We start from the raw sequence: 72,089 nt of genomic DNA, 5'->3' as shown, positions 1-72,089 counted from the left end.
AAAGGAAGGGAATCAAGAACCGGGGGACATAGGTATAAGGTGAGGGGGGAAAGATTTAATAGGAACTTTGAGGGCAACTTTTTTTACCCAAAGGGAGGTAGGTAATTTGGATAGGATAGGTTTAGGAAAGGAGAGCTGCCAGAGGAGGTAGTTGAGGCAGAGGCTGTCAGAACGTTTAAAAAAAACATTAAGACAGGTACATGGATAGTCAAGTCAAGTCAAGTCAAGTTTATTCGTCACATACACATACGAGATGTGCAGTGAAATGAAAAGTGGCAATGCTCATGGACTTTGTGCAAAAAGACAAACAAACAAACAACCAAACAAACTATAAACACAATCATAAACACACACATATTCTTTTACATATTAAATATTGTGGGCGGAAGGAAAAACGGTCAGTAAAGTCAGTCCCTGGTGAGATAGGAGTTTACAGTCTGAATGGCCTTTGGGAAGAAACTCCTTCTCAACCTCTCCGTTCTCACAGCATGGCAACGGAGGCATTTGCCTGACCGTAGCAGCTGGAACAGTCCGTTGCAGGGGTGGAAGGGGTCTCCCATGATTTTATTGGCTCTGGAGTTGCACCTCCTGATGTATAGTTCCTGCAGGGGGGCGAGTGAAGTTCCCATAGTGCGTTCGGCCAAACGCATTACTCTCTGCAGAGCCTTCTTGTCCTGGGCAGAGCAATTCCCAAACCAGATGGTAATATTTCCGGACAAGATGCTTTCCACAGCCGCTGGGTAGAAGCACAGGATAGGATAGGTTTAGAATGATAAAGGCCAAACGCAGGCTGCTGGGATGAATGTAGATGGGCATGTTGGTCAGTGTGGGCAAGTTGGGCAGAAAGGCCTGATTCCACGCTGTATGGTTCTATGACTCTTTGATTAAGTCTGAGACATGAAGGACCTGATATAAAAGCAGGAATAAATTAATTTTGCAGTTATAATTAGGTTTATCTATATTCTAGCGTGATAGAAATTGCACCGCAATAACTGGCATTTAAATAAGACCTTTACTATGATAAAGCAGGAATTATATTGGACAAAGTCTGACAATGTTTTGTGAGAAATATTACAAGAGATGAGCAAAAGCTTGGGAGAGAATTATGTTTTTTGGAGCATCTTCCAACAAACCATGAGAGATAGAGACACAGGAAGGATTTAAATAGATTCTAGAACCTGGGGACAATCCTGGACCATTCATTGCCAAGCATGGATCAATGAAAAGATGGGATTTTTAAGAGTACCGAGTTGCAGAGATCTCAGAAGATCAGCAAACAGGCATGTGACTGATATACATGAACATGTGACTGATATACATGAGCAATATTTTCAGTGCTATCTACTTTTGTTTGTATCTTCTCTGCTCAAAGCAACCATTTGATTAATGTGGTGGACTCATGTTGGATATTTCCACCCTGGGAAAAATGCTCTGACTGTCTACCCTATCTGTGTCTCTCATAATTTTATATACTTCTGGCAGGTCTCTCTTCAACCTCTGAGGTTCCAGAGAAAACAATCCGAATCTATCCAACCTCTCCCTATAGCTGAAACCCTTTCATCCAGGTAGCATTCTGATAAACCTGCTCTGCACCCTTTCCAAAGCTTCCATATCTTTTCTGTAATGGGGCCATTAACTGTTTACTCTCTCCTTACATTCAACCTTGTAAAGTGCAACACCTCGCACTTAGTTGGATTAAACTGTATCTGCCATTTCTCCGCCCATTTCTGATCCATAACTGTATCTTCTGACAACATTCCTCACTGTCTGCAACTCCTCCAATTTTGATGTAATCGGTAGGGTTATGCACCAACCCATCTACATTTATATCTATGCTATTTATATATATCACAACACGAGATCCCAGCAGCGCTCCCTGTGGAACTCCACTAGTACAGACCACCTTCCACCACAACCCCCTGTCTTCTATGAATAAGCCAGTTCTGAATCCATATGACCAAGTCATCGTGAATCCCACACATTTTAATCTTCTGGAGCAGCCTATCATGAAGGACCATATCAAAAACTTAACTAAAATCCATGTATATAAAATCTACAGCTATGCCTTCATCATTCTCCTTTGTCACCTTCCCAAAAATACGTAATCAAGTCAGTGAAACATGACCTGCCACGTACAACGCCAAGCTGGCTATTCCTAATTAGTATTCTCCACACTGATCTCACTGTCCTTCCCATCGGTGAATACAAAGTACCTGTTTAGTACCTCACCTACATCCTCCAACTCCAAGCATAGGTTCCCTCCTTTACATTTGAGCCGTCCTACCTTCTCCCTGGTCACAGACCTATTATTAACATATGTATAAAAAACCTTGAGATTTTCCTTAAACTGACTCACCAGTGATATTTCATGGCTCCTTTGGGCCTTCTAATCGCCCACTCGAGTTATTTCCTACTTGCTTTATATTCGTCATAAGCTCAGTCTGATGTCACCTTCATCACCTGACATATGATGCTTATTTCTTCCTGACCAAGCTTACAACCTTCTTAGATAGACACAAAATGCTGTGTGCTCAGCAAGTCATGCAGCATTTCTGGTGCTCACAGAGGCTGGAGAGTGAGAAAGCGTCTGAAAAAACTCCCTTTCTGAGAACATGAAAGTAGTCATACCCTGAAGTGACTTTTCACTGGAGCAGTCAAAATGTAATAACAAGGAACTACAAATGCTGGTTTTTACCAAAGATAGACAAAAAATGCTGGAGTAACTCAGCGGGTCAGGCAGTACGTTTGGAGACACTCCATAGATATCTCCAGAGATGCTGCGTGACCCGCTGAGTTACTCCAGCATTTATATCTGTCTTTGGAATAAACCAGCATCTGCAGTTTCTTGTTATTACATTTGCAACCTCCTTGATCATTCACGGTTTGCTTACCTGGCCATCTTTATCCCTCCTCCTTACTGGAACATGCTGATGCTGAACATGTTGATCCACCGCTAATCCTGCACTTTGATCAGCTGGCCTTTAATCGGCTATCACATGTCATCTGTGGACTTACCCAATAACAACTGCTCCCAATTTACTCTCCTTGCCTCCTGATCCTTCCCCCAACACCCAGACCTGACCTTATTCAAAACAATCTTAAAACCTATGGAGTTGTGATCACTATCTCCAAATTCTTCACCCACTGCCACACCAGTCACCTGGCCAGGTCGTTTCCCAATACAAGGTCCAGCATGGTCCCTCCTCGAGTTGGACTACCAACATACTGTACAAGGGAACCTTCTTGGATACACTTAACACATTTTGACCCATCCAATCTTTTTGCCCTAAGTAAGTCCCAGTCTACTTTAAGGTAGTTACCCACTACAACAATCCTATGGTTCTTGCATCCTTCTGTAATATGTTTACATATCTGATCCTCTATCTCCTTCTGGCTATTGGGTGGCCTAGAATATAATCCCATTAGAGTACTTGCTTCTTTCTTATTTATTAGCTTAACCCATAATGCTTCAGTATACGTACCCTCCAGTATGTCCTCTTTAAGTACCGCCATGACATTCTCCCTAATTTATAAATCAACTCCTCAACCTCCTTTATCCACTTCTATACCTCATCTAAAACCTCGAAACCCAGGCACATTGAGCTGCCAGTCGTGTTCCACTCGCAACCACGACATCATTATTCCAAACATTGATCCAGGCTGTAAGTTCATCAGCTTTACACACAATACTCCTTGCATTGAAGCAAACACACTTCGGCCCTTCATTATCCCTCTCCCTGTCTGTCTGTCCTTTGAGAATTACTGATCATAGCTTCCCCTTTCTCATGACTTGCTACTCTAGTTCCCTCCCTCTGCCATTATACGTTAAACCCTCCCAAGCATCACTAGCAAACCTCCTTGCAAAGATGTTGGTGCCCCTTCATTTCAGGTGTCACCCGTCCCTCTTACACAGGTCACCTCTGCCCCAGAAGACATACCAAAGGTCCTAAAATCTGAATCCCTTTCCCCCGCATCAACTCCTCAGTCACGCGTTCATCTGTCCTATCTACCTATTGTTACCCTCCCGAGCGGGTGAGATCAGTATTAATCCTGAGATAACCACCCTCAAGGTCCTGCACTTTAACCTTTTGTTGAGCCTCCCTATATTCACTCCATAGGATCTTATCCCTTCTCCTACCTATGTCCTACCTATACCTCCTACCTGTGCCGAGGTGCACAATGACTTCTTACTGCTCACCCTTCCTTTTAGAATCCTGGTCCCTGGCACCAGAGAGGCAACAGACCATTCTGGAGCCCCTTTTGCTGTTACAGAATCTCCTGCCTGCCCCCTAACTACCGAGTCTCTGATCACTATGATTTCATCCTACTCCACTGTGCCTCTGAGCCAGGCCCAGTGCCTCGGACCTGGCTGCTGTTGCTCTCCCCTGAACGGTCACCCCACTCTGCAGTATCCTGTGGGGTATACTTGTTTTGCAGGGGAATGGCCATGGGAATTCCTGAACATTTTTCCTACTTCCTCTCCTGCAGGCTATCCATAAATTCTCCGTCTGCACCTTAGTGGTGACCACCTCTCGATAGCTCCTAACTATGACTTCCACATTCTCCCGGATGAGCCTGAGGTCATCCAGCTGCAGCTCCAATTCCCTAACACGGTGTTTAATGAGCTGTACCTGGACTTACCTCCTGCAGATGTAGTCCTCAGAGACACCGCCGTCTTCCTGAGATACTTCAATGTCAGCAGTCATTAATCTCTTTGAATTTTCTCGGATCTTGAAATTTTTTGGAAACATTTTGGTAAAAGTCCTCCAAATGCTATGAAGTCACAGTTCAAAGTCTTCTTATCTTGCACATAATTAATAGGACTTTCTTCTATAAAAAAAACAAAGTTAAGGATTGGAACTGTAAAAACAGTTCTAATTATGTGGGAAAATCTATGGTATTAAGTTAAAGATTAAAAGTTATTAAACATATTTTTTGGTCACCAGTTCCACTCACTACTTGGCCCTCGTGATTGAAGATTGAATGATCTCTTAAAAATTTGACAACCAGAGTGAAGGGCCTGTCCCACGAGCATGCAATTGCATGCGGCAAGCGCGACCAAACCAGAAGCGGGGGCCGCGCGGAGGTCGAGTGATCCCCGTACAGGGCCGTCCCACCAGCATGCGACTGCATGCGGCGAGCGCAACCAAACCGGAAGTGTGGGGCGTGTGGAGGTCGAGTGAGTGACGTGAAGTTCGAGGAAGTCCGCGGGAAGTTCACGCGTGACGTACGGCGTCCAGACGCTGCGTATGCCCGTCGAGGCGGTGCGTACGGCGTCGAGGCGGCTGCGGGCCGGCAAGCCGTTACCGCGCGGATGGTCTACTTGTCTACCCTGTCTCTACCGCTTATAATTTTATATACTGCTATCAGGTCTCCCCATAACCTCTGGCATTCCAGAGAAAATAATCTTATCCGTCCAATCTCTCCCTGTTGCTAATCCAGGCATCTGTCTGGTAAACCTCCTCTGCATCCTTTCCAAAACCTCCACATCCTTCCTTTGATGGGGTGTCCAGAACTGTATGCAATATTCCAAGTGCAGCCTAATCAAAGTCTTACAAAGCTGCACCATGACTTCCTAGTTCTTATACGGGGTGCTCCAGTTTCCTCCCACATTCCAAAGATATGCAGGTTATTTTAGCTTCTCTAAATTGCTCTAGTGTGTAGGATTGAACTAATATATGGATCGCTTTTCGGCACAGTCTGTGGGCCGAAGGGCCTGTTTTCACACTGTACCTCTGAACTAAACTAAAAAAAAATAATCCAATGAGTTTATCCCATGTAATCTGGATGCAAAGACAATTGTGTAATCTTTAAGCGGCAGGTCAACTTCAAGAAATTGAATTATCTCCTTCTGTTCTGATGTTTCCATGAAGACCTAGACTGCTTTGGTTTCAATCCCTAACATGTGGTCTTTTTGGTGACCAAACCAAAGGAATTGGAGAGATTTCAGTGCTGATTCATTGGGATGCTGCCCAGTGGAAGAATTTAGTCATGGGGAGAGGTTGGCTGACCTTGTTTTTCCTGGAGTGAGGGCAGAAAGGTGACAAGTGGCCGAGCCACTAGTCTCTTGAACCTTCGATTGTTGAGCTCAAACTCTCGCGTGAACTGCCGTGATCTAGGCCGACCAATCAAGCGGTAAGGGGGGCAGGCCATCGTGAGATTAGAGAACAAAGGAGTTGGAGATTAACTGGTGTGCTCACGAACGATGGCAACCTTTTTGGTTAAATATTAAGTGAATGCGCGAGTGCCGGGGCTGTATGGATTAATAAAGAAACAGAGTGTGTACACAACACGTGGACCTTTTCACATGATCTATATATTCAAGATTATGAAACGCATAGCTATTAAAGTGGGTCAAAAACATTTTTTCCCATTTTAGGGTGTTATTAGAAGAAAACATAGGTCTAAGGTGAAAGGGGGGATTTTAAAAGTAGATCTAAGTAGTAGTTTTTTTATACAGAGGGCTGTAGACATCTGGAACTTGCTGCCAGAAGAGGTGGTGGTATCTGATACAATTACCACTTTAAGTGTCATTTAGACAAACACTTAAATAGGCAAGGCATAGAAAGATGTTCAAGAAGGAACTGCAGATGCTGGAAAATCAAAGGTAGACAAAAATGCTGGAGAAACTCAGCGGGTGCAGCAGCATCTATGGAGCGAAGGAAATAGGCAACGTTTCGGGCCGAAACGCTTCTTCAGGCTGGTCTTCACAGTTCACACAGATCCACTGCCTAAATTGTCTTATACCTATATTAGTGCAAAGGAAAAGCAGAAGAATAAGGAAATCAAGGACATTAGTACTAAGATTTAATCATCAAGTCTAACTGAACTTGTCATTTCTATTTGTCTTCTTCTGTTAAAATCTAAATCTCCCTAACTGCATGAATGATTACATGCAACAACTCAGTCTGTGTACAATGGTAAATCTCTGTTTGCACTCAGTCTAGAGTACATTATTGTCCATCGCCCAAGCTCCCCTGAGACACATTTTGACCTATTTCATGTTTTGAATTGCTTTTAAAATTTAATTGCTGGTTTGAATTCCTGAGTAAGCAATTAGATGGATAATGTTAACAGTGCTTATAGATTGTTTTCTTTCATCTGTTTTCTTGAAGAAATTAGGGTCCAAAGATAACATTTCTTGAAAATCTATAATTACCAAGAATTAACCATCACAACTGTCAGATCACTTGAATTACAATACTCCCTGTTTAGTCAGTGAATTGGCATAGTTATAAGATATTCATTCATTCAAGTGATCTCAGCATCTTAAACCAAGACCGATATTTCTCCTGTCAATTTTGCTTTCTGTTTCTCAGAGAAATTTGGGGTGACTGATACCTATCTGGAAGCAATTTTGAGACTTTGCTCTGAAAATATGCAACATAATCCCACAATTTGAGATGAATAGCAAAATGATGTCATATTATTTTAGAATTATAGTGAGACCAATAATGATTTTGAGGTATATCATTTTCAGAAGAGAGAAAATAACAATATTTTGTATTAATCACTTGCATACAATGATCAGCATTCACTGATAATTATTGACCATTCTCAAAGTTTAATAGACCTTACAGTTCAATTTTGGATGCAGCTCCCTATCTTAATTTTTTTTGCTTTCTCAATTAATCTTTGGCTAATTGTCCCTTCCTATTCGTGGCACTGCATCAAACAAGCTGCATCAATAGCAAAGCTTGAATTCATTTACTGCTTTTGTAACTTTGAACTTTGGCTCAGTATTTGATAGCTGTTCCAGTGGCTGCTAGGAAAGTTATATCTATTACAGTTAATTTTTACAATGAATTTTGCAAGCTAAAAGGTCATGGACTCGATATTAGAATCATGCCTTTCTGGAAATGACGAGCAAATCTACATATCACAAAATCAAAAAAAGGAAACGCTGGCAATCTGAAACAAAATAGAAAATGCAGGAAGCGCTCGAAGAGTTCGGTAGCACCTGTGGAAATAGAAACAGAATACTTGTTTCAATTTAAGGACCCTTTATTAAACTGGGAAGGAGAGAAAACAAGTTGGGTGGGGGAAGGTTTGATAGGATAAAGCAAAGATCTTATAGCGATCTTTGGGATAAAGGGTGCATTGGTGACAAAATGAGGCCAGGTTTACCTTGGTGATATGCTGTTGATGAAGTTATCTGCTTGATTGTTTAATAAGAGAGGTTAGATAGAGAGAACACCAATAAAGGGATACGAACATTTGTTGTAATCATACCCCCCTCACCTCTCTGCAACTAACTTGTTTTCTGCCTCTTGCAGCTCTGTTGAAGACTCTCTAATTTAATTGCGCCTGAACTGCGGAGTGATTCCAGGATGCTCCCTTTTTGGTTCAGATCGACATTATTTTCTTGCATTTGCTCTGCGTTCCCAAAGTTAACATTTGTTTTCTCGGGAACAATATTTCTAAATGTTACTTGGTAACATGTGGAAAAGCAAGCTCTATTCACAATTCAGCCGTCAAGGTGTCAACTTTAACTAGTAAAAATTAGACAAATTAGGAATTAAATTAGTTTAATTAGGAATTAAAATACTCAAATTTGCATTATTGAACATTACAAAGCTGTATCACAAAAACATTAAAATAATCATAAACATGAAAGCAAATACAAGTAAATTGCCTTTCTCCCTTGCTACCTTTCATCTCTTTTCAAATGAATGAACCCTCTGTTCTTGCATCAGGTCGAATCAGATTCCAATGTCAAAACACTACCAGTGAAGCCTCGCCAAAAGCTTCAGTGCATTCAATTTTGTGTGAGGTATGAAATTGCTGACATTTATAAAGATAAAAGCTGTCAGGTCGATTATGTGACAAATATTGTCCAGCATACCATGAACATACGTGCCCCTACACATCTCCATTATATTTTCCTCATCTCCCCGTATAGCTATACCCTCTAGTGTTTCCACATTTCCACCCTAGGGAAAAAGGTTCTGACTGTTTACCCTATCTATGCCTCTCATCATTTTATGTACTTCAATCAAGTCTCCCCTCTACCTCCAATGTTCCAGAGAAAACTATCCAGGTCTATTCAATCTATCACTGTCGCTGAAACCCTCTAATCCAGGCAGCATTCTGGTAAACCTCCTCTGCACCCTCTCCAAAGCATCCACACTTTCCTGTAATCGGGCGACCAAAACTACATGCAATATTCCAAATGTGGCCAAATCAAAGACGTAGAGAGCTGCATCATGACTTCCAGACTTTTATCTCGAATGCCCCTAGCAATGAAGGCAAACATATCGTATGCCTTCTTTACCATCCTATCTGCTTGTGCTGCCACCTTTAGTAAGCTATGAACTTGGACTCCAGGCTCCCTCTGCACTTTATAAGCCCGTCCCATGGTACGAGTTCATTCCAAGAGTTCTCCTGAGTTTGCCCTGATTCAAACTCGGAGATTTATGGTAATGGGCACTCGTCGGTACTCGGTGCTCTCGTGGACATTTTTCAACATGTTGAAAAATCTTCACGAGTCTTTCCGTGCTTACCTGACGTTAATGATTATTAGATTATTAGATCTAATGGATTAGATAATTAGCTAATCCATTATCTAAATGGATAACATTTAGGATATTATGGATATATAATATCCTAAATGGATATTATAATAATCCATTTAGATAATGGATTAGCTAAATTAACAACAGCTAATCTTGTTCTGTGTATATTTGTGAAAGGCTAGAGCTCCCTTACGTTTACAGCTCTGTCAGGTTTTCTCTGCAATTACCACCAAGATATCCTCTTAGCAAAATACAAATATTGTGTTATTTACCGTTGATTGCATTTAGCATGATAATTATATCTGCGCAAATCAGAAAAATTATTCATTTTCAGGAATCAGGGTCCAACACTTGAATAAAGAGAAGCTCTTGGGCCTTTTCCCCCCCAGATAAAAGGAGGCTGAAGATTTCATTCCTCATAGGGGTATATAAAATCAGGAGGGGCAGAAATAAGGTGAACGTTTCCCAGGGTGGAGGAGTCAAAAACTAGAGGGCATACATTTCAAGTGAAAGGGGGAAATTTTTAAAGGGACCTGATGAGCAACTTTTACACATAGAGGGTTGTGCCTACATGGAACAAGCTGCCAGAGAAAGTGTTAAAGGTGGCTACAATATTGACATTTGAAAGAAAATTAGACAAGTACCTCAATAGGAGAGGTTTATATGGATCTGGATACAGTAGGAGAGGTTTCTATGGATATACACAGGACAAGAAGAAGCAAGTGGGACTGGCAAGTGGCACTGGGACTAACTCGGCTAAGCAACTGGGCTGGCACGGATGAGTTGGGCTGAAGGGCCTGTTTCTACACTACATAGCTCTATGATTCTATGACTTCATTATTTTTGAAATGTTTCTTTTCTATTAACCAGTAGTGAAAAATAAAGTTGTTACCAAGGAAGTCTTGTCTCATTAAATTTTAGTCTTTGAAAAATAATTATGGTTACCCGAAAAGAATAAGAAAATGGAGAATATGTCTTGAAGAAGGCTGCCGAGATGAATCGTCAAGTCGACGACAGATGGCACAATGGGCTAAGTGTTCGGCTGGCAACCGAAGGTAGCTGGTTCGAATCCCACTTGGAGTGCATACTGTCGTTGTGTCCTTGGGCAAGACACTTCACCCACCTTTGCCTGTGTGTGTCCTTGGGCAAGACACTTCACCCACCTTTGCCTGTGTGTGTGAATGTAATTATGTGAAGCACTTTGGGGTCAATGCAAGTTGACTAAAAATGTGCTATATAAATAAAAAGAAAAAAAACAAAAATCGTCATCTGTCCATTTCCCTCCACAAATGCCACCTGACCTGCTGAGTTCCTTCAGTAGCTCGTTTTTGCTGAAGACCAATAAACCTTTGACCAGTCTTTGTCAGGGAGAAATCAAGAATCTAAGGAGAATCCTTCCATTTATATTGACATCAGCATGAGCTTCATAGTAGTCAGTGAGTTTTAAAACATTAAGTATAAGAATGGGTAAACATTGGAATATTGTTTTCCTTTGCTTTTTATGAAATGGTTATTTGAAACAGAAGGTATAAACCACATTACCATTTAAAAATAGCTGTGCTATAATGTAGTTAGTAGAATTCCCCCCTTCTTTCAGCTGGTGGATGTCGTAAATCTCATGGATTTCTAACAATGTAGATTTTAACAGCAAGTACTGATAGGCTTTACCTAAGTCTTCTTAGAAATAATAGCTCTGGTTTAGACAGTTCAGTGTCAGACAGACAGTATTGCAATGGGAAAAACAATATTAGGGACCGATTTCCTCAGTTCTGCAGGAGGTACGGTGTTTAGGAAATATGTCGGGTGTGCCTTGAAGATTAAAAAACAATAACAATCTTTGGATTTAGCAAGATTTTGGATGCTGCCGAAGTACTGCAGCCAAAAGGCTCTATTGATATGGACCAGAAACACAGCTGTTTGTATCCCCAGGTCCCAGTGCACAGTACTGCCAGGGCCTATTCCTGGACACCATGCTCTGGACCAGGACCTTTGGAAGCAGTGATCCCCCAGCCAGTACACCATGTCTTCAGTAAATTGTGCCAGCATATCCACTGAGAGCCCTCAATCAGTGCGCCCAGCGCCCATTGTGTACATCTCCCCTCTGTGAACAGAATTCTGTACATTGGATAGTAATAAGTCTGTGTGTTGTTACAATATATTTAGGATAAGTGTCTGAATGTACCTCAGTGTTGTGTAGATACATGCATGCTTGCTTTGTCTTTGTAATCTGCACTAGCAACATGGACATCTGGTTCAGGTACTTTATAATGATATAAAAGGAAGCTGTGAATGGTATGTTAGCTTTCATAGCAAGAGGATTTGAGTATAGGAGCAGGGAGGTTCTACTGCAGTTGTACAGGGTCTTGGTGAGACCACACCTGGAGTATTGCGTACAGTTTTGGTCTCCAAATCTGAGGAAGGACATTATTGCCATAGAGGGAGTGCAGAGAAGGTTCACCAGACTGATTCCTGGGATGTCAGGACTGTCTTATGAAGAAAGACTGGATAGACTTGGTTTATACTCTCTAGAATTTAGGAGATTGAGAGGGGATCTTATAGAAACTTACAAAATTCTTAAGGGGTTGGACAGGCTAGATGCAGGAAGATTGCTCCCGATGTTGGGGAAGTTGAGGACAAGGGGTCACAGCTTAAGGATAAGGGGGAAATCCTTTAAAACCGAGATGAGAAGAACTTTTTTTACACAGAGAGTGGTGAATCTCTGGAACTCTCTGCCACAGAGGGTAGTCGAGGCCAGTTCATTGGCTATATTTAAGAGGGAGTTAGATGTGGCCCTTGTGGCTAAGGGGATCAGAGGGTATGGAGAGAAGGCAGGTACGGGATACTGAGTTGGATGATCAGCCATGATCATATTGAATGGCGGTGCAGGCTCGAAGGGCCGAATGGCCTACTCCTGCACCTAATTTCTATGTTTCTATGTTTCTATGTTTGGTCCATCATATTCATCCTGATGCCCAGGGAGCAATCCATTATTCCCATTGCCCCTCTTCTTAGTCTCGGTCCTCTGCAACCTATTCTCATACATGCATGCCCTTAACTTCCTTTGATCCCACTCTCCATCCACTGCTGCTAAGAAATAGTTTACAGTAGCTGATCCATTTACCAGAAGGTCTTTGTGTAGGAAGGAACTGCAGATGCTGGTTTACACCGAAGATAGACACAAAATGCTGGAGTAACTCAGCGGGTCAGGCAACCTCTGGGAAAAGCATTAAGTGACGCTTTGGGTCGCCTGGTTCGCTGAGCACCTACGCTCAGTCGGCTTTGGCCAAGTGATTTCCCAGTTGCCAAACATTTCAACTCCCTTTCCCATTCCCATACTGACCTTTCAGTCCTGGGCCTCCTCCACTGTCAGAATAAGGCCACATGCAAATTTGGAGGAACAGCACCTCATATTTCCCTTGGGCAGCTTACAACACAGCGGTATAATAATAATAATAATAAATTTTATTTTTGGGCGCCTTTCAGAAATCTCAAGGACACCTTACAGAGATTAACAGGAATAATAAAACATATAATCAGAGTAAAATAAATAATAAAGACATCACAGAAACACAAATTAAAAACAGAATTCAGTCCAAAAACAAAAAATCATAAACACAATGTGAAGAGAGAGCAGCGGCAGCTAAAGCGCGCCAGCGTCCACTCTCCCTTCCGACAGCCATCTTGGACAAAGACTAACAGGATTACTTACAGACAAAAAAAAAATCATCCCCCCACAATGGTTACCACTGTGGGGGAAGGCACAATGTCCAGTCCCCATCCCCAAGTTCACCCAACGTCAGGCCTATTGAGGCCACCGCAATTGCCTCTACGGAGGCCCGATGTTCCTGGCCGTTCTCACCGGGTGGCGTTGACCCGGCGTCGGGAGAGTCCTTTCAGCGGCTGGGCCACCTGGAACGGCCGCTTCCTGACTGGGGACCGCGGCTTCCGAAGCCGACAAGGCCGCGCCGGTTTGGAGCTCCCAGGCTCCCGATGTTAAAGTCGGCGCAGCCCGCTCCGCTCCGCAGACCCGCAGCCCGGAGGTGTTGATCTCGGCGGTCTCAGCTCACCGGAGCTCCAGCGCGTCGATCTAGCGCGGCGACCCAGGCAAGGCATTGCCCGCTCCGCTCCGCGATAGCGCTCCAGCGCTGTGCCGCCACCGAAGCCGAGGTGCTGGGCGGTCCCTGCCAGGAAACGGCGCTCCACGCCCGCTGGTAGGCTGCGAGGACGGGTCGACGGGCAGCCCGGAGAAAAAGCTGCCTCACCGACCAGGTAGGGACCTAGAAGTAGAAATTCCCCCTACCCCCCACATTAAAAAGTCAATTTCTCCAACGGACGAGGCACAGGACTTACTAAAAACTTTTTTTTTTAAAAAGCGAATTAAACGGACGGCTGCTGGTTAGCAGCCGTTCTCCAAGATGGCTCCTCCTCATGTATGAGGTATGAATATTGATTTCACTAATTTCAAGTAGCCCTTGCATTTGGATGTGAATTGTAATGGCTTGCTTAGTAAGTTTGTGAATGATACTACAATTGGTGCACTATAGTGCATTTTAATGAACGTTATTTAAAATTACAACAGATTCTTGACCAACTGGGCCGGGTCATAAGGTCATAAGTGATAGGAGCAGAATTAGGCCATTTGGCCCATCAAGTCTACTCTGCCATTCGATTATGGCTGATTTATCTCTCTCTCCTAACCCTATACTCCTGCCTTCTCCCCATAACCCCTGACACCTGTACTAATCAATAATGTATCTCTCTCTGGCCTAAAAATATCCATTGACTAGGCCTCCTCAGCCTTCTGTGGCAAATAATTCCACATATTCATCACCCTCTGATTAAATAAATTCCTCCTCATTTCCTTCCTAAAGGAATATCCTTTAATTCCGAGGCTATGACCTCCAGTCCTAGACTCTCACTAGTGGAAACATCCTCTCCACATCCACTCTATCCAAGCCCTCAATGTGCTGAGGAAAGGCAGATGGAATTCAATACAGGTAAATGCAAGTTGTTATATTTTGGTGAGACTAACCAGGGCAGGACTTACACAGTTAATGGTAGATCCCTTGGATTGTTACAGGACAGTGAGAGACCCAGAGCTGCCTGTAGACATGGTGGTGAATCAGGTCTTTAGCGGTATCGCTTTCAACTGATTGGGTATTGAGTACAGGAGGGAAACACAAAGTGCTGGAGTAACTCAGAGGATCAGGCAGCATCCATGGGGGAATGGATAGATGGTGTTTTGGGTTGGGAACCTTCTTTAGACAGTTTGTAGTGGCGGGATGAAAGCTCAATAAAAGCAGAGGGTGGGGCAAAGACTGGCAAGTGATATGTGGATATAGGGAGGGTGGTTTGATTGACAAATGGTTGGACAAAGTCTTGATATGAAAAAAGGGACAAAACAGTGTCAGATAAGGAGAGATGAGGAGTGAAATGTAAAACCGGAGGAAGGAAAAGGAACATTGAACATAGAATAGTACAGCACAGAAACAGGCCCTTTGGCCCACAATGTTTGTGCCTGTACATGATCCACATCCCTCTATTCCCTTCACTTCTGTGTGACTCTTAAACACCACAATCCCTTCTCATCTTGTAGCTATGCCCTCTAGTGTCAGACATTCCCATCCTGGGAAAAAGGTTCTGCCTCTCATCATTTTATACACTTTAATCAAATCATCTCTCAACCTTTGACGTTCCAGATAAAATAATCCAAGTCTACCCAGCCTTTCCCTGTAGCTTAAACCCTCTAAATTAGACAGTATTTTGGTATACCTCCTCTGTACCCTCTCCAAATCTATCCTGTAATGGGGCAACTAGAACTGCAAGTAATATTCCAAATGAAGCTGAGCCAAAGGGTCTTGTCATTAACTGTATATGTGCCCCTTACATTCAACCTACAAAAAGGAAAACCTCACGCTTTTTTAGTTTTGTTTAGTTTAGAGATACAACAAGTCCATGTCGACCATCGATAACCCGCTCACATTGGACTATGTTATGAGCAACTAGATAAGGATAAGGGGGAAGTATTTTAGGACCGAGATGAGAAAAACATTTTTCACACAGAGAGTGGTGAATCTCTGGAATTCTCTGCCACAGAAGGTAGTTGAGGCCAGTTCATTGGCTATATTTATGAGGGAGTTAGATGTGGCCCTTGTGGCTAAGGGGATCAGGGGGTATGGAGAGAAGGCAGGTACAGGATACTGAGTTGGATGATCAGACATGATCATATTGAATGGCGGTGCAGGCTCGAAGGGCCGAATGGCCTACTCCTGCACCTAACTTCTATGTTTCTATGTTATCTCACTTTCACATCCACTCCCTACACACTCAGGACTAGTTACAGAGGCCAATTAACCTACAAATACACACGTCTTTGGGATGTGAAAGGAATTTGGGGCACTCGGAAGAAACTCATGCGGTCATAGGAAGAATGTGCAAACTCCACATTGAGAACACCCGAGGTCATGATTGAATTGAATTGAATACATTTTATTAGCCAAGTACGTATAGATACCAGAAATTTGCCTTGGTGCTTTGTTCGCAAGGATAACAACACGATATACAGTAGACAATTAAAAATATAATATTATAATTTAAACATGTGAAGAATAAAATAAAATACCAGAGCAAAAGGAGGCTACAGACTTTTGGTTATTGAGTGGAGCTACTGTTCATGGGAAAAAGCTGTTCTCATGTCTGGCTGTGGCGGCTTTGACATTCTGGAGTCGCCTCCCAGAGGGAAGTACTTCAAAGAGTTTGTGGCCAGGGGTGAGAGGGGTCAGAGATGATCTTACCCGCTCGCTTCCTGACCCTTGCAATGTACAGGTTGTCAATGCGGGGAAGGTTGCAGCCAACAACCTTCTCGGCTGATGCGCTGCAGCCACCGGATGTCATGCTTGGTGGCTGAACCAAACCAGACCATGATGGAGAAGGTGAGGACAGACTCTATGATGGCAGTACAAACTGGACCATCACTGCCTGTGGCAAATTGTGTTTTCTCAGCTGCTGCAGGAAGTACATCCTCTGTTGGGCCTTTTTGACCGTTGAGTCGATGTTGGCCTCCCATATTAGGTCCCTGGAGATGATAGTTCCTAGGAACTTAAATGACTCCACAGATGTGACTGTGGTGTTGTTAATGGTGAGTGGGGGGAGGGGAGGGAGAGTTCTCCTAATGTCTACAATCAATTCCACTGTCCTAAGAGCATTGAGCTCCAGGTTGTTGCGATGGCACCAGGATGTCAACTGTGTCACTTCTTGTCTGTAGGCAGATTCCTCCCCATCCTGGATCAGTCCAATCAGGGTTGTGTCATCTGCAAACTTGAGAAGATTGACAGAGGTATCTGTGGAGGTGCAGTCGTTGGTGTGGAGAGAGTGAAGGAGGGAGTACGCAACCTTGCTGTGCTCCTACGCTGAGGGTCAGAGATGTACTTTCCCAGCCTTGCATGCTGCTTCCTGTCTGTCAGGAAGTTGGTGATCCACTGACAGAGGTGTTCAGGCACAGTTAACTGGAAGAGTTTGGAGTGTGGTAGCTCTGGCCCAATGGTGTTGAATGCAGAACTAAAATGCACAAACAAAATCCTTGCAGAGGTCCCCTGGCGGTCTAGGTGCTGGAGGATGAAGCGCAAGCCCAGGTTGACTGCGTCATCCACTGGTCTATTGGCCCGGTATGCAAACTGCAGGGGGTCCAGCAGGGGGTTTGTGATATTTTTCAGCTGGGCCACCACATCTTTCAAGGGTTTTCATGATTACAGAGATCCGTGCAACAGGCCTGTAGTCATTAAGACCAGTAATCCTTGGCTTTTTGGGTACAGGAACAACAGTGGAGACTTTGAAGCAGGCAGGCACAGTGCAGGTTTGCAGGGACCGATTGAAAATGTCTGTGTAGACTGGTGCCAGTTGTTCGGCACAGAGCTTGAGGGTAGAGGGGGAACTATTGTCCGGTCAGTGGAGATTTCAGGCTTTTCTGCCTGGATCTCTGGTGCTGTGAGGCAGCTGCTCCACCAATTGTGCCACTGTGCCGCCCATGGGGATTCTGCATGCTTGGTCACTCCTCCATGACGTGGCTTTTACTAACTTTTCAACATTACAGACACTCAGCTCGGACCAAATTATCTTCAACTGGGAGAATTCTTATTTTACTCTACAATAGCTCTAACAAGTTCAGGAATAAAGGACATTCTCAATTTTTCTCCTGCAAATAGAATCTCCTGCCACCACTAAAAATTATCAACATGAAACAACGATCTCAACTATGACACAGTTGACCTTGAGTAAAGGTTATTCATTTGCTATTGAAGGCAAAATGAAAAGAAGACAGCAATCTAGGACACACCAGAGTCTCTCCAGTGGCCAGTATTTACAGAGCTTGGGCTAAATGATCTCAATGAGGAATGCCAGCAAGGAATGCTTACCATCAAAGCATGGAACCCAGAATTGCATAAATCTGTTGCTGCACTACCTTTTGCTTCTCAGCTTTTTTTCCCTGTATTTCTGATAATAAGTGGAGCACTATTTTCTTTGAATAAGATTACTGTTTTGATAGAATGTAATAGCTAAGATATTCAGACCATTATAGCCAAATGTTTGAAGATTTCACTTCAACAATATCATTTTCTCTTATTCTCTGTCCTGTGGCATTTAGATCTGAATGAAATGAATAACAGTTTTAATTTCTTTGCTTTGTTTTGATTCAATTCATTTTATGTCTCTCAGGTGTTTGATAGAGTCGCTGACATGTGATTTATTATCCATCTCAAACAATGGGCATCTTTGTAGAAAGTATCAATGAGACTTTATTTTCTGAAATTCAATCCTGACCCAACCTAGCAACATGAAGCAAATAAGGATAGGATAGAGCCAAATCCTGGATAAATTTATCAAGGGGGGCTTAGTTTCCAACTCATATAGGCTTTGAAAGAGTTACAATCTTCACTTTTAAACAGACAAACTCCTTTAAGATCAGAAATGAAACAAATTTTCAGTTCAAACAAATATTTTCTTGGGTTTTTGACTGTGTTCAAACATGTTAAGCGAAAGCTAATTAGAAGCAATTTTATATATTAAAATAGTGGCCTTGCTTTCAGCCATTCATTGGTAAATACAGTTCATAGTTTGGTGATGCAGCACATCCAGGATTAGCTGAGGGACAGATGTCGCTTGACATCACGGAGTCCTGTCCTGATTCTACCGCTCACCTCCAATGGGGGGCAATATCCAGTGGCAAATGAACAGACCAACCTTTATGTCTTGGGAGGAAACCAGATGGGACTGGTCACAGTTAGAAAATGCAAACGTTACACAGAGGGCAGCAGAGGTCAGGATTAAACCCTATAATCATAATAGGGCACAGTGGCGCAGCGGTAGAGTTGCTGCCTTACAGCGCCAGAGACCTGGGTTCGATTCTGACGACAGGTGTTGTCTGTATGGAGTTTGTACGTTCTCCCCATGACTTGTGTTGGTTTTCTCCCGGATCTCTGGTTTCCTCCCACACTCCAAAGATGTACCAGTTTGTAGGTTACTTGACTTGGTATAGTTGTAAATTGTCCTAATGTGTGTAGGATAGCACCAGTGTGCAGGGAACACTGGTCTGCATGGACTTGATGGGCCAAAGGGCCTGTTTCCATATTGTATTTCTCAACTAAAACTAAACAAATAATTATATAATCATTTAAATATAAACCCTGGTCAGAAGACCTGCATGATAGAAGCTCCACAAGCCACATCACAAAGCCACATTGCAGTGCCTTACTATCTCACTGCAAACAGGAGTTTACTGGAAGCTTCACGCAGCAAGCAGCACGTACGGCCGGAGAAACTCATGATAATGAAAATGAAAATTGACCTGCTACAATAATATGAAGTGGACAGTGTGTTTTTTTTCCAGGAGTTATTCGAAATGAAAAACTGTTTATTGATAAATGTCATTTCAAATATGTTTTATTCTATTAGACAAGGCTTTTAACTGTAGAAAACTACCCTGGAAGCTCACCTACACCAGAAATCCCCCTAGAAATTCCACTAATTATACTGGTAAAGATTGAAACGGGGATGTCAGGGGCCTCCTCTGAAATGGATGTTAAGCTCTCTATATGTGTGTGAGTAAGGAGTTTGACGCCAGTTTGGAATTTCATTAAAAAAAAATCATCTGGTCTCAGAAAAAGATAGTGTTCTATACTGGAGTGAGCGAATGGCACAGAATAGAATGCATGGATTTGATGGGCCAAATAACACTCCTCTGAATGCAAAAATCAATGATAATTCTATGGCTGCTTGAGGTTGTCAATTCAAAAGCTAAACTCCTTTAAAATATTTATTGAAAACAGAATTGAGAGAAGTGAGACTGGTGATTATTACTTAATCTAATGCTGACAACTGTCCCAAGACCCCCTCACGTACATACCATCCCCCCCCCCCCCCCCGTGTAACCTGAGTCTTTTCCATCTTTGCACCCAACTGTTTTTTTAAACTCTAATAACCACACTACTCTCCCTATTAACTTGTCTCAATACTTGCCCCGAACCCCGAACCCCCACTCCCTCCCAGGGATAACTATATTTATAGTGCATTCAGTCAATAGTTTAATTCATCTGCTTCAAAACATATTGTTAAGTTTGATCTGGCATCATGTTGAAATAGATCAGAAATGAAATGATTTGCCTACATAGAATACTTTTTGATTAGTAGAGGGGTTATGGGGAGAAGGCAGGAGAATGGGGTTAGGAAGGTGAGATAGATCAGCCATGATCGAATGGCAGAGTAGATGTGATTGGCCGAATGGCCTAATTCTGCTCCTATCACATGACCTTATTACCTTAAAATCTTCATATTTGGGACTAATGGTTTCCCCTTGACGTTATGGCAAAATCCAATGTTGATTCATTGGCAACTTGCCTTAGGTCACCCAGCATGCTTCCACTTTACCACTATTGCTGATGTAGGTTTTGCAAGCTGGCATTGAACCAATTTCCAAGCCATGTAGTCCTGAAGCATTTATCATCAATGACATAGGAATGAGAGTCTGCGCATTCCTATCAGGCATTGGCTCATAACACTCCCCACTTAATCGGAAAGCAAATTCAGACCTAACCATGATGAACAAAGTGCCCCTTAAAAAGACATGGGTCAGGCTTTCAGAAGATTAATACAATTTACCACCGAAACACTTGTTGCTAATGAGTTTCACCCAGTTCTAACCTTTGATTGCAGGTAGGTTAATGGGACTTTCTCTCAGCCGGCAGCACCGATCGCTGGAGAAACCCACGTTGATGAAGAATAAAGTTAATAGAAAGTGTAGAGTTCACAGTATGAATTGTTTCCCAGGAATTATTTCTTAACAATGGAAACTGAACTGTTCACTGATAGACGTCATCTCAAGTATAATATGAGACAGGCTGCCAATTGTAGAAAATCCACTGTGGATTTTCAATTTCACTTTTGTACTTTAATTTCTGAAACAATACAAATATAAAATAAAATAATGTAAAATAATTTTCCAAAGGATTCCTATCAGCTACAGTTATTGTTAGCTCAGCTGGAAATATTAGGCTGAAGAAAGCAACACATTTTATGGAAATGTTCCATAGCCTGAAGTTGTTTATTATGAAAATTGATGATTTCTGCAAAAATTCAATTATAATCTGATACTCCATGTCAAAGAGTTTGTGTTACGTTGCATAAGTTTGTTATATAAAATGCTTGCCAATTGTATTGATCAGTGCAGAGCCTCTCTAAAGGTATGTGTAGCCAATACTCTTGTGTTAAGGGCATTTCCTCACAATCCCTGTGATTTATATTGTTTATCTGGCTGTGTGTGTGTGTGTATGTTTACAAAAAAATCAAAATAAACTTTATTCAGAGTAAAACATATATACAAAACAGGAGAAGGTCAGTCTGAAGAAGGGTTTCGGCCCGAAACGTCGCCTATTTCCTTCGCTCCATAGATGCTGCTGCACCCGCTGAGTTTCCCCAGCAATTTTGTGTACCTTCTTATACAAAACAGGAACTGTGCAAGAATTCCTCTGATATTCTTGAAGGCTACACATACATCCTCGACATCCTTGCCACTCATGTGGCCCCCTGAGGTGAAATCCCTTTCCTTATTTGAGGAGCGTCTCCACCACAATCTGCACCCCCCCCCCTCCCAATGTCCGGCAGTGGAAGGGCTCTAGACTGTTGCCCTCTCCCACAAAGCCTTGGCGTTGGCTGCACCAAGCTTCTCTCACGGACATCTCGCTCTGCTGGGAGGACAACAAAGTTTGGGTCAAAAGATCCAAACAAGCCAACAGCAGGCCTTGGTTTTGGATGAATTACGACTGACAGCTAACACCTCAAAGTAAAGGTGGAGTTAAGTTGTGACAATTCCCTGACACTTGTATTGGGAAGGTAGACACAAATTGCTGGCGTAAATTGGCTTGATCAGTTCGATCTGGTGTGAAGCCTAATTCTCCACTGCTTTTAATGGAGAAGCACAGTTGTGAGTAATTAGTGTCTTGAACCTTTTATTTATATTTGGTGATTGTTTGACCATTTTTTAATTATAGAATTTTACTTTTTCAATTTTATACACCGTACTGCTTTTGAACACCATTGAATTTTGAAAATGTACTAACTCATGAGGAAAGGGACAACAGGAAGATTAATTGTTTCACACTCTACCACCTTAAAATGTATTGTCAACTCCTCATAACAGCATTTCCATTTTGCCATGAATTTAGCATCACAGTAGCAAATTATACTCATAACATCTCTGAAGGTTAGTTTAATATCTCAAAGTGCTTCATGAGAATCAATTGGACAAAAAATGGCACAAACCAGGAGATGGTAGATCTTGGGACAGTTGCCAGAAAGCTTGATCAATTCCAAAGCTAAGCTAGATAGATAAACACACCATAGAGGCAGAGGAAACAGGGCAGCACAGTGACGCTGTGGTAGTTGCTGCCTCACAGCTCCAAATATCCTAACTGCAGGTGTTGTCTGCGTGGAGTTTGCACATTCTCCTAGTGACCACGTGGGTTTTCTCTGGGTGCTCAGATTCCTCCCACATGCCAAAGACGCAAAGGTTTGTAGGTTAATTGGCTTCTGTGAATTGCCCCAGTGTAGGATGCGAAAGTGGGAAAACATAGAACCAGTGTGCGGCTGATCGATGGCCGGCATGGGCTTGGTGGGCCAAAGAGCCCGATTCCACACTGTATCTCTAAAAAGAGTTCTCATGAAGGATTACATGAATACTTCAGCATCCTTTTGTAGAAATGAGCATTGTTTGGGCGGTGGGTTAAAGCCAGCTTTCACTGTAGTCTTCTCATGAATTTCCCACTGCCAGGCAGAGCTCCATCTGGTGCCCTTGGCAATGAACCATCAAGATGAATGCAGGTAAGAATACCAGTCTAATCTTGGAATCAAATGCTCTTGTTTCCTCTTGGAATCTGGATTTTTATGGTTAGGGCCAAGTCAGCTGGATTTACTTTGACAATGTACTCTGAAATCTTGCCATATGAAATGATCCAACTTGTTCAATGTGCTTATCCTTGAGGGATTTTGCAGTTACCATTTTAAATAATGAATTGTATTGTTTTCTACATGCACACTTCCTATTATATAACAGCTGTGGAAACAAAAGGCATCAATAATCCTTAAATACCGAACATGACCAGAGAAGACATATTTACGCATAATTAACAAATTGCAGATTTATACACTGTTTACCCTTGGTTACATAAAAACAATTTGTAATCCTCAGTAGTTTTATTCGTTGAGAGAAATTCATCCTCAGTTGGTATTGTATTCTCTTACAGCAGTACATTGAATTTGGTGCTTAACTTCACTGCATTGTAGTCAATAGAATGATACAGAATAATACACTGATGTAACCGTGCCGAGTATTTACTGTAATGCTATCAGCAATTGGGTCAATTTCACATACTACATACTGTATACAGGTTGAGCACTGATTTTCCGGCACCCTCAGTTCCAGAGCCTTTCTGGATTATCCGTTTTTCTGGACCAACAGAGATCATTAAACAACAATATACTCCTGTCCCGCTAATGACATCCCCCTCGCGTCTCTATTTGAGTGGAATGTAATAGGAACGGCTGCATGCTTTACAGTACTGGGCCACAAAGCAAGGAACAGAATGAAGCCAATGGACAAAGAGATTTTATTGATCAAAAATACAATATTGTTTTACAGTGCTCTGGTCATAGGTCATAAATCAAAGTACTTGTTATTGCACAGTTTAATTTATTCACAGCATTGTTGTGTTTCACTGTGCACCTGAGGAGAGGTTAATTATTCCTCCTCAGCGTGTTGAAGGAATGTTAACCATTTGCAGATCAGATCAACCAAGTGACCTTTTGTAAACTGAAGGCGTCTCCTGGCTGCCTAACTGCTGGGCATCCATTGCTGGTGTGGTGAATTACTGCTCATTCCTGACATTCATTGAGAGGATAGACACTAAATGCTGAAGTAACTCAGCGGAACAGGCAGCATCTCTGGATAGAAGGAATTCATTGAGAGGTGATGGGAAATGTTGTAAATCAGAAGTGCAAGTAAATTGTTGTAGGACTATCACTTTAAACAAAAAATGTTTACACCACTTCGTAAGGCTAAAAAGAAAACCTTGCAATACCCTTGCACCCTGTAAATATAACATCAATAGGAAATTAGTTTTTCGTGAGCACTGACAACTGGCAGTGATAATTGTGTGCCCTTGCTAAATATATCAGAGTGAGACAGGAATCACAGTTAAGTATTTTTCACTGTTATTAATTATCAAGGACAAGTTTTAAGGAATTTGATATTTACCAACCGAAGATATAAATGACACAGTTGAACACAAGTTCATTTGGGCCACATCTAACTAAAGGATGTGATGCTAATATAATGCGTACTGATAACGAGCCTTTTTTTATGTACAGCTTTCCTCACAGAATGACATTGTGAAATAACATTCCATTATACAAATAACATTTTTACTTTATCAAGTTTTCAGCACGATAAATTTAAGTAAATATTCGGCGCTGAAATTCAATGTCAATTGAAGTGTAACTAATAAATTGCCACTTCAAAAATGTATTTTCTTCTCTTCACTCTAAATCGCTGATGACCATTTTACCAATTCAAGAGAGTTTATTGTCATGTGTCCCAGATAGGACAATGAAATTCTTGCTTTGCTTCAGCACAATAGAATATAGTAGGCATGTTCTGTTGTGCTGAAGCCCTTCTGTCTGTATAATTGAATGGACCAAGACACATAGGATACAGGCAGAGTTGCCACATTAGGATGCTGCTCTTCTATATTCGACAAATTCCATCATTTCAAAGGCTGCATATTGATATTTAAACAAACATCTTTAAATTTAATGATAGTGCTCTCATGGGCCTGTCCCACTACCTCAACTACCTACAACTACATGGCGACCCCACCACAATTGCACCTACAAATACAGGAGCATCGATTATCTCCATGGCGACCAGAAAATGTTTCAACATGTTGAAAAATGTTCGGCGACCATACTGAGGCCGCGACTATTTCCCAGAATGCGGGAACTTCTCGGGACCATGAAGGAAACTCACCAGAGACCACCAACGAACATGTGGCGACCATGTGGCAAGCGCAGACTCTCTTGCACTCGCCTAAAAAGTCACCTAAGTGGAACAGGCCCATAACATTAATACCATGGGAGAAATATCATACTATCGGAAAACTGAAGTCTCTCGTACAGATATACTATCTATTTCACCCATTCGCTTGAGAAGAATTACTTAAGGGGAAACAACTTTCTCGGGTCTTCATCTTTTCATATCAAGCTAATCAGGGTATTTCATTTTATTATTTCATTTATTGTATGACATGTTTTTATGTGAAGCACTTTGAGTCTGCCTCGTGTATGAAATGTGCTATATAAATAAAATTGCCTTGCCTTGCCTTGCCTAGGAATTTAAATATTCTTTTTTTTTTTAAACATTGTACAGTATCATTAAATATATCAACCGAATCTACATACGGTTGTGTTTAAACTACTGCAAGACATCATGTTGCACAGCACCAATTCAGTTTCAACAATCTTTTCTACTTAGTTAGAAAATATTTTGCTTGAAATGATTGTTGTTTCTGGACAAACTAACTACATCTGTGACTGTCTGATGTTTGCATCGGTTTGCAGGCTTTCAAGGGAACGTAAGCCTGTCCCACTCGGGCGTAATTTGCGTGTCACGCAGGTGGCGCGCAAAGATTTTGTGAATCCCAAAATCCTGGGGCACTGCGTGCGACCGCACGTCACTGCCTGCGTCACCACGCACCATGCGCGCGTAATGCACGCCATGCGCGCATCGTGGGTTGTGACGCGTAATTGATGTCGCATAAATTACGCGCAAATGACGCCCAAGTGGGACAGGCCCTTAAGGCATATTTCGTACAGTGCTTTCAACATTTCCCAGTGACGTGTCATCACTAATCTAAGATAGGAAACATAATACCCAATTTATGCACAGTGAGTTGCAAGAAACAGCAATGTGATTGTAACATGTTATAGTATATGGGTTGACCACACTTTTAAGGGTTGGTGAAAGTATCGATGTACATGTTCCAGTGTAGAACTGGTTTGTATGTGTGGAAGTAAGCTTCAGCAAGGACACAATCTTTTACTGGAAGCTTTTCTTTTTTAGTTTAGTTTAGAGAAACAGTGCGGAAACAGGCCCTTAGGCCCACTGGGTCTCTAGTGTCTTTAATAGCGATAATTAGTCAGTGATAAGGATTATATTTTCATTGTCATATTAGATGGTGGCTAAATATAGTCATACCATCAGACATAACTCTGCTTCTCAACAATACTATGGGGTCTATTATTTCTACCTGAGCAAGAAGACTTATGTAGGTCTGAACAGAAATTATGAACACCAATTTATATGGTTTAAATTTTACATTTTTGGAATTATGAACAAAAAGTTGACTAGGGTACATTGAATTTTGTCGTAATAGTTAAATCTAAATGACTAGATTTATAATCTGGCAAAAATCAGTTCAAATCTTGCAACTGCAGCGTGGAAAATTTAAATCTAATTAATCAGTGTCAAAATGAAAAATAAATCAATATTAGTGATAATGAAATTACTGAATTGTGAAAAACCTGCAGGTCAGACAGTGGAAGGAAAACGGTTAACTTTTCAGATTAAAGATCCACCATTGTGTCTTTCTACTTCAGATTTCCATCATCCGCATATTTTAATTTTCAATTGCTGTTTGATTTTTATTTGCTTTTCAGGGAAGGAATTGTGTTCCCAGTTTAGCCCGTACATTAGTTGCAGCACAATATTCATGTTTTGAAATAACCTCGCACACCATTCAATTGCGGGACCTGGCAACCTCGGTGCAGGGAAGGGGGAGGTGGCAGCTCATGTCGTCTTTAGCCAGCGCGCTTGCAGGGGCCTCAGGTTGTTCTGTGGGAATGCGAAGAGGAGGCAGCTACCAGAGGCCCCACAGTAGCCGGATGAATGAGCACGTCGAGCACTGCTTGCAGCAGCTGCATGGATGCGGTGGTGGCTGTAAAAGGAACTGACAGCTTTACGCTGGGCCAGCTGACCCCTAGTTGGCACCCTACATTATCGGCAGCCCCACAATCACCCAGTGCCTCCGGGATACTGAGGCCTTAAAGTTACAAAACTGTGAAAATAAGAAATGTATATCTCCTTAGGCCAAGATTAGATTTGATATTTGCAGAAACTTGATAGGTGCAAGATGGTGCTAGGGAGTGGCAACTATTTGCTTGCTATCCCCCAAGAGAATCGAACATTATCCACTGCAATCGTGCCACCCTTTTACCCTTTGATTTGATGGGGTATCACTTAAAGCAAAGTTTTTCACTGTAACACATAATAGTTATAATAAACAAACTAACTAAATTGTTATGATTAAACTTAGTCACAAATGGATTTTGAAGGACATTTTACTACCACCTTCTGAATCTTCTGAATCCCATCTGAATTTTTGTAGTCGGCAGGGCATATCGCCAATTTGGGCAATTTTACATTTTTTTTTATCAAGCCAATTAACCTACAATCCTGCACGTCTTTGGAATGTGGGATGAAACCGAAGATCTCGGAGAAAACCCACGCAGGTCACGGGGAGAACGTACAAACTCCATACAGACAGCACCCCTAGTCGGGATCGAACCGTCTCTGGCGCTGCATTTTGCTGTAAGGCAGCAACTCTACCGCTGTGCCACCGTGACTGCCCATCTTTTAAGGGGCAGGAAACTGTCCCGTTATATAAATGAATCTGTCAATAAATGAATATAATATATTTAGAAAATAATTTCTTAATAGTGTTGAAAGTATTTTTCATCAATTAAAATTGTATTAGTCGCAGCTGATGGATCAGATGGTCATTTCCAGCTGTACTTAGTTTCTACCGTAAATATATAAACGAATATTTCACAAAACAACATCTTAAACAGTTCTTAACAGTTCTCCTGGCAGATCCTATATTTGATGCATTTCATGTGTGCTTGTAAAACTTCTGTGAGGGAAATGGAGCACGATGTAAAGGGCGAACATCTGCCTCCTTAACCGATCAGAAATGAAAAGGTCTTCAAATTACCAGTGAGAAGGAGATGGGAGTGCAAATCAGAGCAGGTGGCTGTAGTGTGAAATCAGGTGTTGAAAGGAAGGTCAGGAAAGATTGAAACAATAAAGTGAGGAAAGGGACCCAACCAAATTTAAAATATGACTTTTGACTTGGAATATTGCAATTAATCAGACTTCTGCCTTCATTTGAAGTGACTTTTGTAATGGTGCATAAATATCCGTAACAATCATTGCTGCAACATTCATTACTTTGAAAACAAATAATTGTTCCATTTCAATTAGATACCTATTAAGTGTATTCCATATGCATTCTGAAGAAATACATGTATGGCACAAGACAATAGACAATAGGTGCAGGAGTAGGCTATTTTGTCCTTCGAACCAGCACCGCCATTCAATGTGATCATGGCTGATCATCCACAATCAGTATCCCGTTCCTGCCTTCTCCCCATATCCCCTGACTTCGCTATCTTTAAGAGCCCTATCAAGCTCTCTCTTGAAAGTATCCAGAGAACCGGCCTCCACCCCCCTCTGAGGCAGAGAATTCCACAGACTCACAACTCTCTGTGTGAAAAGGTGTTTCCTCATCTCTGTTCTAAATGCCCTACCCCTTATTCTTAAACTGTGGCCCCTGGTTCTGGACTCCCCCAACATCGGGAACATGTTTCCTGCCTCTAGCGTGTCCAAACCCTTAATAATCTTATATGTTTCATTAAGATGGCCTCTCATCCTTGTAAATTCTAGAGTATACAAGCCCAGCCGCTCCATTCTCTCAGCATATGAGAGTCCCGCCATCCTGGGAATTTACCTCGTGAACCTACGCTGCACTCCCTCAAAAGCAAGAATGTTCTTCCTCAAATTAGGGGACCAAAACTGCACACAATACTCCAGATGTGGTCTCACTAGGGCCCTGTACAACTGCAGAAGGACCTCTTTGCTCCTATACTTTGCTCCGACCTTAAAACTGTACTCCCCAGGTTCCATCAGCATGTTTCCTGCCCAACCAGAGGAAACAATATTCTGGACTTAGTTTACACTAATATTACTGAAGCCTACAAAGCCGTCCCCCTCCCCCACCTTGGTCAGTCTGACCACCTCTCTCTGTTCCTGCTCCCCAAATACACACCTCTGATCAGACGTGTGAAACCTACCACGAGGACAGTGAAGGTCTGGCCTGAGGGGGCTGTCTCTGTTTTACAGCAGCAGTTTCAGCAGACAGACTGGAGTCTGTTTGCTACTCAGTCCACCTTCAATTCACAAGTGGACATCAACTCATACACCTCAACAGTTATGGACTATATAAAATTCTGCACCGATAATGTCACTACCCACAAAGAAATAAAGACCTTCCCTAACCAGAAGCCGTGGATGAGCAGGGAGGTCAGACTCCTACTGAAGGCTCGCGATGCCGCTTTCAGATCTGGTGACGCTGAGGGATACAGCTCATCCAGGGCCAATCTGAAAATGGGAATTAGGAATGCTAAACTCAATCACAAATGGCGGATTGAGGAGCACTTCCAAAACAACTCTGACCCCAGGCGCATGTGGCAAGGAATCAAATCCCTTGCCGATTACCAGAAAGTTAACACCCCTCCCCCAGACAACGCCACCCTTCCTGACGAGCTAAACCATTTCTATGCTCGCTTTGACCGGGACAACAAAACTCCAGCCATCCAAGTTGCTCCATCCCCAAATGAACAACCCCTCAGTCTCTCCACCTCTGCTGTACAAGATGCACTGAGCAAGGTGAATGAGCGCAAAGCTGCCGGCCCCGATGGCATCCCTGGCCGGGTGCTTAGGGCATGTGCTGGACAACTATCCCCAGTCTTTACCGACATTTTCAATCTCTCACTGGCCCAGGGTGTTGTCCCCACTTGCCTCAAGACATCAACCATCGTGCCAGTGCCCAAACAGTCAGCCACAGGGAGCCTCAACGATTTCCGCCCAGTGGCACTCACCCCCGTCATTACTAAGTGCTTTGAGCGGCTGATCTTGGCTCACCTCAAAGCCAGCCTCCCCCCCACACTGGACCCCCATCAGTTTGCCTACCGGGCCAACAGGTCTACAGAGGACGCCATATCGGCGGCCCTACACTCTGCCCTGACCAACCTGGACAACAACAACTCCTACATCAGGTTGCTGTTCATTGATTTCAGCTCCGCCTTTAACACTGTCATCCCCGCCAGCTTGATCACCAAACTCAGCGGGCTTGGCATCTCCACCTCCCTCTGCAACTGGACACTGGATTTCCTCACCAACAGACCACAGTCTGTTAGGGTCAACAACCTCACCTCCTCCACTATAACACTGAACACCGGCGTGCCACAGGGCTGTGTGCTCAGCCCTCTCCTCTACTCCCTCTTCACCCACGACTGCATCCCTAAGTACGGATCCAACGCCATCATTAAGTTTGCTGACGACACCACGGTGGTAGGACTGATCAGTGACAACGATGAGTCAGCCTACAGAGAGGAGGTCCAGCACCTGACAACCTGGTGTGCCAACAATAACCTCGTCCTCAACTCCAAGAAGACGAAGGAAATTATTGTCGACTTCAGGAAGGTCAGAGGGGGCAGACATACCCCCATCCATATAAACGGGACTGAGGTGGAGCGCGTCTCCAGCTACAAATTTCTCGGGGTACACATCTCGGAGGATTTGTCCTGGTCCCTCAACACCTCCAAGCTGATCAAAAAGGCACAGCAGCGCCTTTACTTCCTGAGGAGGCTCAAGAAAGCCCACCTGTCCCCCCAGATCCTGACCAACTTCTACCGCTGTACCATCGAGAGCATCCTGACCACCCGCTTCACGGTATGGTACAGCAGCTGCACTGTTGCGGACAGGAAGGCACTACAACGGGTGGTGAAAACCGCGCAGCACATCATCGGTGCCCCGCTCCCTGCCATGGATGCCCTCCACCAAAAACGGTGTCTGAAACGGGCTGGGAAGATCATTAAAGACCCCTCCCACACCAATCATGGACTGTTTACCCTCCTCCCATCAGGGAGGCGGTACAGGAGCCTCAGGTTTCGTACCAGTAGGATGAGGAACAGCTTCTACAATTATACCGTCGCATTGCTGAACTCGGAGTCCCGCCGATAGATTCCTCCGATCCCTCCGTCCCCATTGTTTAATTATTCTGTATTTTTGATTATTCTGTATCCTCTTTTTTTTTAAATTTCTATATTGCACTACTACAGGTGCACAACCTTTTATCCGAAGATCCAAATAACGAAAACCTCCGAATAGCGGCCATTTTTTCGGTCCTTGAAGAAAGGTCCTTGAAAACGTTCACCGAGGGCGGCCCGCAGAGGTGACAGCGGAACCTCCGGTCGGTCCTCGAAGAAAGGGTAACTAAATCCCCATTCATAAAAGAGAAGGTGAGGGTATATTGCGCGGGAGGGTTAATAATTGACAATATGCTGCTGCCTGCCCGCTGAATTAAAAAGTTCCCACGGTAGACTCACGATATACAGTGTTTCGTGAGTCTTGCGTGGGAACTTTTTAACTCAGCGGGCAGGCAGCAGCAGATTGTCGCTCGCTTCAGTATCACCCCACCTACACCCCTCTGCTTCCCGGCCATGTGTGTGACCCCTTCCCTCTCCTCTCCAGCTCCCCGCCCATTGCACCGGCGCGGGGGCTTTGCACTGTCTTCACGTCGGCGATTGCAGCAGGACTGTGTCAGGACCAATTGGACACCGACCACCAGGCCCACCGCAAGCACGGAGATCCCAGAGACCCACAGCCAACAGCAGCCCAGCCCAGCCCCACTCCAACTACAGAGGAACCTGGGTTGCGGATGACGGGGCGCAGCTCGGGGCGTCGTAGGGGCCCATCAGGGAGCGGCCACTCAAAGCCACGGCGGGAGATGTAGGGCCCTGCCCCGGTCTTGATGTTGGAGCCCCCGGCGGGCGCTCGCAAGTCCGCGGCAATTTACAGCCGCTCCGGGCGTTGTAAGGCCCCCCTCCAGGTCACTCTCAACCTCTATGATGTTTGCTCTCAACCCAGTAATTCGGGCGGGAGAAGTCGCCGTTTCCGGTGCCCCGCAAAGCAGTCTCCCACCGGAGACCCGCGAGCTCCCGGTGTCACCATCCACCGGAGTCGGGTCGCAGCAGCTCGCCACCGCAGCTCTCCACGCTCCGAAGCTGGCTAGCTCCACGGAGGTAGCTCCGTAGGTCCACAGCTCCCACCGCCGCCCACCGACCCCCAGGCCCACTGCAAGCACGGAGATCCCAGAGACCCACAGCCAGCAGCAACTCCAGCCCAGCCCCGCTCCAACTCCAGAGGAACACGTAGGGGCAGAAGCTGATGGTGTGCAAGGTACGTCTTGTTCTTGGGGTGGCGGATGAGGGGGCGCAGCTCGGGCTGTGGGCGAACTGCCACTTGTCGCTGTAGCGGCCAAAGATCATAGAGGAGCTCCTCTATGATCTTTGGTAGCGGCCCATCGGGGAGCGGATTCCTCTGGAGTTGGAGGGGGAGGGGGGTATTGTGCTGTTTGATCGCCCCCTGCTATCCCAGGGACAGGGAGACACAGCGGCTTTTTAGACTGGTGGGCAATCACTTCCAAAGTTCTGCCCACACAGTAAGTACACTTCTCCTACACTGTATTTCATACAAACATTTATTCTGCAAGAAAAAACGACATTGAAGACTCAAACTCGCGATCGAGTAACTGTCAGGATCAAGGCGCAAACTCGCGACCTTGCGGATATGAGCCGAGCACTCTACCACTGAGCCAGCCATTAAAATCTACGCTAAAAAATTTCCATTCCGAAGACCGACAAATTCTGAATTACGAAAAGTGTCTGGTCCCAAGGCTTTCGGATAAAAGGTTGTGCACCTGTACTACGGACTGACGCAAAACTGCATTTTGTTGTACCCATACTCAGTATTTGTGCAATGACATTAAAGTTGAATTGAATTGAATTGAATTGAATTGAATACTAAACTAAAACATGACTTTGTTTCACATCATGCCTACTGATCACTCCAGTACAACTTTCGCAGTTCGCTATACCGTTTTGTTACAGTATTGTTATTGTAGTATTTAATATTCTTTAATAATAGATTCCTATATGTTCAATCTCGCTGGACAAAAAATGGTCCAATCTGAAATCTTAAGTGGCATAAAACGAAAATGTACCCAGGAATTGAAACAATAAAATGACCAGTGAGGTACCGCAAGGCTCGGTGCTGGGACCGCAGCAATTTACAATATACATCAATGATTTAGATGAAGAGATTCATAGTAACATTAGCAAATTTACAGATGACACAAAGCTGCGTGGCAGTGTGAACTGTGAGGAGGATGCTATGAGAATGCAGGGTGACTTGGACAGGTTGGGTGAGTGGGCAGATGCATGGCAGATGCAGTTTAATGTGGATAAATGTGAGGTTATCCACTTTGGTAGCAAAAACATGAAGGCAGATTATTATATAAATGGTGTCAAGTTGGGAAAAGGGGTAGTACAGCGGGATCTGGGGCTTCCTTGTTCATCAGTCAAGTAAAGTAAACATGCAGGTACAGCAGGCAGTGAAGAAAGCAAATGGCATGTTGGCCTTCATAACAAGAGGAGCTGAGTATAGGAACAAAGAGGTCCTTATTGAAACATTGGAGCAAAAGGGATCTTATTGAAACATATAAGATTATTAAGGGTTTGAACACACTAAAGGCAGGAAACATGTTCCCGATGTTGGGGGAGTCCAGAACCAGGGGCCACAGTTTAAGAATAAGTGGTAAGCCATTTAGAACGGAGGTGAGGAAACACTTTTTCACACAGAGAGTTGTGAGTCTATGGAATTCTCTGCCTCAGAGGGCGGTGGAGGCTGTTTCTCTGGATACTTTCGAGAGCTAGATAGGGCTCTTAAAGATAGCAGAGTCAGGGGATGTTAATGTGTAGATTCACAAATTCTTGATTAGTAAGGGTGTCAAGGGTTATGGGGAAAAGGCAGGTGAATAGGGTTGAGAGGAAAAGATAGATCAGCCATGATTGAATGGAAGACTTGATGGGCCGAATGGCCTAATTCTGCTCCTAGAATTTATGAACTTACGAAGATGGTGTTTATACAGAGATGGAGAAATTTAGAATGGAGATCATGAGTGCATTTGATATTCTTGTGTTCCAATCTCGTCCATCTGATTTCAGCTTTATTGAATGACAGCAGCAGTAAAAGTTGATTCATTCATAAAACTCTTTTGGATGCATCCCAAAAGTCCATATTAGGAGATGAAAAGTTTTTGATATTCCTGTTCAAAATATTGAATATTTAAATTATAATTGGTTTTATTATGTAAATGAAAGGTAAAGTCAGAACAAAAAAAGTAATTATGGGCAGTTTATGGACAATGTGTTGAAATTTAAGCTGAATTAGAGTGTTTTGCGTTTATCTAATGCTGCAACATTTCATCATTTCCATAAGCATGGTTCTGTTCTGCAGGATATATTATATCCCCTTTTAGTATTAATTGGAGTATATATTTTTAATATATGGTTTTAATTATCTCTTAAATCTAGAACCAATATTTCTACTCCTGTCACCATATTAGAATATTTCCAATAGCTAGTATACCTAAATCACTTAAAAGAGAATTAGAAATAAACTACATGATGCCAGTGATTTAGCAAAACAACCGATAAAAGAAGGTACAGAAAACTCCCTTGTCAATTCTTCTCTTCCCTCCCGTACCACCCCCTCCCCGGGCACTTTCCATTGCAACCGCATGAGATGCAACACTTGTCCCTTTACCCCACCCCTCGACTCCATTCAAGGACCTAAGCATTCGTTCCAGGTGCCACAGAGGTTCACCTGCATCTCCTCCAACCTCATCTATTGCATCCGCTGCTCTAGATGTCAGCAGATCTATATCAGTGAGACCAAGCGGAGGCTGGGCGATTGTTTCGCCGAACACCTCCACTCGGTCCGCAATAACCAACCTGACCTCCCGGTGGCTCAGCACTTCAATTCACCCTCCCACTCCATATCCGACCTCTCTGTTCCGGGTCTCCTCCATGGCCAGAGCGAGCAACACTGGAATTTGGAGGAACAGCACCTCATATTCCACTTGGGGGCATGAACATTGAATTCTCCCAATTTTGTTAGTCCTTGCTATCTCCTCCCCTTCCTCAGCCCTCAGGCTGTCTCCTCCCATCCCCCAGCCTTCGGGCTCCTCCTCCTCCTTTTTCCTTTCTTCCCCCCCATCCCCCATCAGTCTGAAGAAGGGTTTCGGCCCGAAACGTTGCCTATTTCCTTCGCTCCATAGATGCTGCTGCACCCGCTGAGTTTCTCCAGCATTTTTGTGTACCTTCGATTTTCCAAAAAAGAAGGTTATATACACTATTGATAAATTAAATTTAGAGAAATTGAACACAATCTACTCTGTATTTCAAGGTGCTTACCAAATGCTTACCAAATGTATTTATTTAAGATACATCACCAGCAGGTTAATCATAACGTTCTCATGAAAGTGTATACCATACACAGCACTAAATTAATTTCACATTCTCTTTTTTTTACGTCTTGAATGCTTTAATTCTTGCAGGGATATGGCCACAAGTTCTCTCTCTATCACTCAAGTCAATTCCTGGTATTTGTAGAAACACGGAACTGCAAATGCTGGTTTACAATCTGAATGAGGGTCCCAACCCAAAATGTCACCTCACCTTGTTCTCCAGAGATGTTGCTTGACCCATTGAATTAGTTTAGTTTAGTGATACAGGGCGGAAACACACCCTTAGGCCCACCGAGTCCGCACCAACCAGCGACCCCGCACACTAACACTATTTTACACACTCTAGCGATAATTTACAATTTTACCAAGCTAATTAACTTACAAATATGTACGTCTTTGGAGTGCGGGAGGAAACTGGAGCTCTCGGAGCAAATCCACGCAGGTCACGGGGCGAGGGTACAAATTCCAGACAGACAACACCTATAGTCAGGATCGGACCCTGGTCTCTGGGGCTGTAAAGCAGCAACTCTACCACTGCGCCACCATGCCGCCCCTAATCAGATCTACCAGATTTATAGCAGTTTGGTAGTATGGATCGTTTTGTTTGCCTGTTGCAAAGGAAGCATTGAATTGTAATGTCATTGCATCAACTTCCATTGGTGTTGCATGTACTTTACACATGCTGGATTTGGTCTCAAATATTCATTAAAGAATTTTGTTTTACTCATAAATTTCAAAATCTGGAGTCTCCTCCTCCCAATTCTTCCCCCTTCCTACATCATGGCCTCATAAAGTACAGCCACAGACCCAGTCCTTTTAAGCCTCAGAGAGATTCTCGTTACGAGCTTTGCCTGTAATCCTGATCTGATTTCTTCAATCTTAATGAGCCAGAAATGCCACAGATATTGTGATAAATATTCAACAGCTAAGGATAAAGAATAATTGCTAGTTCATTTTCCCAGTTTCAATCCTGACCTGCCTGTGTGAAGTTTGCACATTAAGTCGTGGCTTTCCTCCAGGTGCTCCGGTTTCCTCCCACATCCCAAAGACGTGGGTTTGTAGGCTAATTGATCACTATAAAATTGCCCCTAGTGTGTAGGAAGTGGAGGAGAAAGCGGGATAACAGAACTAGTGTGAATGGGTGATCGATGCTCAGCGTGGACCTGGTGGGCCAAAGGCCTGTTTCCATGCGGTATATCTGAACTAAATTAAATTCAATTGTATTCATCTTCCCATAATGAGAATATGCTTGCTTAGAATATTTGTTTTTCTGAATTATTAGACGTATTTCTTATGAATAGTTTCTTCAATAGTTGTCTGAAAAATTGTACATTTTCCCGGATTAAGAATATTTGTCAAGCAGATTTCTGTAACTAAATAATAATAATAATAATAATAATAATAATAATAATAATAATAATAATAATAATAATAATAATAATAATAATAATAATAATAATAATAATAATAATATGCTTGCTTAGAATATTTGTTTTTCTGAATTATTAGACGTATTTCTTATGAATAGTTTCTTCAATAGTTGTCTGAAAAATTGTACATTTTCCCGGATTAAGAATATTTGTCAAGCAGATTTCTGTAACTAAATAATAATAATAATAATAATAATAATAATAATAATAATAATAATAATAATAATAATAATAATAATAATAATAATAATTATTATTATTATTATTATTATTATTATTATTATTATTATTATTATTATTATTATTATTATTATTATTATTATTATTATTTAGTTACAGAAATCTGCTTGACAAATATTCTTAATCCGGGAAAATGTACAATTTTTCAGACAACTATTGAAGAAACTATTAATAATAATAATAACTAATAATAACTTTATTTGTATAGCACTTTTCATACAATTGAATGCAAACCAAAGTGCTTTTCACATAAACAAAGGTCTAAACAAAAATACAATTTAAAACAGGAAGGACATACAGCTAATAACATAAAAAGTACAGATTTATAAAAATATATAAAATAAAAAATAAAAAATTGAGAGTGTAAAAAGACAAAAAACAAAAACAATGAGGTCAAATACAGTCTCACTGGCCAAATTTCTCATTGGCATTGCAGTTCTCACCGTACACTTCATACATTTTTTGTGCTCTTGGATAGTTCTGTGGATATAGAGATGAAGGAATGCAAGGATCACTTGAAGTTAGAGAAATCAATATTCATACCGCTGGGTTGTAAGCTGCCCAAGCAAAATATGAGATGCTGTTCCTCCAATTTGCATTTGGCCTCACTCTGACAATGGAGGAGGCCTAGGACAGAAAGGTCAGTGTGGGAATGGGAAGTGGAATTAAAGTGTTTGGTAACCGGGAGACCAAGTAGGTCCAGGCGATTGAGCGAAGGTGTTCAGAGAAACGATCGCCCAGTCTACATTTGGTCTCACTGATACAGTAGATGAGGTTGGAGGAGAGGTCTCTTCCATTACTTTCATCCCTCACCCACCAAAGTCGTACCAGTTTCAAAGTCGTCTTGTTGAGTCTCATTGTCTGTCCTCATTCTCACCGAGCCCACAGCTAACAATGGCCTGTTTCCTTTATCATTGTTACATTTTTGCGATGCTCTCATTCATCTGTTCTATATCTCTCTAAATCACCATATATATCTCTCGTTTCCCTTTCCCCCGAATCTCAGTCTGAAGAAAGATTTAGACCCAAAATGTCACCTATTCCTTTTCTCCAGAGATGCTGCCTGACCGGCTGAGTTACTCCCGCTTTTTGTGTCTATCTTCGGCTTAAAACAGCATCTGCGGTTCCTTCCTACACAAGGTGATACTGTGGTTTCTTTTTTAAATTGCTATTTATGTTTCATAGCAATTTAATTTCCATAGTGATGGCGCATTGGGAACTGTGTAATGTGAAATTAACAATTGAGATTAGGCTTGTCAGTTTGTGGTTAGTGGCCAGGATGATAAGTGGCGCTGTATCTCAAACTAAGAATGCAAATATTCAGTTGTTATTTTGTCCAGTGGAAAAATGTTTGTGCTTTTGATCTATTTTGATTGTTAAGTAGAATTTGCCTTCCTCCCAGCCATGACTAGTAACTTAATGTTATCCCAAGTGCCAGCAGCAAAACTAAAGTCATTACTGGCAGTTGTTTTCTTAAGTATGCTGCTTAAGTTCCATATTCCATGCATATGAGATATTCATTTTTCATCTGGTGCCATGTGCTGTCTATATTGTGTGTAGGGACATACATCACATGAAACATATATATTGCAAGAATCCCTTTTTAAATCCTTGTGATGGCAGAAATGCATGGGCCAAAAGCCAATATTGAGGCCCAAAGCCTCGGCTGTCTAAAGTACAGTTCCTTTAAAAACATAACAAAAGCATCTGGTCATACAGATTTTTGACAGTTCTTGTCAAAGTTGTTAACATTGCTGAATCATAGCACTTAACAGTCATCAACCCAGATTATTTTTTCTATGGAACTAAACAAAATTCAAGGTCAGAGAATCAGGTAAACAGAATTATGTCCATGTTTATAAGTTTCACATATTGCCAATTGCTTCATAGGTTCAAACAATCTTCTGTTTTCTAGTTTTATGCCATGTCAAAAAGGTAACCAAAGATTAAAAAGTTTGCTTAAGTGAGTCGATGAGGCACAAAAGTTTGGCTTCCGAAGGAGAAGGAGGAGGAGGCAGTGGTGGGAGGGTGGTGGGGGAGGTTGTTGAGGCCGAGTGACGGGAGAAAGAGGCGGGAGCGGGCAGCAGACTAGTCACCGCCAACAGCAAGAAACAGCAGCAGGTGAAATGGGAGGGAGCCCCAGGATGACTGGGCGTGTACTGGTTGTGGCAGTGGCCCGAGAGAGCACTGTCCCCAGGGTCTACAATGTGAACCGCAACAACAGCCATGTAACCGGACCGTGCAGTGGGTGAAGAAGGGCTTAATGGTGTGCCTTGCGAGTCTGGGCTACGGCCGGAAGCCAGGACTCTAAATAGCCAGGGAGACTGTGCGAGACGAGGCATTGGCAACTCCATCCATTATATTGGAAGTCTGTTATAAAGAGGACCACTAAAACGAGGGTTTACTGTATAACCTTCAATGCAAATAAAATAAACACATTTATGAAACCACATACCCAGGTGCATACACATATCTTTTGGAAATTAAATTCACCTTTGTTTCTTTCAAAATTATAAACTGAAGCTCAGAACTTTAAAATCAAGAATGCAATCATCTAAAATTATCATTTCAAACCGATTTGTTTTGAGTTCTCTCATCCTTTTATGCTTTTGTAAATAGTTTGAACATCCTTTGTCCAAAGAAACAATATTGGCCTGAACTTTGCAGATGTAAGTGATGAGTTTACTGTTATTGCCTATGTTAATTAAGTCCGTGTTTTGAGATCAAGAATGAGTGCTTTCCGCTTCAGTTTTGTGACATTTGTAAGTAATGTCCAATGTGTAAATACAGCCACTTCCATAAGGAGGGCAGGAGTGCCTTATTTGGTCTTGTTACTGAAAATATTGTTAGCTTGCTTCTCCTACTAGTAGATTAGGAGGAATTGAAAGGATCGGTTAGATGCTATTTGCTGTCAGTTGTCCAGGTCTCAAAAGCATATATGAGAGTACCGCTGAAACTGCTATTACAATGGGTATTTTGCAGCAAACAATCAAATGCACAAATCCCGAAGCTGTTTTTCAATGATACATTGTGACCCTGCGTCTCCTGGACTGCAACCTTGACGTGGAGGAGAGGCTTGTGTACTCCAGTGATCCTGAGAGCTATGTCGGATGGGGTTTCATATCCCTGACAGGTTCAACCAAACCGGACAGGTCTCGGGTGAGGAGGCAGATAAAGCAGTCCCTGGTCCTCCAGGTTGGGGGTTGGGCGTGGAGTTAACGACCCCACATAGGAAAAAATGTGAGTTTCAGATACATTGACGAATGAAAACCAAATGACACACTTGGTTGAAGAAGGTGCCCCAGCGATGGGGAACACAACGCTTCCCATCCAAACCCGCAAGGGCGCTGGGAAGCTGGCACACCTTCTGACGACAAATAAATCCATCCTTGTGGGGACATGGAACATCCGAACCATGTTACAGGCTGGCAAGGCTGCCACAATTGCCAACAAAATGGTGCGCTAGAATCTCTTAGTCCTGGGCTTGGCTGAAACTTGATGGGCACACAGGTGATCAAATTGGTCAACGGGCAGTCCATTATCTACTCCCGACAGGAAGAGGAGGTAGCAAAGCATAGAAAATGGAGTTGAATTGGACACACCCACAGGAAACCTGTCACAAACATCCCCCGCAAGCCCTGAAATGGAACCCCCAAGGAAAAAGGAAAATAGGTCGCCCCAGGAACAGCTGGAGAAGAGGTGTCCAGACAGAAATGTCTGAGAGTGGGCTCAACTGGGGAGATCTCAAAATAACTGCCAACAACTGAGTGAGGTGGGGGACATTTGTCAATGGCCAATGCTCCCTAGAGGAGCAAAGGGCTAAGAAGAAGAAGAAGAATTGTGACCCTGGAAAGTTTTTCAATCTTCTCAATCAAAATTAGCAGAATTCACATCCCATATATCAATGTAATCTCAATTAAACGGACAGTGTTTCATTTACAACAGAGTTTCGTTTGAGCCTCACTGAGGTTCAAATGACAATAAATATTGTATTGTATTGTATTGTATTGTATTGTATTGTATTACAACTTCACAGCATTATTTGGTTTTCTTAGGCTGGTGAACTATTTTTGCTCCAATCAAACAGTGCTCAAACTTGAAATTTTCACCTGTTTTCAAATCCGTCCACAGCCCACCTCTTGTGTACCTCTGGGATCCTATTTTATTATATATGGTATGTCCGGAGGAGAATCAGTGTGTCGACGAACTTCAACAGCTAAAGTTTAGCTTAGAGAGCATATTGATTAGTAGCATCGCGGTCCGGTTCGATAACTCAAATACCCAGGAACGAAGAAGGTTGCAATTATAGATTTGATTCAGTATTATCTAACAATTTGATTTAGTTGTCCCTATTATGTTATCATTGATAACATAACAAATTCCCGATCTCTACTCAAGTCAAGTGTAACCGATACAATGAAAAGCATATAGTTAAAATGCTGGGTGTCCTGTAATCTGAAAATATGATAAAGATCTAACCAGATCAACCATGTACAGGAAGATTATTTAAGTTTACAACAAGATCTAGGTCCGTTGTCTAGGTTTAGTTATCTATAAACTAAACTAAAGAGTATTTTGTGCTTATTTGCTGCTAATATTTCTTAATAGAGTTTGTGTCTGAGTTAGAGTCAAAAGAGTTCTAGACTCATATATCACAGAAACAAGCTCTTCAACACCCACTGCATCATCCATTACACATTTACATTAACCCTATGCTTAATAATCCCACATTGTTCTTGATACATTCAGGGCAATTTTCAGTGACCATTAACCATCCAACCAGCGGAAACTAGAGCCTTGTGAGGGCTCATGGAGAGAACTTGCAAACGAACAGACAAATTCTGTGAGTCTGTAAATGCATCTGTTTGCCCTGTCAGACCCAAAGTGTTCAATTGTTTGACCAAGTCTGGTTATTTTCAGCACTAGAAAGGGTGAAAGAAGCTCTAGACTCTGAAAGTTGTGACAGATGATGCCTTTCATCTTTGTCATATCAATAAATTCACGTATTTGATGTGGAAATGCGGTAGGACAGGATGCTAGTTGGAAGAGCGTGTGACTGAAGGCTGCCTGTAGGAAATAACAACAGGTAATTACACTTTAAAAAAGCATTTGCTTCAACTCCCAGTGGTCAATGTAAGGCAACTAATATTGTGCACATTTGAACCAAAATAGACAAAAATAATAAAGAAAATTGGATAGTGCAGTTTGGCCAAGAATGGCAGAGTCTGTATGAGGATGAAATATAATTGCCAGCAGGTACCATGTCCAATTTACGAAATAGACATGCTGTGTAATTTATTGCATTGTTGATAACTGTTTTTGTTCCAGTGCTAATTCTTTATGTGGCACTAACGTGGATCAGGTGTGACTATTAAATGTTCTGAGTTTCAGGAAGTGGTTAATACAATCTGGAGAGAACCTAACAGGTCAGTTTTCCACGATAAAAAAGGAGTGGTTGGCTACGCCTGAAAGAAGTTAATTTATCCTCCGACTGCTTATGTTTCACCAGAAAGGAATCTTATGACAAACTGAAGATGAACAATCAGCTGTACATTTCTTTGGTTCAACACAGCAAACAAAGCGTCCTTTTTTCCTAACACGTACTCAGCAATGAGCTTTGTAACAGTAGAATAAGTCCAGATTTTAAACTGAACATTCTTTTAATGTCTAAAATTACAAACAAAACCTAAGAGCTAACAAAGGGCCATCGTGACGCAGACAAAGTTACAATCAATCCAAGTAACAAAAACTATTTCACATGCTGTTTTATCGGTGAATAGATGAATAATCATTTTATTAGGAGCAGGACAATTAGAGCAAGCGAAAGTTAAACGTGGAATCTAAACAAGCATGAATTTTCAGGAAATAGGACAAAGAGCTGATACAGCAATTTGTTGCGCTTAATGGGACCAACCGGTTTAGATTTCTCAACAAAATGATCATACATTACAGAAAAAGGCTTTTAGTGGTTTCTGTGAACAGGTACAAATGGTGTACAATTCCTGCTTATTAAGAACATCAAATCGGTAAAATAAAATCAATATTGATCAAGTTTAGTCTTGGATGCTAGTGTATCAGTAACCCAATTTAATCCATGTCTGATTTCATTTTACATTTAAGTCAATTTCTGTCTTGACGTGTACACTAATAATATCTATTCAACTTTGCAGATGTGCATTGAGTCACCATATGGACTGTTTTAAGGTGGGTCCTGACCTTCCTCTCAAAAATTTGTTTGGAATGTGAGAACCAGGTGTAGATATTAAGAAGGCATGAAACAATCCAGCTGCATTCAGATATCTTGGTATCATTTAGCAGCCAGTCTTGTTGGTTTCCTTCTCTGTCCTTAAATTGACAGCAGGAAGTTCTCCCCCAGGCCATTCCTAACCAAGATGATTGTTACTTCTATTAACTGTAATTTCTCCCCTGTTCTCCTGGTGTTTTTGGTTCATATTGAGTTATGATTCAATGGGAGCGAGGTGTTAATTCAAATGATTCAGATTGAGTTCACATTATGTATCAAGTGGATGCTTCCTACAGGAATTAATAGCATCAGGAGTTAGAATCTTGAATAATTATCCTATCTTTTCTTAAATAGGGATTGGGGGTCTAGGAGAATGATTTTCTGCCACTGCTCCATTTAAGAGGACCCAAACCGGTAAAGAGCAAGCTTAGGACTGTCTATGCATACCAGCTACCAGAGGTGGTTATTAAACATTAATTTAAAGCCCTTCATAAACTTTTCCTTAGCTAGTAATCCACTGACAGATTCCCAATAAGGCTTTCAGTTTCAGTTTAGTTTATTGTCGTGTGTACTAAGATACAGTGAAAAGCTTTTGTTGTGGGCTAACCAGTCAACGGAAAGGCAATGCATGGTTACAATCGAGCCATTCACAGTGTACAGATGCATGATAAAGGGAATAACATTTAATGCAAGATAAAACCAGTAAAGTCTGATCCAAGATAGTCTGTGGGTCACCAATGAGGTAGAAGATAGTAGTTGCCGCAGTCGCTGCCTCAAAAAGGCTGGCAGCATCATCAAGGACCCACACCACCCTGGCCACACACTCATCTCCCTGCTACCTTTAGGTAGAAGGTACAGGAGCCTGAAGACTGCAACAACCAGGTTCAGGAATAGCTACTTCCCCACAGCCATCAGGCTATTAAACTTGGCTCGGTCAAAACTCTGAACATTAATAGCCCATTATCTGTTATTTGCACTTTATCAGTTTATTTATTCATGTGTGTATATATTTATATAATGGTATATGGACACACTGATCTGTTTTGTAGTAAATGCCTACTATGTTCTGTTGTGCTGAAGCAAAGCAAGTGGGTGCAGAAAGGATCCAAGATAATGTTGATTGAATTGGAAAATGTGAGTTTTAAGGATAGATTGGATCGGCTGGGACTTTCTTACCTGGAGTGAAAGAGATTCAGGGGGTAGAGGTTTATGAAATTATGAGGAGTATGGACAAGGTGGATAGTTGCAGTCCCTTTTCTACGGTTGGGGAATCTAAACTAGAGAGGAAATGTTTAAGTTGAGGTGGAAAATAATTCAATTAGATTGAAGGAATAAGCTTTTCACACAGAGGTTGGTTTATGGAATGAGCTGCTAAATGAAGTGATAGAGGAAGATAACATGACCATTTTTAAAGATATTTGGATAGCTACATGGATAGAAAAATATTGGGAAAGATATGGGCGAAATGTAGTCAAATGGGGCTAGCTTAGATAGGCATCTTAGTTGGCATGGATGAGTTGCGCTGTGTGGCCTGTTTCAGTGCTGTTACCTCTTGAATTTATGTATCACAGGGCCCAAGGTACAGAGGTCAAATGCAAGAGAGGACCAGTTAAATAGCAGCACCTTGTCTCTCTCGGGATAGATACCCCTATCCTTGGAAAAAGACAATGATTATCCACCTTTTCTTTGCCTCACATAATTTTATAAACCTCTGTAAGGTCAGCCCTCAGGCTCCTTCAATGCAGGGAAAAAAGTCCCAGCCTATCCAATCTCTCCTTAAAACGCAAGCCCTGCAGTCCTGTCCATAACCTTGTAAATCTTTTCTGCACCCTCTCTTGTTTAAGCACATTAATCATATCACTTGGCGATGAGAACTGGACACACCACTCCATGTGCAGTCTCACCAAAGTCTTGTACAGTTACCACCTGATATCCCAACTCTTGTGCGGAAGGTATAGGTTGTTTTTGGAATGAAAGCAACAAAATATGTAGGTGCTCCAGCATGTTAGTGTCTGAGGTTTGACTTTCTTCTGCCCATACTATTCATACATTATTTATCTATGGTATCCAGTGAAAGATTTAAACTCTTCCATCAATTGTTCCAAAGTTTGTCATGGAAACAGACCCTTCAGCCCACACTGTCCCTCCCTATCATCAAACACCCATTAACACAAATGCTACACTTCATTCTTCCCTCATTCCCATCAACACTCCCCTAGATGTGATAACTCGCCCACACGTTGGGCAATTTTCAGTGCTCAACTAATCTAGCAATCTGCAAATCTTTGCAGCCACATTTTTACAATGATAACACCGGAGATCAAGATTGAACCAGGATCACTTGCTGTAACAGTGTATGCCATGCTCCAATACTATGTATGGGGTGTAGTGGAAAATCTGAGTGAACACACAGGATGTGCATTGTATGGCAGAAGGGGTAGAAGAAAGCAGAGTGAAGGTTGATGATATGGTTGCTGGGGAGATTTGAGGGAGAAGGTTGGTAGGTCGTGTGCAATGCATAATGTAAGATCTACATCAGGAGAAGTTAGCAATAAGTTTGAGTTCAATAAGCCTTTTGCATCCAGGTTTTGTAAGGTATGCCCTTCAAAATAATTATCTCCACAATGTCTTGCCCATGCTACCTAAAAACCTGGCAGAATCAATTCCTCCCTCCTTGAGTGTACTGTGTCCTTAAGCCTTCATGGCATTTTGGAATTGTGCACAGGTGAAATTAGTGACCACAGCCAAAGTGGTTTTCCCCATTGAAAGAAGTCAAATACCTTTGAATAGCACAAGTGATATACAATATTTTTGTACGAGCTGTCAATGGCAAAATGAATGATTTCCATTCAGTCTACCTATTCAATGTTGATTTAATGTAGGAACCAAATTTGGAGGAGCATGTGTTTGGAAGTGGGCTGCATGAGTAACACTTGGTGGACTGACAGGCTTGTTTCCATGCTGCATGACTCTATCACCGGGAAGCTGGCCCAAAACAACTCCCCCCTGCTCATTCCTTAGCTTTTGTGAGGTACCCACCCTTAAAACCTATGGTACAGCAAACCTTTCATTTTACTGGAGCTGATAGACCACAAAAGATATATCACATGCAGGCTCTTTCTACTACCACAGTCCCTGGAGTCAAATTTAGTACGATATGAAATGAGTTTATGCTCTGAACTCAATATTTATTGCGAAGTAGTCTGAAAACATCTGAACTCAGTTCACTCGTAACATTTAATAAAAGCTGGTATCAGTCGTTCATCTGCTTCCCAGAGACCGCTGTCAAATGCATGTCTCTTGAGATGAAGGACCAAATAAGCTGTTGCCAGTACAGGAAATGGATCACATCATTCTTTAAGAAATACAGATATGAATTACCCTGCATATGCTCAGAAAAATTGTCTAACATGTTTTAAATGGGCCTTAGGGTAACAGAATTCGTGATTTATTGTGCTGTCTTGCTCAATTAACATTTGGATAAGGTCACTGGAATATTATTTTGTCATGACATACTATGCACTATTGAAATCATATAAACTTGATGATAACTTAGTCTAAATCAGTGCTGGGAATTGAACTTGTTGTCTCACAACAAAGCAATGCAACCACTGCAGCTGAGTTAGTATGGTTTATTGGCTAATTCACTGTGGCTTACAACATTTGAATGATGGAGTCAATAAACATTGGCAAAAACAGCAGAATTAATCAAAGTTACCTTTTACGTTTAAGTGCAGTGCTGAGCAAACCTTTAGGTGCTTTACAAGAGCATTTACATTATAGAGTGCAAAAAGTAAAATACAGTAGTAAAAACAAAATGAAAATTATAAATGGAGGAAAAGCATCCATGGAAAGAGAAAAGAGTTAACATTTCACATCAACGACTGCATCAGAATTGATGAAAGGGTAGACACAAAATGCTGGAGTAATGCCCCTGTCCCACTTAGGAAACCTGAACGGAAACCTCTGGAGACTTTGCGCCCCACCCAAGGTATCCGTGCGGTTCCTGGAGGTTCTCGGAGGTTTTTGTAAGTCTCCCTACCTGCTTCCACTACCTGCAACCTCCGGCAACCTCCAGGAACCGCACGGAAACCTTGGTGCCCTAAGTGGGACAGGGGCATAACTCAGCGGGACAGGCAGCATCTCTGGATAAAAGGAATGGGTGATGTTTCGGGTCGAGATCCTTCTTCAGGGTGTTTAGAAATTTCCATAGAATTTTCTCTCATTCTAGAGTTTATCTACATGCAGCAGTAGATTTGTAGCATTTTAACACTTTTATTTCATTCAATTTTGTAAATAAGCAAGGCGCAATACTTATTTGAAAAAAACGATTGGAAGTGCTTAGTAGTGATTTGGTTACTTCTGCTAAATCCTCGTGTCCGGGAGATAGTTGTAGTAGCTTATGTATTAAAAACATTGAGGAGAAAGCAAGAAAATGTTCGCAGAGTTCACAACTATTGTTAAATATAATTCTGGATTTCTGCCTGCCTTTTTTTCAGTTGTCATTGGGAAATCTCTAGATGAGCATCATGAATAGGGTGCTCCTCTAGTGATGCTCATCTACTTATCCCACTCAGTGCATTTCCATGCAACCCAGCACAGTAAACTTCAAATGGTTTAGCCCTTATGTTTGGTTAATGCAGAGATTCACTGCTGAGGACACTTTATTTAATGGTGAACCCGGGGTCCAGGCATGCTGGATTAACTCAGCAGGACAGTCAGCATCTCTGGAGAGAGGGAATGGGTGAAGTTTCAGGCAGTTCCTTCCTTGCGTTTCAGGTTGATGGCCTTACATCAGATGTTAATGCCTCACAAGAGCTTGTCTCTTTGAACAGAGTTTGTCTCTTTCTGAAGAGAGAAACAGAATAACTGAAAAGTCACCAACATGAAACATTTTGTTTCTCTGCAACTGCTGTTGAAAGTGTTATGATTTCCAGTATTCTCTATCTTAATATTAGGCTCATGAAAACTCAGTTGAAATTCTTTGCAGCTTCAGGTTTTACCATTAAGCTAGTAGAGGAATTTAACTTTACTTTGGCAGGTCTGATTACCTCAGATTCAAACCAAATATAAGTAAAATGAACGATCTTCGATCTGAAACATTAGGCCTGTTTTTCTTTCCACAGATTATGTCTGACTTTTTCCATGCTTCCAGGTTTTTTTCTGATTTTATTTCAGATTTGCAGCATCTGCATTTTTTTATTTTCAATTATACAAGTGCTTTCATTATGTAAAAATAAATACAATTTCATAATATTGTGTGTGTCTAGCAGTAACTAATAGTGTAATGCAACCTTTTATTTTCTCTGGATTAGTGTTATGTTTCAATGCATCTAATGTTTGTAATGTGGCTGCTTAGTTGTTGGTGGGTGGTTTAGTAATCTAACTCCTTATAATTTAATGGTATTATGCATCCAAGTTTCTGGCAAGGAGGGAACTTTTGATCTGAAATGATAATTTGACTCTGAATGAGAATGACTTTGAATCGGAATCTAAATGCCCTGTAACATTCTTCTCACCTATAAAATGATTAACTACCAAGTTTCTGTTCATTATTTATGTGTAAATACTTTGTTCTACTAACTACAAATTCAATGTAAATTAAACAGTTGATTTACTGGAACTTCAGAATGGATGTATAGTGTTTGGCAAATTTGAAGACTAAATTCTTTATTACAACTGAGGTTATGGGCTAAACATTTAATGCCATCTCATGGGTCAGTGAAAGGTATTTCAGTTGTGATTTTAAAACCAAATCTGTTTTGATGGAAAACGTTGAATCCATTTTTCTTGCTGGATAAACAATGATATAGTTGTCATCAAACACATTTCTGGTTTTATAACTATTTTCTTTTTGGCCAACATCACAATTGGCATCTGTCTGATTTTATCTTGCAGGTTTTGGCTTTCATCTTTATTCTTTCTGTCTTTAGGAAAAGCGCATAGTGTTATGGAAGTCTGTGGGAAAGTTTGCAGAGCCCTTAACAAGCAAGTTTTATAGAGGTTGTAATTGAAATGATTTCATACTGTGGAGGAAATGGATATGGAGGATGAAACCCTACTGAGAGGTGTGCTCTGGTCTGAGTGAATGTAGATACAATCAGGTCTATCAACATCCCATGAAATGTTATCATTTTGTTCCCTTATGAGCCATCCAGGAAGACTAAACACAATGAACTCAACTTGCACTGATCGCTTAACTTTATCTATCATTTCATCTGTCCATGCTGCAGGATATATGTCAAGGTTATTTATGCGATGAACGATGCTGTTATCCTATAAAGTACCTTTTGTGTCTTGTATATTTGCCTACTCTCGGTCATTTCTAAGTTATGCCATGGCCTTGAGCCATGAAGCCTTTTGTTATTTGCTTTCTTCTATCACACTGCTGAGCTCCATGTGCACACTATGCTGTGCATAGATTAATGTGTTGCTAAGTGCTCAGTTATCTAACTTATTTTCTTTCTCCTCACCATCAATTCTTTGAGCAAATAAAAACACAATAAGAGAGAAATGTGATCAATTCTGTTTCAGAGATTTCCTTGGATGATTTTAGATGAAAAACGCTGAAAGAAAATATAATTCCATTTAAAAATACAGAAGCTAGGAACCCGCTTTAAAAAAAGCTAATTGATTGGAAGTTCAAATGAAGTTCAAAGTATTAATTTTTGCCTAGCATTACAGGTACATGACTTGGGTTTGCAGTCATTTTTGATTGTCCTTGATGTGAGTCTATGTTCGTGAATACAGCTGTTTAAATACACCTCCAAAAGTGTATTTAAGCGTATTAGTGACATTGGGAATCCGGCACACTTTAATGCTTACATTGTGACTGTGAGGGCCAGTGGAACTGCTCTTTCATAATCTCAAGGATAAAAATATCTAAGGCATTACAATTCCTTTTACAGTTGTTCAGGTAATTTGTGAAAAAAATATATTGTCAAGCTGGCTTAATAGTGCCATACTAAGTCAGGATATAAATTAATTCCTTGATGACTTCATAAAAATACTTTAGCGGGTCCCAGCTCACAAATGATATCCAGTTGTTTTTAAACATATCAGGGAGACAATAGATATCGGTCAGTTTTGTGTATCATTGGACTGTCAGAAAATCATTTCTGTCCAAATGATGGGCTTAGTTTCGGTCTGATTTATGGTTTCCCCTTCCACGATTTGTATAGATACTACAATTAGTTATCCATCATCATTTTTTTCTTATAATATTTAAGGTTAACACCACGTGCTTTCAAAAAATAGCATTCAGAGTCATTATTTCCCAATCTAAAATGCTCCTTGGTCGGAGGCAATTTCACCATTGCAAAGCAGTTTATTGGCCCAAGATAAATCTAATAGTTTTCAAAAGATAATCTGCCCACTCTCATTTCAGTAGAAGGTGCCCATATTATTGGACTGGATTTTACAGACATGGGTTCTCCACTTGCATTCTCCAGTGCCTCGTGTTACCCTATCTGATGCTGAAGGCTTGTCTTACTGGTTTGTCGTAACATTGAAATGATACTGCAAGATCCTCAGCAGCACATGATCCAATATCAAAAACAAGATGAGTAGGAAGTAACTGCAGATGCTGGTTTACACCGAAGTTAGACACAAAATGCTGGAATAACTCAACGGGACAGGCAGCATCTCTGGAGAGAAGGAATGGTTGACGTTTTGGGTCAAGACCCTTCTTCAGACTGAGAGTCAGGGGAGAGGGAGTCTAGAGATATAGAAGGATAAGGTGTGAAGATGACAGATCAAAGCAGATGGCAATAAGGAAATGTAGAATGGTTCATTGTTAGCTGAGGGGAAGGTGGGGAAAATAAGATATTGTTCATGAATGGCACCAGACATCATGCAAGTCCAAAATAGTGAAATTATTAATTGAAAAAGGGAAAGCATTCAACATTGCTGGAGGTTTTTCCATGTAATTTCATGGTAATTTGATGCTGTTTTTGTACATTTCATTTTTAAGAACACTATACGTATTTCCTCTTTAAGGTGGGATCTAATTAACCCACATTGTTAACTGATATTGGTGTGATATGATTAACCATTTTTTAAAGAAGGCAAAGCTTCCTAGCAGAAGCCAAAAATCAAAGCAGCACTTAAAGGCGGGAAGTTCCAAACTGAACAATCATAGTCATAGAGTCATACAGCGTGGAAACAGGCCCTTCGGCCCAACTTTCCCACACTGGCCAACACGTCCCAGCTACACTAGTCTCACCTGCCTGTGTTTGGCCCATATCCCCCCAAACCTGTCCTATTCATGTACCTGTCTAATTGTTTCTTAAATGTCGGGATAGTCCCTGCCTCAACTACCTCATCTGGCAGCTTGTTCCATACACCAACCAAAGTTAACCAAAGTGAAAAATGTAACCCTCAGATTCCTATTAAATCTTTTTCCCTTCACCTTAAATCTATGTCCTCTGGTCCTCTATTTACCTACTCTGGGCAAGAGACTCTGTGCATCTACCCGATCTGTTCCTCATTCCAATCAAAAATGAAGAAAGCATGAACCATTCTAAAACCATAACAGACACGACTCCCCACTCTGTCTACTCCTACCTGGCACAGAGTTGAAGAACAGATGGGGACTGTATTCAGATTGGGTCAGTATCTGTTCAGATAGTGACCGTATCTATTAATTTGCTTCATTGAGTTGCCACTCCAACATGAGACTCATTGAACCATCCAGCAATGGAGAGCTGATTGTCAGTTGGATCAATAACAATGATGAGATAAAGTGCAGGAAGTAGATCAAGATCCTAGCCCTTAAAGGTGAAAGAGTTGGTTGTTGACCGAATGGGGTTAGGTTAGGTAAGGGGGAGGTGCAGTGAGACCTGGGTGTCCTTGTACACCAGTCACTGAAAGTTGGCGTGCAGGTACAGCAGGCAGTGAAGAAAGCTAATGGAATGTTGGCCTTCATAACAAGAGGATTTCAGTATATGAGTAAAGAGGTTCTTCTGCAGTTGTATAGGGCTCTGGTAAGACCATATCTGGAGTATTGTGTACAGTTTTGGTCTCCTAATTTGAGGAAGGACATCCTTGTGATTGAGGCCGTGCAGCGTAGGTTCACGAGATTGATCACTGGGATGGTGGGACTGTCATATGCGGAAAGGTTGAAAAGCCTAGGCTTGTATTCTCTGGAGTTTAAAAGTATGAGGGGGGATCTTATAGAAACATATACAATTATAAAAGGACAGGACAAGCTAGATGCAGGAAAAATGGTCCCAATGTTGGGCGAGTCCAGAACCAGGGGCCACAGTCTTAGAATAAAGGAGAGGCCTTTTAAGACCGAGGTGAGAAAAAAACGTTTTCACCCAGAGAATTGTGAATTTGTGGAATTCCCTGCCACAGAGGGCAGTGGAGGCCAAATCACTGGATGGATTTAAGAGCGAGTTAGATATAGCTCTAGGGCTAGTGGAATCAAGGGATATAGGGAGAAGGCAGGCACTGGTTATTGATTGGGGATGATCAACCATGATCACAATGAATGGCGGTGCTGGTTCGAAGGGCCGAATGGCCTCCTCCTGCACCTATTTTCTATGCTTCTATGTTTCAATGAGATGCACATAATCCAGTCCTCGTCAATTTATAAATTGCTTTTATTGAAATTTTCTTTTTTATTAAAGCACAGAGCTAGTATTATTTTTTTTATAAGGCTATGGAAGTCTTTAGAGGGTTAGCCACGCTAGTGTGGCTATCACTAACTACACTGATTGTAGATGGGTTTTTTTTCTTTTCTTTGCAATCCACTACCCATCTATTTTTCTACTTTTTCTACTTTTCTCTTAACTACAACTTAAATATAATTATAAGTTTATTTTAAGGAGATATGTTCGGGATGAAGACATTGAATCTAAAATACATCTATCCTGTGTTCGGGTGCAGGGGCGGAAATCCCGGGGGGCAGGGGATCCCCCCCAAGTTTTTGTAATCCGGATTTTAAAACACGGTGAAATCTCCGCAAGAGGGGTGGGGCTGCACGTCTCCACATCTACAGACATTATATAATTATGCTTTCACTCAACAGAAACTGCCAGAAACTTTAAACGAATCAACAATAACACTTATACCAAAAACGGATAAGGATCTTGAGGATCCAGGTTCATATAGAGCAATAGCTCTTTTAAACACTGATCAGAAGATATTAACTAAAATTTTAGCCCATAGATTAAGTTTAGTGATTCATAAATTAATACATCCCGATCAAACAGGTTTTATCCCAAAACATTATTCATTTTATAATCTGAGACGATTATTTAATATTATATATTCAAATAGAATAGCTAATGTAGATTTAGCAGTCATCTCGTTAGATGCTGAAAAAGCATTTGATCAGGAATAATGGCCCTATCTATTTTCGGTGATGGAAATTTTTCAACTGGGTGAGAAGTTTTGTACAAGGGTTAAACTCCTATATACTAACCCAACAGCTAGAATATTGACAAATCAAATGTTATCACCCAAATTCAATTTGTCTAAAGGTTGTAGACAAGGATGCCCATTATCTCCATTATTATTCGCCATAGCTATCGAACCACTTGCAGAAAATGTTAGAGCCCACCCAGAAATTTATGGGTATAATACTAAAGATACAGTTAATAAAATGTCTTTATATGCAGATGATGTATTACTATACATTACAAACCCAGAAACTAGTATTCCAAATTTACTGAACCTTATAACTCAATTTGGCTCATTCTCAGGATATAGAATTAATTGGAATAAAAGTGAAATGATGTCAATAACGGAACTAACCCCACATACATTGCAACAATCTCCTTTTAAAATAGTCTATGAAAAATGTAAATATCTTGGAATTAATGTGACTAAGAAATAACTTCTTTATTTAAATTAAATTTTCCTCCTTTAATTAATAAACTGCATAAGAATATTCAGTATTGAAAAACACTTCTCATCTCAATGCTTGATAGAATTAATGCCATAAAAATGATTTTCCTTCCACAATTACTGTACTTATTTCTATCAATTCCGATATATCTCCCAAATTATTTTTTTTTTAAACTTGATTCTATTGTTACAAGTTTTATTTAGGATTACAAGAACCATAGAATAAGTAAAAAACATTTATGTAAATCCAAGATGAATGGAGGATTAGTCTTACCAAATTTTTAATTTTATTTTTGGGCAGTTAATATTAAAAATATGAACTTCTGGTTGGAAGATATGGATCAACAACCAAACTGGTTAAAGATGGAAAAGGAAGATTGTTTACTTTTTGAAATTGGCTCGATCTTGTTAACCCCTACAAAATTGAATAAAAAACTTATAGTGAAAATCTGGTAATATATAGTGGTATACGAACTTGGAAACAATTAAAAATGACTTTAAAATTGGCTAATTTATCACTCCTTCTCCCCATTGTAAACAATCCTTCATTCTCCCTACCTTCCTTTTTCTCTCTACCTTCTCTCTATAGCTCTATCTTTCAAAAAAATCTATAAAAAATAAACAGAAGCAGTGTTAATATGTAACTAGTAAACAAATTGTGTTTTGGTTATGATATGTATATGCTTCTAATAAAAAAATATGGAAAAAAAAGAATTCTATTGATTTGTTTGGGACATATGACAATAACCTCTGACCTCTGACTCCTCAACCATTCACATCTTTCACATGACATTGCTGGAGGTGCTGCCACACACTCTTGCACTTGATTGTAATCAAGCAAAGTCTCTTCCTTGTTCAAAAGGGCTCCTCCTCCTCCTCCCCTTTTCCTTCTTTCTACCCCCCCCCCCACCCCCCATCAGCCTGAAGAAGGGTTTCGGCCCGAAACGTCGCCTATTTCCTTCGCTCCATAGATGCTGCTGCACCCGCTGAGTTTCCCCAGCAATTTTGTGTACCAAAGTCTCTTCCTTCACTGGATAGCACACAACAAAAGCTTTTCATTATACACGTAATAATAATAAACTAAACTAAACTAAACTGATTAGTTTCATTGTTGCACTTTAATATTGTTTCGACTACTTTGGATTGTACTATTCTGTATGTTTTATCATTTCCGTCAGTTTGCTATTTACACTGTCATTTTCATGTGAATGGGGAATTTCACTGAACCCTGGTGCATATGAAAATATACTAAACAGGCAATCTGTATAGTAAAAGGAATAGAACAAGCTATTTGTAGGCACTTTGAAGACTTCTGCATAGGTAAGTCTGTAAAAGGGTCTCTACCCAAAACGTCACCTATTCCTTTTCACCAGAGATGCTGTCTGACCCGCTGAGTTGCTCCAGCTTTCTGTGTCTATCTGCCTTTGACTACACATGTATGGAAGTCCTGAACTTAATACCATTTGATTGAGCAAGTGCCAGCCAATCAAAGCAGAGTTGTTGGCATTTACCACTAAAATATGCGTTATTGATTTACCAGCTTGGGGATGCATATATTTATTTAAACTTGATGAGATGAATTGACAAAGCTTCTTGTAGAGTAAACATTTAGGCAATAGCTTAATGAATACAAATAATTATTACCACTGATGTTTATAATGAAAGCTTCCATCACTGAATTAAGGGGAAGCACATCTGAAAAGCAGATGTTTCTGAGAATCTTGGCTCTGTTGGAAACTCAACGGAGTGGAGTTAATATGTTTGGCTAGTCTCTAGTTCTTCTGTTCTCTATTTTCGGTCAGTTGATCCGTCTAAGATACTGTCAAAATCAAAAATGCAGTAAGGTGATAACAAGTCTGTCACTTTGCATGAAGTTAAACAAGAGATTGAAAGCTGAAGTTGTAGATGTGAAGTGAATTATTCCTGATAATTCAGTGGCTGGCAAACTAAGCATGAATTGTAGCCAGTCTGACCACTCAAAATGCAATTCCCTGTGGGAAATATCCCACAAAGGAGTGGTAAAACTAAACTTCCAGGAGTTGAGATGGCCGTTTGCAATGTATTTTCAAGAAAAAACACATAAGAAAAATATTCCCATCATTGTTTTAATTGGCAGTATTTCCACTAAACAAGCACACAGAGCCAAAGGAGTAGTACTAGTTCAGCACTATCCTTAATTGCCAAATATACCAATAAATAGAATAGATTCTACAGTTTTTTTCCCTTCTCCATTAATGGGTGTAAAATTCTTTGTAAGTCATGCAACTTAAATCGGTAAAAATATGCCATTCGTTACATTGATTGGCAAATATGTTAACTTGATCCTCACTGGTTGAAGTATGAAGAAAGATAACACTGGATCGTCTTATGAGGAGTGGGAAAGAAAATAATGTTCTCATGAAGCAGGGAATAGAATGTGATTTATAGTTCCAAGTTATAAACAGAATGATGTTTCTGATAATGCATTTCTGTAAAAAAATGCCCTTTCCCCTCAGTGATACCTAGGCTTATACTGAGACAAGAAAGATGACATTGAAATTTCCTTTTAATGTTCCAAAGCAAAATAAGCTTCAGTTGCTTTGGTCAATTGAAGATGTACTTTTATCACAAAATATAACCACTCTAAAATTGTTTTGCACAACCACAAATGAACAGTCGTCATATAAAGTCAGGTCTTTAGTTTAGTTTAGACACACAACGCGGAAACGTACCCTTTAGCCCACTGAGTCCGCACCAACCAGCGATCCCTGCAGATTAGCACTATCCTTCACACTCTATGGACAATTTATACTTATACAGGTGCACAACCTTTTATCCGAAAGCCTTGGGACCAGACACTTTTCGTAATTCAGAATTTGTCGGTCTTCGGAATGGAAATTTTTTAGCGTAGATTTTAATGGCTGGCTCAGTGGTAGAGTGCTCGGCTCATATCCGCAAGATCGCGAGTTTGCGCCTTGATCCCGGCAGTAAACTCGGTCGCGAGTTTGAGTCTTCAATGTAGTTTTTTCTTGCAGAATAAATGTCTGTATGAAATGCAGTGTAGGAGAGGTGTACTGACTGTGTGGGCAGAACTTTGGAAGTGATTGCCCACCAGTCTAAAAAACCGCTGTGTCTCCCTGTCCCTGGGATAGCAGGGGGCGATCAAACAGCACAATACCCCCCTCCCCCTCCAACTACAGAGGAATCCGCTCCCCAATGGGCCGCTACGGCGACAAGTGGCAGTTTGCCCACAGCCCGAGCTGCGCCCCCTCATCCGCCACCCCAAGAACAAGACGTACCTTGCACACCATCAGCTTCTGCCCCTACGTGTTCCTCTGGAGTTGGAGCGGGGCTGGGCTGAAGTTGCTGCTGGCTGTGGGCCTCTGGGATCTCCGTGCCTGCAGTGGGCCTGGGGGTCGGTGTCCCGTTGGTCCTGACGTCTCCGGCCACCCCCCTGGACTGGAGCTGAGACCGGGAACTGTACCGTCCTTGCCCCCTCCCTCTACAACTGCAAACAACCCCACTCTCCTGCAAGGGCGGTACAGTTCCCGGAGGATGGCAGGTGGCCGGAGACGTCAAGACCAACAGGAACCCGCTCCCCGATGGGCCCCTACGACACCCCGAGCTGCGCCCCGTCATCCGCAACCCAGGTTCCACTGTAGTTGGAGCGGGGCTGGGCTGCTGTTGGCTGTGGGTCTCTGGGATCTCCGTGCTTGCAGTGGGCCTGGGGGTCGGTGTCCTGATGAGGGGGCGCAGCTCGGGGAACGGCTTCTGGTGGTCCTGACGTCTCCGGCCAGTTTGCAGTTTTCCTCTGGAGTAGGAACGGGGCTGGGCTGCTGCTGGCTGTGGGTCTCTAGGATCTCCGTGCTTGCAGTGGGCCTGGGGGTCGGTGTCCCGTTGGTCCTGACGTCTCCGGTGACTGGCACGGTCCTGCTGCAATCGCCGTCGTGAAGACAGTGCAAAGCCCCCGCGCCGGTGCAATGGGCGGGGAGCTGGAGAGGGGAGGGAAGGGGTCACACACATGGCCGGGAAGCAGAGGGGTGTAGGTGGGGTGAAACTGAAGCGAGCGACAATCTGCTGCTGCCTGCCCCGCTGAGTTAAAAAGTTCCCACGCAAGACTCACGAAACACTGTGTATCGTGAGTCTACCGTGGGAACTTTTTAACTCAGCGGGCAGGCAGCAGCATATTGTAGCAATGTTACAAAATTTTGAGATTTTAAAAATCAAGTCTGTAATTTATCCCATCAGATAAAGCATAAAAATAAGTTTAATTTGACACCTAATTCACTTTCATATCTCAAGTATTTAAAAAGTTATGGCCATTTTCATACTCGGAAATGAGCATCTTGTTCCCTATTGATTCTCTATGGACATAACAAAAAAGTTGTGATCGTGAACAGTCAAAAGCCCATAACTTTCTTAAAAATTAAGAGAACTGAATGAAATTTTCAGTTATCATAGATTGAAGCATTCTGAAACAAATATAAAATAATCTTACTTGGATGACCTGAAATTAAAGCATATAATTAGTTAGTTACCTAATTGTAGCTAATTTCAGACTTCAATTACTAGATCTAAACATCTATCCATTTCTTAATAAATGATTAACATTTTTAAATAGCCTAAATGTCCAAATAATATTCACAAATAATTCACAATAAAACATGATTTTTAAATCTCATTTACATTAATTTATAGGCCAAATGGAAGGAATACAGTGTTCAATTGCTGTAAATAAATGCCCATTTAAATCCGCTTTCCAGTGGGTCTCTGTGGAACGCGCTGGTTTAGAACGTTCACATTGCGGTAGATTTGTGCCCCAAATGCCGAGAAAAATACTGCGCGATATAATGGGCCCAAAATGAGCTACTCGCAATATTAAACTTTGTATAAAGGGATCTTTAGAAGCCCTTTTTAATGTAAAATATACAACCTACCTTCTGCTATTTGCTTTATGAGACCCTGCGGTTGCTGGCGGTCGCGGGTTTAGAGATTGATTTTTAAACTACTATAACTATTATTCAAGGCCTTTAAACCTAATAATAGCTTTTGCGACGGGGTCTTCCAGCGATTTTTCGTTAATAATTAACTAGGCTGAACATCTTCGATTTGAACAGCCTAGAGAAAATCGCGTTTTAAACCCGCCCCCCTCTAAACGGCGCCAAAATCGCGCACACCCTCAGCGGCAGATTTTCAAAGACGCTTCAGGTAGGCTTTGCAACATACCTACATATTGTCAATTATTAACCCTCCCGCGCAATATGCCCTCACCTTCTCTTTTATGAATGGGGATTTAGTTCCCCTTTCTTCGAGGACCGACCGAGGTTCCGCTGTCACCTCTGCGGGCCGCCCTCGGTGAACGTTTTCAAGGACCTTTCTTCAAGGACCGAAAAAATGGCCGCTATTCGGAGGTTTTCGTTATTTGGATCTTCGGATAAAAGGTTGTGCACCTGTACTAAGCCAATTACGTCTTTGGAGTGTGGGAAGAAACCAAAGATCTCGGAGGTCACAGGGCGAACGTACAAACTCCGTGCAGACAGCACCCGTAGTTTGATCGAACCCGGGTCCCTGGCGCTACAAGGCTCTCAAGGGCCTGTCCCACTTGGCCGCATTTGCGCGCCATTTACGCGACCTGCTAACGTGTGGGTAGCATGTGGGTATCGCATGGGTAGCGCGGGACAGGCGCATGGAGTGGCATGGAGGAGTGTGGACTTTATCCTGCATGAAATCTTCGCGAGCCACCGGCCCATCGCATAACTGACGGCCAAAGTGGGACAGGCCCAAGACCGTGGCGCGGTGCAACGTCTCACCTCCAACAGCAGCAGAAGCAGGCAAATGATCGCCGAGCTCGGCCTGGGCCTCACGGCCGTTGCGGATCCGGGTCTGCCCCCACTACTACTCCCAGAGCGGGGCCAAGACGATTGGAGATAGACACAAAATGCAGGAGTAACTCAGCGGGACCGGCAGCATCTCTGGAGAGAAGCAATGGGTGACGTTTCGCGTCGAGACTCTTCTTCAGACTGAAGAAGAGTCCCGACCCGAAACATCATCCATTCCTTCTCTCCAGAGATGCTGCCGGTCCCGTTGAGTTACTCCTGCATTTTGTGTCTATCTTCAAATGACGTCACGTGCTCTATACGGCTGTGCGGACGCATGATGATGCGCGCGACCGTCGCGCGTCAGTCACTACCGGCCCGTCGTGTAAATGATGGCCAAGTGGGACAGCCCTTTAGTCAGCAACTCTACCACTGCAACACCGTACCCGCCACCGTTTAGTTCTGCATGGTGTAGTTCAAGGTATTGTCAAAGGAACTGGTATTGATAACACATAATGTCAACTGAGATTTGACTCACTTAAAAATTAAGGAAAAAGCATGTAATTAAGATGAAACTGAGGAATTTGATTGCCGATGATTTTAATTCAAAACAAGGAAGGATCCACCATTCCACTGCAACTCCTCATACAAACAAATGTTTTCAAATTGAACTGGTGCAATCTAAGACATATTTTCAAACGGGAATGATCAGGAAAGGCATAAATACACACTCTTTTTGCATCCTGGAGGCAAAACCCCAGTCCCGGCCCATTCCTCATATACATTGCCACCAGCAGCTCCCTCCTCGACTCTCCAGTCTTCGGGCCTTCCATACTTCCCTGTGGGCGACCCACTGGGTCTTTGTTCTTGTCGGCCGCCAGGTCCATCTCATTCTCAGCATCGTCTCGTCAGCCGCCGATCCGTTCTTGTTCGCAGCAGCCACCGGATCCGCTCCTGCCTGGCTCCGTGCTGACCACTGGAAACTCTTGCACGGCACCCTGCTGGCCTCAGCTTCCACTCTAGCAAGGCTCCGCACTGGCTACTGGCTCCGCTCTTTCACAGCTCCACTCTTGTAGGGCCCTGCGGCCCTCGCCCAGAGCAAGCAATATATAGCAGCTTTAATATTTAGAGACTTTTATCTATTGCTCTATCTATCTTTCTTGACAGTTTACTATGCAATTGCAGAAATTATCCAATTACAACATCAACTTAGCATGTCTGTAATACTTTTAAGCATTTCTAGTTTCTTCGCATATATTGACAAAAAGGATTTGTCATCAAACTTGCATTGTGTAATAGTTTTAATGATCAGAAAAGATTTGTCAACAAGCTATATGGGACGCTTGGATAATTGTCCAGAAGCTTTGTCAAAGTATTAGGTAATTGTCTTGTGAAGGTTGAAAAGGGGATAAGGAGACTGAAAGGTTTGAGAAGGGGATTCCAGAGAAAGAATGACTTCCAAGTGTGAACGGATAAAGAGTATGGAGGATTGATGTCTTCTTTACAAAAGAAGAACACAGGAGATCTAAGAGGGGTCTATGACAGAGAGGAGTTGAAAGGTCATAGATGATAGACACAAAACGCTGAAGTAACTCAGCGGGTCAGACAGGATCTCTGGAGAAAAGGAATAGGTGATGTTTTAGGTCGAGACCCTTCGTCAGACTGAGAGTCAGTGGAAAGTGAAACAAGAGATATAGACGATGATGTAGAGAGATAAAGTACAAATGAATGAAAGATGTGCAAAAACGTAATGGTGATAAAGGAAACAGGTTATTGTTAGTGGTGGGCCAGATGAAAATGAGCGACAGACAATCAGACTCAACAAGACAACTTTGAACCTAGTCCAATGACATGAGTGCGGGAGGGGCGGAGATAGTGGGGATGCAAGGGTTACTTGAATAGATGAATTTGAACTTATAGATGAGGATTTAAATATCTTTATCTCCCTGTGAATTTCCTCCTACCGTTTTGGGCTTTCCCTTTTGATCCACATAAATATCACATAGCACCTACTAGCACAGTGTGAGACAGAATAAATATATTGAATAAAGTTGGAAAGTATTTGCCAGCATTTTTGGAGTTCTTTCGGAGGTCCCCATAAACATTCTATACATCAATCTCTGCATTATTCAAAGAGGGGCTTTCGTCCAAAAGTCAGCGCTTCATAGCAGTATCTACGTGTATGTATGATGGCATATTATAGTCACAACACTAAACTGTGCTGCTGAGGCTGGGAATAATCCATTGGCGATTGAAGGTAAAGTGAATTGATTTTATGGCTAATCTTTGCAGGTCAAGTGTGTTATTGGTTTATGGTAATGGCCAATTATGCCAACTTGCTGAATAATGTTTTTCTGAAAGATTGTTGCAGATGTAACAATACAGCACATTACAGCTGAGGGGCTTGCCCATGGACTACACAGGATGTTCAGTAACCCTAAGTCGGCCGATCTGAGGGACCTGGAGGCGGTGTGGTGGGTAAGTAGACTTTTGATATAGGTGGGGGCAAGCCTGTTAAGGGCTTTGTAAACATAAAGAAGGATCTTGAAATTTATTCAGAACCGCACATAGAGCCAGTGGAGAGAGGCCAGAATTGGGGTGATGTGATCCCTTTTCCCGGTGCCCGTCAGGAGTCTCGCTGCGGCATTTTGAACCAGTTGCAGGCGGGACAGGGAAGATTGGCTGATGCCAGTGTAAAGGGAGTTGCAGTAATTGAGGCGGGAGGAGATATATGTGTGGATGATGTGTGTGTGTGTGTGCAATGATAGGATTGATAGTGGCAAAACCTTTTCCCAGGGTGGAAATGTTAAAGACTAGAGAGCATAGCTTTAAAGTTAGGGGGAGCAATGTTTAAAGGAGAAGGGCTGGACAGGTTTGTTTACACAGAGTGGTGGGTGCCTGGAACATGCCCTGGGTGGTGGTGGATGAAGATCTGAAGGTGGCATTTAAGAGGTTTTTAGATAGATACATAGAAATGCATGGAATGGAGGGATATAGAGGGATATGAATCAAATGCAGGCAGAGGAGGTTATTTTTTACTTGGCCCCATGTTTGGCATGGACATTGTGGGTCAAATGGCTTGTTCTTGTGCTGTACTGTTCTATGTTTGATTCTCTTTGCAAAATTGCAGTGAAAATGTATAAATGCAAAAATATTGGAGTTCATAATAAAAATCAGGAAATTGTGTAAAAACTGAAACTGAATAAATATTCAGCATCTGAACTTGAGAAAACATTTCTGCTGGTGTTCATTGTTCCTTCAGCATTTAGTGATGATGGAAGGATCCACTGGAGCTTGAATGGTAGTTGCATTGTTTGAGAATAACCAGGCACGTGTGTGACAGACCGTTGTTGTTGGCGGTTTACTGGCAAGCTCGTTGGATCTGTAAGATTCAGTCCAATACACAGCAATCAGAGGACTCTACAATACAATATAAAATCTCCCTTGTGCAGGAGAAGGAAACTGTTGAGATGTCCTGAAGTTGCTGTCAAATTTGCTCTGTCATGAGTTTGATATCTCTATCTTGCTCTTCAAATTTTCGGCTAAAAATAACTACTTTCAGCCTGGGCAATGGGAGTCTAAGCCAGGCAGTTTGTCAATGTGTGCAGACATGATGATCCTAATGGTGCCTGCAGTAACTTTAATGGTAAGTATAATATTTAGTGAAGTGTTATGGGCCTGTCCCACTTTCATGGCCTAATTCACGACCTCTGCCGAGTTTGCCCTTGACTCATACTCGCAGCATGGTCGTCACGAGGTCATAGGAGGTCGTAGGTAGGTCATAGCAGGCCGTGATGCTAGTCGTAGGTACTCGTGACATCAAGTAATGTCGGGGCATTTTTCTAGCATGATGAAAAATGTCCATGAGTAATAAAGGTTGTGAATTGGGTCGTGAAAGTGGGACAAGCCCTTTAGGTGTAGTTAAGCATGATTGACATTAAATGCTATAGTTATTTCTACTAAAAGTTGGTATAACTGCTGGAGGTAATTTAACTACCACACTTCAGCCACAGAGTCACAATCATGATCATATTAGGGCACAAGGTATTGCAGATGCTGGGATACGGCATAAAACGCACACTGCTGGAGGAGCAAAGTGGGTCAAACAGCATCTATGGAGTCAATGGGATGCTCGACATTTCAGGTCGAGACTCTGCATCAAGACGGGTCTTGACCTGAAAACATAAGCCATCTCTTTGCCTCCACAGATACTGCTTGACCCATTGAGTTCCCACAACGGTTTCATTTTTGACTTAATGACAAATAGAGTTACATACTTGTGAGGAGTAGAATTTGTTTTCAGATTCTCTGCAGTTCAACAAGACATTGCGTGACCCAGTGAACTACATGACCAAAACATGATGATCGTATTATCCTAGCATTTTAGAGTATTTCACTGTGATTTATGAACAGTACCAAACACTCAACAGGCTATTCTACCAGAGGAATATTTTCTTTCCATTTTGCACTTTGGAGGAAAATTAAATTAAATTAATGAAAACAGAATCACGGCTTTTTAGTAATTAACGCCCCATTGCAAATCTGCATCACTATACATCGCTTCTTAGTGCATATATATATGGTTTATCCATAGCATGAATTTAGTGATTTTAGTAAGCCATTATTTTTTTTCTCATCCCATTGGCATTTTTATCATGTTTTTAGACAACTTTTGGCAAGCACTTTCAATGATATCCGGGGTTGGAATATGCATTAACCACCATATAGCACTTACCAGAGGATAAATTAAAATGCTGAAATCTAATCTCAGATCTAGTTAATTGTCTATGACTGGCCTTTAGTTTTACATTATAGGACACAAGTGATGTCGTTTGCACATCAAAGGAAATAGTTATATTATATATGAGTTATATTTATTATACATAAAAGACTTTATTTCGGAAGAGAATTCTCATTTAATGATGCAGTTGGGAGGTTATGTTGCAGTTGCATAAGATGTTGGTTTGGCGACATATAGAATATTGTGTTCAGTTCTGGGCACGGTGTTATAGGAAAGTTATTGTTAAACTGGAAAGGGTACAAAGAAGATTTATGAGGATGTTACCAGGACAAGAGAGGCTGAACAATAGGCAGAGATTGAGTAGGCTGGGACTCTATTCCTTGCTGTGCAGGAGGATGAGGGGTGATCTTATAGAGGTGTATAAGATCATAAGAGGAATAGATTGGGTAGATGCACAGAATCTCTTGCCCAGAGTAGGTGAATCTAGGACCAGAGGACAAAGGTTTAAGGTGAAGGGGAAAGATTTCATAGGAATCTGAGGGGTAACCTTTTCACACAAAGGGAGGAGGGTGTAGTTGGGGCAGGGACTATCCCAACATTTCAGAAGCAGTTAGACAAGTACATGGATAGGACAGGTTTGGAGGGATATGGACCAAAGGCTGGCAGGCGGGACTAGAGTAGCTGGGACATATTGGTCAGTGTGGGCAAGTTAGGCCGATGGGCCTGTTTCCACACTGTATCACTTTATGACTGTGACTCTAGGTCTTGATGAAGGATGGAATCATGAGAGTTATGACATATGACAAAGTTAAGGCAGGCTGTGGGAGTTCTGGAGAGTGAAGTGAGGAGCAATGATTCTGTAGTTGATGGCAGAATCAGCAGGAGTGCTGGCACATTAAGCACATTTCACAAGCATTGGTAGTTACGGTTTCAGGGGATATGAATGGAGCACAGCCATGGAGGGGCTCTAACTCTGAAGATGAGGACATTGGTGACAGGTGAGTAAGATACAGTATAAAAGAATATGGGAAGCCAGCACATGTGGGAGTTTACTCTGGATGCTCAGGAAAGTGCTGGCAAAACCATACCCAAAGATGAAACATGAACGGGGACTTCAACTGAACAGATTGAGGAGGGTGTAGAAACAGGCATAATGCTTCTCACCATCCTAATGTCTTTACACAGTGCCATGGGATATCTAAAATTTCCACGTCTATTGGCAGGTGGTATGATTATTCTCTTTAAAATTATAATTCTTCAAAAACCTCAGAGCTCATAAAGTGACATATGCTGGAGTTTATATCCCCAAATCTACATCATGTAATCACTTCCATTTTAACTGAAATTATTTTAATCAAGTTCAACATTTGGACTTCTCCCTGGAAATAACCAAAACCATATATGGTAAAACTATTCAATAATGTGTTCATCCTGCTTCAAGTCTTCTGTGTTTTATTATCACTTACCAATACTCCATATTTGTGCTGTAATGGAATCCATTTGTCACGGGATAATGGTTGCCATATCAAAATATTTTTATAAAGTTAGTTTCACTGCACCAGAGGCCCTCTAAATTAGCACTAACAGTTGCAAACTTGAAATATTTATTACATGAACAGTTTGCTTTAATAACAGTTCATATCCAATCATTGTCTCAACTTAATAATTTCAGTTTGACCGTGCAGAACCTTCAATGCGGGATTTGTTTCTGTAATTTGAATTTTTTTTTCTCCGTTCTATAATTTTGGTGTATAATCAATATGCTCATAACATTGTTTTAATTCTTATTTTTTTGTAAAAATTAGAGGTAGAAATAAATTTCAGCCAAAGCCCAGCCTAGATGGAATTCAAGATCAACATCACGATACTCATTACTTATGGAGAATGAATTAATGTTGATGCATGTAATTGTGGGAGGATGTTGATTAAATCCAGATTATAATTCACGTTTTTAAACCAAATTCCAGTATTTTCTGCAGAGAACTGTTCTTAATTTCAAATGTGATTCTATATTGCAGTGTGACGTTGGACTGTTCAGATCCTCAGTGAAGATTTAGGCAGAGATCACTGATAACAATAGCACAAGTTTATTTAATAGGATTCTGCTGTCTTTTTTAGTTCTAGTATAACAGCATGGGAACAGGCCCTTCAGCCCATCAATTTTGTGATATCGCACTATCCTACACACTCAGGACAATTTACAATTATACCAAGCCAATTAGCCTACAAATCTGTACCTCTTTGGAATGTGGGAGGAATCCGGAGCTCCCTTAGAAAACCCAGCCATTTTCAGTGATCCATAAAAACATGCACGTGAACTTGTGAACATGCTCATGTGAACATAAATCATCCATAATCCAACCACCTGCCACCAGTCTTTCAACATTGTATTACAATAATGTGCAATAGAATCTGGAATGCTTTCTGTTGATTGGAAGATGAAGAGAGAGGAAGACAAGGAACTACCAACCTAATATCAGTTTTTTTGAAAATGCAGGAATTTATAATAAAAGATCTGATATCAAGATACTTAAGGCGACTTTTTAGGCGTGTGCAGGAGACTCTGTGCTCGCCACATGATCGCCACATGGTCGCCACATGTTCGCTGGTGATCTCGGGTGTGTCTCCTCCATGGTCGCGAGGAGTTCCCGCATTCTGCAAACTAGTCGCGGCCTCAGTAATGGTCGTATATCGATAATCCTGTAGTCGTAGGTGCAGTTGTAGTGGGGTTGCCATGTAGTTATACGTAGTCGAGGTAGCCGTAGGTAGTTTTAGTTAATCGCCTTTGCTGACCGGTCATTTTCATTGGCTCATTGGGGATAAAAAACATAAGCACGTGTTTTCAGAACCAAGGATAACCGACCGGTAATGTTAAATGCCAGCCAAACTTCACAGTTGTGTATCTCTGGCTTATTAAAAGTTGTCTGTCTTCTTAAAAGTGTCTCCACTTCTTCTCCACTCCTTCTCCCCCCCTTCTCCTCCCTTCTCCCCCTTCTCCCCTCTTTTACAGTAAAGGACTTACCGTACACTGTGCTTAACCTTCCTGTTCATCGTGGTGTGTGTCTGTATCACCTTGGCTTTGCACCATGTGAATTTCAGACAGCGCTCCGCACGCTTGCCCTGGCCCCCGCCTTTGCGGTGTGTGTGTGTGTGTGTGTGTGTGTGTGTGTGTGTGTGTGTGTGTGTGTGTGTGTGTGTGTGTGTGTGTGTGTGTGTGTGTGTGTGTGTGTGTGTGTGTGTGTGTGTTTTCCACTCTGACAGTCGCCGTTCCAGTTCCCGGTTGGTCAGGCGAGTCCCGGCAACTTGACAGTCGTCGGCAGTCCGCTGACAAATCGCCTAAGTGGGACAGGCCCTTTAGTTTAGTTTAGTTTAGTTTAGTTTAGAGATACAGTGTGAAAACAGGTCATTCGACCCACCAAGTCCACGCTGACCAGTGATCCCTGCACACTAACACTACCCTACACACACTTGGGACAATTTACAATTATACCAAGCCAATTAACCTACAAATCTGTATGTTGGAAGAAAATAAAAGTCCCGGAGAAAACCCAAGCATTTCACGAGGAGAATGTACAAGCTCCGTACAGACAAGCGCCCGTAGTCAGGATCAAACCTGGATCCCTGGCACTCTAAAGCAACCACTCTACTGCTGCACCACTGTGCCACCCCCTTAGAAAATAATTAGAAAATATTGAAAATACTTAGAAAATAATAATATAATTATGCAAAGTTAACGTGGATTTAGCAAGGAAATGTATTGACTAATCTATTAGAGTTCGTAATGGATGATTATGTAGAGCAGTTGTGCGAGAGCCAGTGGGTCTTTCTAAATAATTTTGATAATTTCCTTTACAAGAGTTGGTGGACAAAGTTAGAGAACATGGAATTGACGATCACATGCTCCTCGTATGAATTGAGAAGTAGCTTCCGCATGGAAAACAAAGGGTTAGAATAATCAGGTACTTCTTTTGTTTTCAGGCAATGATTAATGAGATAGTAAAGGGATCGGTGCTTGGCTGCTGGTGAAGCCAGGCAGTGTGCATGGAATATAGGCAAAACATGCAGGAGTAACTCAGCGGGACAGGCAGCATCTCTGGGTAGAAGGAATGGGTGACATCTCGGGTCGAGAACCTTCTTTGTTGATTCCAAGTCAATGTTGATGGAATGTCCTGTTAGGTTGGTTCAAAACATAGTTAAGGACCAATCAAAACTGGTAAGAAGCATGGCTACATTTAGGTTAGACAATATAACAAAAGCTCTTCTTTCCATAAAGTGAACAAATTATTGCCGTATGCCAATCTCACAATTCTATGGGTTTATTTTTCAATGCATTTGTTTTTTTTCCTCTCTGTTTCTCAAACAGAATTCCAATTCTGAAAATATCATATTGTAGCGGCACCTAGTGGTGGCCTGGGTAATGTCAAACCCTCGCTATTGGCTGGCGCGGTTACGTGAGCGCGGGAGCATTTTTCGCGGGTTTTTGGCAAACCATTCATTCAAGCTACACGTGGTTCGAGTGAGCTCTCTTAATTTTGGCTGTGTTATATCGACTCGGATAATCGCTTTATTTTCGTTTAAAAATAGAGATTTTTGTTATACCCGACTGTCTCGACTCGCCAAAATACATAATTTGGGGTTATTTTCTGGACCTAGTCTGAGTAAAACAATGACTATATTACAAATACAATGTAAATGCCATAAGCAGCACATCTGTTGAGAGAAATAGAGGCTTACTATTTTGTGTGTGCATTCTTTCACTACATTATATTGTGGCGAAGCTGCAGACAATAAAAAGAACCATATGAACCACACCTAAATACTTATGATAAATTGTTACAGAAAACCAGATAAAGGAATTCCCACAGTCCTTATTAAGTTTACATGAAGGTTTGAAAATGCTTAAAATTGGCAACAGGGCCGTTAGCATTGAAGAGAAAACCAGTTGTTGAGCTCAGGGTGTGCTCCTGTCATCAGCCCATAACTCATTACCTGTTTTCAGATCTTTGGCAGGATTCCTGACTTCATTTTTTAACTTACATGCCATATTTTTACTGACTAATTTATTTTCCTTTTTTTCTAATGCTCCCAGTTACATTATCAATATAATGTCATTGTTGGGCTTAAACCTTGGAGAATTGAGAATCAAATGTTACTGAAAGTTCTTCTTCCCTCTAATTTTTTGCACTAAATGAAGTAAATATTTAGCTATGATCATCACCTCTGTCTCGGTGAAAGATGAGCAGTTTAATGTAATGGACCAAATAAATTGCTCTTTTGAAAGGTTATGCCTAAATCATCGCTTTTAGAGATGTTGACAATGGCACTGTGCATTTCCAACAATTTCTGTCAAATGGTTCTCATATTTCCAGTGTTTGCAGGGTATTTTTTTTCTTTCTTTCATTTATGCTGTAAAGATTTGTACATATCTCCATGATTTTGTTTTTAGCCCAGAGAATAACATACTTTATTTTTCATGTTATCTTATTTTATATTATGTTTACATTTCTTTCATAATAGAAAATGAAGGGTCATTTATACTCACAACCCTGCATTCTTATTAGTTATATTTTATCTTATTTTATGGCTCAGATTATTGATTGATCTTGTTTTTGCACAGTTGAAATATTATGCCAGTTTTATGTTGCTGAAAATTAAGGTAACTACTTTCAGACTGGTCAGTGTCTCACTTAAACAGCTGCCAAACAGGGAAGGTTAACACCAAACAGGGAATATGAACACAAACCCAAAAATAATTTAACAATTCTCAGTAAACTATCATGAAAAGGCACAAGATGTTTGGCTGAGAAAATACATGAAGGCCATGGTAATAGCAGCAACGATATGATTTATGATTTAGTGTTAGCTATTATACCCAAAGTGTTGACCACGATGCCAAGACCAACTTTTATCTGCTTGCACATAATCACCATCCCTCCATTCCCTGCATATGTACATGCCTATCCAAAAGCCTCGTAAATCTCACTATCGTATCTGCCTTAACCATCACCCCCAGCAGAGAGTTCAAGGCACTCACCACCCTCTGTGTAAAAAAAATTGCCCCGCACATTTCCTTAAACTTTGCTATGCTCACCTTAAAGTTATGCCATCTAGTATTTGATTTTTCATCCTGGGAAAAGGTTTCTGGCTGTCTCTCATAATTTTTATATATTGTATAAATTGGCTGAACAAACAAATGTACTTGTAGCTCTTGCAATACTAATATCGGTGGAGACAGTGATAGAGCTGTACAGCTTGGAAACAGGCTCTTCAGCCCACCTTGTGATACAGGTTGTGCTGTTATCTAGAAACGTATCTTTCCAACATTCCCTTTAAATAAAATGTTTTAGGCATTCGAACATATACACCTCCAGATTCAGACCAATTTCATCCCAGCTGTTATCAGGCAACCGAAACATTCTACCAACAACCAGAGAGCAATCCTGAGATTCTATCTATCTCATTGAAGACCCTCGGACTATCTCTGATCGGACTTTACTGGACTTTATCTTGCACTAAGCGTTATTCATGTTATTCACTTTATCATGTATCTGTATACTGTGTTGTAATCATGGATTGTTTGTCCGTTGACTGACATGCAGCAAAGGCTTTTCACTGTACCTCGGTACACATGACAATAAACTAAACAAATTAATCTTATAGTATTGTATAAAATCCTAAGTGGAAGTGATGGGATGAATGCATAGAGTGTTTTATCCGGGATAAGGGGAGCAAGAACCAGACAGCATGGTTTTAATGTGTGAAGGGTAAGATATTGTAATAGGCACCTGATGGGCAATTATTTCACTCAGCGGGTGGTGGGTATATGGAACAAGCTGCCAGAGGGGATAGTTGAGGCAGCTATAACAGCATTTAAAAGGCATTTGAACTGCTGCATGGTTAGGAAGGTTTTTGAGTGATATGTGCCAAATATGGGAAAATGAGACTAGCTTACATAGGGCATCTTGGTCAGCAAGTTGGTCCAAAAGGCCTCTTTCCATTCTGTACAGCTCTATGGTTCTATGACCATACAGGAAGCATCAATCCATTTCGTGTTTTACAAGAGATTAGAGTCTAATCTCTCGTTTACAGAGTCCAAGTACTTTTACAACCATTGTGTTGGAAAGTAGACTGGCTCAGGTCAGTCCCACAGACTACTCGGGACAGTGTGACATAATCCTACATTTATCCCCTATCTTTATTCTTCTCCGGTTGCCTTCGTATTTTCTAAATTCTTCATGTA

General features: G+C 41.7%; 1 long non-coding RNA gene across 1 annotated transcript; it reads right to left on the bottom strand.

Annotated features, from left to right (window-relative positions):
• Positions 1 to 38,003: 38,003 nt before the first annotated feature.
• On the bottom strand, positions 38,004 to 54,999 carry LOC116986099. Its single transcript, XR_004415414.1, has 3 exons — positions 54,890 to 54,999; positions 49,661 to 49,665; positions 38,004 to 38,014 (listed from the first exon to the last, which is right to left on the bottom strand). It is a non-coding gene; the product is annotated as an uncharacterized LOC116986099 (long non-coding RNA).
• Between the last annotated feature and the right edge of the window lie 17,090 nt (positions 55,000 to 72,089).

This window comes from Amblyraja radiata, chromosome 23 (genome assembly GCF_010909765.2).
Source record: "Amblyraja radiata isolate CabotCenter1 chromosome 23, sAmbRad1.1.pri, whole genome shotgun sequence".
Classification (NCBI taxonomy): Eukaryota; Metazoa; Chordata; class Chondrichthyes; order Rajiformes; family Rajidae; genus Amblyraja; species Amblyraja radiata.
The sequence above is the reverse complement of the archived record's forward strand: the minus strand, read 5'-3'. Positions and strand labels throughout refer to the sequence as shown.